This window comes from Lolium perenne, chromosome 7 (assembly GCF_019359855.2).
Source record: "Lolium perenne isolate Kyuss_39 chromosome 7, Kyuss_2.0, whole genome shotgun sequence".
NCBI lineage: Eukaryota > Viridiplantae > Streptophyta > Magnoliopsida > Poales > Poaceae > Lolium > Lolium perenne.
The window spans coordinates 177,290,740-177,362,828 of NC_067250.2; the positions used below are offsets into that span (position 1 = coordinate 177,290,740).

The window sequence follows — 72,089 nt, forward strand, 5'->3', positions numbered from 1 at the left end:
GGCCCTGGCAGCGTGGCGTCCGACCCCTCTCTCATTTGGGAAGGTCGCTGGTATGCTCTTGCTGCCATTCAAAGGTGAGATCTTGGATGTCGACAAAGTGACCGGCTCGATCGGCGGCGTGGCGGTGTCGGTAACGGCGCGGCTGTGTCCCCGGGCATTGCGGCGAGGGTGCTTATTTGCGGCGGTGTACGGCCTTGGCCAGGGCTGTCTTGCGAGTGAGGTCGCGGTGACACTGCGCATGGTATGTGGCTAACACATTGCGGTTCAGTTGGGGGAGACTTGGCTAGGCTTGGTACGGAGCTGCAGATAGATGGCTTAGGCGACATGGGTGTAGCAGCGCGGCGGCACGACTAATGGGACTCGATCGAGACCTAGCAGGCGACTGGGCATGATCTTGGCCTAATTGGTAGTGCTACTGTGTCCGGACGGCGGTCACCTCGCGTGGCGGAGGACGGATCCCCTCCCCTGGCTGCCGTTGGCCTGATGACTGCTGGCTATGTGTCGGCCTGCCCTGTCCAATCCGCCGGCCTTGTGGTGTTGTGGCTAGGCCATGGGCTCGAGTTCGTGGGATGCTGGGGCGGAGGCCCTGGAAGGTGAACTGCGCGGTTGGCTCTACGGCGGGCAACGTTGCGGTGGTGGTGTTCTCACTCTTTGGCCATGAGGATGGCGTGGAGCGGACGGCGGGAGATCCTGGTGTTGGCGGCACTTCGGCCGTGGCAGCTCCCAGATCGTGGTTCGGGAACCTTCCTAGGGGGCAGCGGGCGGCTGAGTTCTCGGGCGTGGTGGGAGGCTACTTCCGGGCGAAAGCTCATCGCTGAGGCGCCAAGGACGGCGATGCCCGCGGGTGTCGTAACCCTCTTGGGGGCGTCGTTGTGGGTATCCTCCCCGCGGTACAGCTCCGGGTGAAAACCCTAGACCTCGCGGTCTCGACGAAGGCGGCGTAATGCGTCGTTACCCTCTTGGGGGCGTCGTTGTGGAGTCCCGACTCGACTCGGTCCGTTCCAATGTCGTCGCTAGTTTTGGTTTTCCTTGTTCTTTTTTGTTTATCCTTTGATCTGCTTTGTAAGAGGTTCTCCTCTCCACCTTGTATCGGTTCGGCCGTTGCGGCTTTATTTATAAAGCGGGACGAATGCCTATTTCGAGGAGGAATCACTTTATATGTCCAATCAAGACATTGTTGGAGATGCACTTGCCAAAAATTTAGGAGTTGCCCTAAGCATTTTGCATGAGAAACTGTATTAAAAAAAATCATAATGTCCAGGCTTGCACAGAATAGTGATCGTACTAATATTCAGTCTTTATACACAATATGTTGAACCTTGCAAAGTAATGAATAGATTCATCAGCCCCCACTCCACCATTCAAAAGGTAAACAGTGTCGTTCTTTCCAAACAAATACTTGTGGTATGTTTAAAAAAATACTTATGGTGGTGGGTATTGATCTGGCATCGACGAAAGGACCCCTGACATAGAAGCTTCTATAAGTAAAGGGACATACTTCTTCAGTCTGATTTCGAATACAGGGCAAGCTTGATAGTGTCTGATTTCGAATACAGAGCAAGCTTGATAATGTCCACCGGAGGATTTGCAGAAGCAATACAAAAGTTCCTTTTGCTTGACTAGTAAGTGTGCACGTGCGACACACGTCTCATAAATCAACAAACACATTTAATAATTTTATCACATTGGACCGGTCTAAAGGAAAATTGACGATGTTGCAGTGTCTATCTCGACTTGTAGTGTTTGACATGTATCTTAAGTCTATCTTGAAAATAATAGTTGCCAGCTCAACATTTTCCTCAAACACACAAGGTCAACCCTAAAACGTTGACCAACGGGGGAATGATTCCTCCCTTGGCTACACGTTGTTAGGATGATAACCTGGTTTTAAAGTTCGTCCCTCCCTGCGAAATTACCGTGAGATGGGGATTCGAAGCTGGGTGGGCTGGCTGCGCACTCGCTTGCCTTGCCACTGAGGTGGAACTCAGTTCTCACACAAGATCAACCCTGAAAATATATTGATAGAATTTCGGAAAGAATTCTCATTGGATTATTGGGTGCACCTTGTTTTATGAAAGTTCAACAGTTTCATTCAGTAAGGAAGAGAAAGCAAGGCCCGCAAGTGGAAAATATTGACTTTTTGCGCACAACATGCAGTGGTAAACCAATGCCAATGCTGGAATGATAAACCAGATATCAGCAACATGCAATGGCAAAAATTGAATTAAATAGCTGGAATGTCTAAAAGGCTAGAGCGCACAACTGACATTATACTTTGATTATCCAAATCATAAATCAAGGATATCTTGCATGCTCACTGTGCGTCTTGAGTGACATAAACTAAATCAATAGTACATTACAAGCAGGCATGGAGTTTTGGCTCCCGAGTGCAGCTGCACCTTGTATCTGATCCGTTCGGAAGTGCTTGGAGATTGATGCCTTGGGGCAAATACTCTGACAGAACAGCAGCAGAAAACAGGGATACAGTGATGGAGCAGCGTACATTTGTAGCCGTGCCCCACTTTACAGTACCGAGCGGGCGACGGTGTTTTGGATTGAGTTTGACGGAGGAGTAGTGCAGGCATGCTGGACCGGCTGAACAAGATGGGAAGCAGTACCTGGACCGTAGTACAGGAAACCGAGTTTGGTACAGACTCGCGTGTGAGCTAGGGATCCGAACGGTGGTCAAATCCCACGTTCTTGATTCCGACGACTCGCCTAGTGGCCAAAGACGGGAAGGCAGCGCGGGAGGTAGAGCAGGCGACTAGAGCGACATATCGGCACTTTGGTGGAAGCGACCGGCTATGGATATCACTCTGGAGATCTGGAGCCAGTGAGCAGGTAACTGGTTGAGATTTTTCTCCGTGGGTGTGAAATTTGGCAACGATTCTGAACTAGCCATTTTCTCGAACTCGATCGTTGACCACTTGACCCCCCCCCCCCCCAGTACCTGTACTACATGCTTGACAGAAACTCGCGAAGTAAACTGGTCCCAGCAGCAGAGCGATCAGGACGGCCAGCACAATCAGTGTGGCCATGCATTGTGTTGATGACGGAAACATGAAGACTTGCGCACGTCAAATCTTGGTTATTTGAGCTTGGTCAGGATGCGCAGCTACAGGTTGTACGAGTACCGACGGCGCCGGGTGCGGCACCTTGCCTCCATGGCTCCATTAAATCTGTGTATCCCTTCCCTCCAACTGAAGAAGGTGCACTGCCCAGTCTGAATCGGAAACCACGAAGGGCTGTTATCAAGTACGTTCACACTGTTGGACACTCGGTTTCAGATCAATATCTGAGCAAATGAAAACTCACACTGAAGAATCTGCACTTGTAGTACCGAGTGCCAGGCCCGGTGCCTGCCTTCGAGATATCCGTAAGAGCTTGTTGCCGCACATTGTGCAAGGGATGAGATGGATCACACGGTTCTCCTGTGAGCCTGGATTGGATGAAGAAGACGAATCCATAGATGTGGGGAATGTCTGGATTTGGGATGAACCCCTGATGGTGAGCCTGGTGGTTGCTTTTGATATTATTATTTTTTAGATTATGGTGCTCGGTTTTAACAACGTGTGTGGGTACGCGGCGGCAGCTAGGCAGCTGGGCTTTGTTACTTCACGCGTGGTGCCTGAGGGCATCTCCAACGGGCCGACTTATTTCGGGTCCAAAATATCCGTTTGCGTCGGTCCGTGGACGGCATGCGGCCTAGGTTTGCGTTGGGGGTATCTACAGCGGTGCGGATGCATTTTTTTAGCGGAGACAGCGTCGAAGTTGTTAATGGCGGTTTAGCTTCCCCGTCGATGCCTGACGCCGGCGATTACCGGTTCTCGCCCGACGTCGTTCCCGCGCGACCACGGTCGTTTCCGCGTATGCCCAATACATTGTCAAGTTTCGTCGGCGTTTCGCGCGCGCGGGAAACGACCTACGCGCCAACGCTGTTTCCCGCCCCGCCGTGGCTATATATGGTGGACACCGGCGGGGATAACAGGCACACCTCAAACTAAACCCTACCATCCATCCATGGTCGAGCACAACCTTAGCTGGGATCAGGTTGTTCACATGTGCCGCCAAGCCCACCCGGAGGACGAGCAGCTAGAAGCCGACGCTTTTCAGGCCAACCAGCTGGGCCTGGAGGCGGTGGAGGCGGAGGCGGAGGACGTGGGGATAGAGGCGGCAGGGCGCGCGCAACTCTGTAAAGATGGTTCTTTTGGCAAATCAATAATAATGAACAAATATTATGATTACCTAGTCACTGCCAACCGGGCCCGGATGCAGCCACCGCAGACACTTCCCGCGACCGCGCACCGTCCACGGAGACAAAAACCTAGCGCATATTTGTGCCATGTATCCGTCGTCGTGGACGGGTTGGTCACTTTGCGTCGCCCCGCTAGAGTAGGACTCAGACACATTTTCGGTCACGACAAACGTTAACGGTCACTCAGCGTCATTTGCGTCGCTCCGTTAAAAATAACCTGACATCCCGGAAACACATGCGGTCCAAGACGGTGGGATAGGTCTAGATCGTTGGCCAACAATCTGTACTGGTAACATGGACAGAACTAGAACGTATTCAATTGTGCTAGCGAGTGGGCCAATAAGACTGTTCATTAATCTGGATACCGTGACCAGTACACCAGAATATACGCACCTGGGCGTCCATCTGTCACCGACTGCTTGGTCAAGGACGCAAGAGCAGATGCTCTCGGGAGCCAAACCACATTTCCGATTACAAGCTCCCTAATATTAAATATAAAACGTAAGCACATTTGTCGCAAATTTACCCATCTAAATCAAGCTAATGCTAGATTTTGAATAATGATATATCTTTATAGAATACCATATTTAGCTAGGAAAGGAGCGAGGGCGTCTGCACACCCCCTGATTCTTGCTTTACCGACGAGGCTCATGAGCTCGGAGAGGAGAAGAAATTGCAAAACCTATTGGTTTGGTGAAGAGGAATGAAACTGATTCCCTAGGCAGATTGGGGAGGTTATATGCGACTACGGGTGGAGATCAAGGGGGAAGACTTGTATAGGATCACTCCATTAGGTGAGATCATAGGATCAGCTAACAAAATTCATTTGTACAGATTGCAAAAAAATTGAAACTTCTATACAACATAATTACAGGTTGTATCTACAACTCTAAAAAATATTCAGCCCAAAATTCCATCTATAGACAGAGAAATAAAAACGATAAACTCTACTGTCAATAGTGCCAGCTTTAGGTGAACAGGATTTCACACTATTCACACCTAAGATTTGTCTTTTTTTGTTCTCTAAGTGTAGGTCGAATTAAAGCTGCGATTTTTAGGGGTTGCAAATATATGACATATGTTTGTTGTCAATTTTTCTAGAATATTTGAACATGGTTTGTCCGTTTAAAAATTTTGATTTCACAGATCCTATGCAAACGTAGATCCTATGCAAACGTAGATCCTATCCAAGTTGCCCCCGGAGATCAAGGTGCATGAACCCTTAGTTCAATACGTGACTGTGTTTTCTAGCAAGCTGCAGACGACAGAGACTTATGATGTACAATATGAACGTCTACCGTTCTACTGTTCCTCTTGTGGTCTGCTAGGTCACTCTTTCTTGGCATGCAATGCTCCGGCTGACCGAGATCAGAATGATGAGCTCCCATATTCTGTGAACAGACTATCGCCACCAGAGGGCCTGGTGAGAAGGACGGGAGGATCAAAGTATGGCAACAATGCTGCATCCTCGGGAGGTGAACACTCTGGCTATGGCACGAGGGTTTCAACCAATGGCACTTCGGCAAGTGCTGGTCGTGGACGCGGTAGGGGGGTCAACAGGAAACAGACATGGCTGATGAGGCTGAGGTGTCCTCACCTAACAAAGGAGGTCGTGGTGGCAGAGGCTGTGGCCGTTCTGCTCGTGGAAGGGGAAGAGGGAGTAGCGAGGTTACTGGTCGAGAGCTATTTGCTACTAAAACTGTGGAGTAGCAGCTCACCTCATCTTTCTCGGTCCCTCGTGGCTGGTGTGGTTTCTTCTCTCTTTGGGTTAGCTCTCCTCCAGCTCCCTCCTTTTATAGGTCAGTACACACATGGGTTTAAGCCACTTGGGCCAGAAACATGTCTAGTGTTCAACACTCCCCCTCAAGATGGATGGTAGATATCTATCAATCTCATCTTGTCACATGCCAAGTTGTATTCCCTTGTTCCCAGTCCCTTTGTCAAGCAATCAGCAATCTGCTTCCCAGAACTGACATGAGTAAGGCTGATGATCCCAGAACTGACATGAGTAAGGCTGATGATCCCAGCATCAAGTTTCTCCTTAATGAAGAAGCGATCAATTTCCACATGCTTTGTCCTATCATGTTGGACTGGATTATTTGCAATACTTATGGCTGACTGATTGTCACACCAATCTCTCAAAGGCCCCTTTCTCAGAAGATTCAACTCGCTCAGGAGATGCTTCACGCAAAGCATCTCACACACCCCTTTAGATAAAGCTCTGTATTCAGATTTTGTTGTTGATCGAGACACAACTGTTTGTTTCTTGCTTCTCCATGACATCAGATTTCCTCCCACAAACACACAATAGCCTGACGTTGATCTTCTATCATCTCGACAACCAGCCCAGTCAAAGTCACTATAGACATCCACCTCAAGGTGTCCACTCTTTGCAAACCACAACCCATTTCTCGGAGTTCCCTTTAAGTATCTCAAGATTCTATGCACTATATCAAGATGCCCACTCCTTGGTTCATGCATGTATCTGCTCACCACACCCACGGCATATGTAATATCAGGCCAGGTATGACACAAGTACAAGAGTCTCCCAACCAATTTCTGATAATTTTCCTTATTCACTAGCTCACCTGATTGTGCAGTCACTTGATGATTTTGTTCAATTGGGGTAGGGGCTGCACGACATCCCATCATGCCCATGTCACTCAAGAGATATATGGTGTATTTTCGTTGACATAAAGATATCCCCTTCTCTGTCCGAGCCACTTCTACGCCAAGGAAATATTTTAGGTTGCCCAAAATTTTCACCTCAAACTCCTTGCTCAGACACTCCTTCAATCTCTTTATTTCCTCTTGGTCATCTCCAGTGATGATAATGTCATCCACATAAACTGCAAGAATGGTGATCCTCCGCTCAGCTTGTCTATAGAACACCGTGTGGTCACCATTGCATTGACCATACCCCATACCACACATAGCTCGTCTAAACCTATCAAACCATGCCCTTGGAGATTGCTTCAGACCATACAAGGATTTCTTCAGCCTGCATACTTTTCCCTTGGTCTGTGAGGTACCAAAACCTGGTGTATCTCCATGTACACTTCTTCCTGCAGGTCACCATGTAAGAAATCATTATTGACATCTAATTGATGCAACTTCCACCCAAAGTTAGCATCACATGAAACTAATATTCTTACTGTGTTCATCTTAGCAACTGGAGCAAACGTCTCATCGTAGTCAATTCCATAAGTTTGACTAAACCCTCTAGCGACCAATCTGGCCTTATACCTTTCTACCTTCCCTTCAGGATTCTTCTTCACAGTATAGATCCACTTACAACTCACTGCCTTTTTCCATGCTGGCAATGTGGTTAGCATCCATGTCTTGTTTTTCTTCAGTGCTTCCAACTCTTCTATCATTGCTTCACGCCACTTCGGATCTTGCTTTGCTGTCTTCCAATCGTTTGGAATTGACATGTGAAAGATCGATATGTCGCCTAGAGGGGGGGTGAATAGGCGATTAAAAACTCTTGCGGATTTGTCTTGTAAGAATGCGGAATTAAACTATCGTTTAGTTTACAAGCACTAACCCTAGATATGCTAAGCTCAACTAAGTGTAACAATAACAACTAGAGCTAAGCAAGATAGGCACAAGATATATGTAGCACAAGTGATAGCAAGATATATGAACTTCAAGCACGATGGCTATCACAAGGAAAGAGGGCTCGGGTATAGAAATAACCGAGGCACGCAGAGACGAGGATGTATTCCCGTGTTCCCTTCCTTTGCAAGAAGGTACGTCACGTTTGGAGGGGTGAAGGTCCACGAAGGATTCCCCGCGCCACGAAGGCTCACCCTATTCTCCGAGCCACACCCACGAAGGATAATGGCCCTTTCCTTATGGTTAGATTTTCCTCCGCTCCGGAGATGGCAAGCTCCACAACCACTTCACAAGCTCCACGAAGGAGAAGCCCGGGCCTCTTCACAATCTTCTTGAAGAGATCACCGGAGCACCAACCGCCAAGCCAACTAGGAGGTCACCCTCCAAGAGTAACAAGCTCACGGTCTCTCACTCGAACTAATCGTGGTGGAGAGCTCAACACTATGCAATGATGCAAAGCAAGAACACTAGAGGTGTTCAAATCCTTCACTCTCAAATCCCACCCAAACAACAAATGCTAGGATGAGATTGGAGAGGAAGAACAATGGGGAAAGTCAACAAAAGACTCCAAGATCTAGATCCCAAGAGTTCCCCTCACTTAGAGAAGAAATGGATTGGTGGAAGTGTAGATCTAGATCTCCTCTCTTAGATCCCTCAAGAATTAGCAAGAATTATGGGAGGAATCAAAGGGGAGAGCAAGTTCTTCCAAGAGCAACAATGGGGGTGAAGAAAGGGGAAGAACTAGTATGCTCAAGGTGGAAGAAAGGTCTATTTATAGCTAGGAAGCAAATATACCCGTTGGGGGAAAACAGGAAAAAAACAAAGGGAAAACGGGCTGAAAACACTCCCAGGCCGGCGGGGCGACCGGCTGATCGGAGCCTGGACTGGGGAGGCCGGTTTGGAGTCCGGTCGGGCCGGCCCACCGACCGGACGGGGCGGCGACCGCGCACAGGCGGCGGATAGCAAGGCCGCGCCGGGCAGCAGGCCGGGGGAGGCCGGTCGGCCACGCGGGGACGGAAGAAGGCCCGGCCCGGCCAGAGGCCGGTCGGCGGCGGGGCGCCGAGCGGGCCGGTCGCAGCCAGGAGCTGGGCCGGACCCAGACCGGAAGCCTTACAGCGGCCTGCCCGGTTGGCATCAGTGCCATGGCCGGCTCGGACCGGGTGGGCCGGCGGGTGGGCCGGTCAGGCCGGTCGCCAACCGGCCACTACCTCCCCTTTTTCTTTTCTTTTCCTTTTTATTCTTTTCCCCTTTTCTTTAATAACTAATGCTCCCGAACTCCGATTGATATGAAACCAATTTTGTTGGAAAGATAACGACGAATAGAACCCCAACAAAATATGGAGACTCCTCACAGAACAATTTAGAAGATTTTAGAGAGGGAGTCTCCCACAGTCAAGAAACGGTGAAGACGTCCAAACTCGAAAACGCAAAAGAAGATGCATGCGGATTCCGTTTTCGATGAACTTGGGCTTGTTGTAAAGCTAGCAACAAGCTCAAGAACCTCACACAGATAAACACCAAGAAGCAATAAGGATATGCAAAGTATGCAAAGGATTGAGCTCCCTAAGACGATGTGATCAAGTTACCCAACCGAAAGCCCCTCTTAATAGTGCGGCTATCTATCCTATAATCCGGTCTCCCAACAACCACCTTGAGACCGGTAAAAGGAAAACCTATCAAGGTCATACCTCTGCCTTGCGCATCCCGCTTGATCTTGATGATAACACTTCAAACTCTACACAAGCCGGAATGCCTCACTTGATCAATGTTTCTTCGTGAAGACTCACAAATGCTCCCCCATACACTATGATGGGAAAGCTCCATTGATGCACATCTTCACATGTCCATTGTCACCAAATGGACGACAAGCTTCAAGTATGTGATCCACTCAAGATGCTCATCTTGAACTTGCCCAACTCAACCTTGTATCTTCTCATACTCACTTAAGATAGAGCATGGCTAATATTGAGTTCCACATAAGAACTCCATCTTCATTTCATCTTCTTGATCATATCACATATATATCTTCAAACCGATGATCTTGATGCCAATACACAAGGTATATCTTTATCTTCATGGCATCCATACTTGAATCCAACATATGGAGTACAAGTAGTACCTATGGAATATTCCTTCATATAAACTTAATGAAATCATTAGTCCATAGGGGTTGTCATTAATTACCAAAACCACACATAGGGGCAATATACCCTTACAACATGGTTTGTAGAGATGCCACAAAAGCTCGAGACAGAGCCTCGTAAGAAACAAATTTGCTAATGTCATGTTCATCAGAAACAGTTTGTAGAGCATGCATTTCGCAAAGAGCCTTCCTTGCCACTTCACCCTTTCTGGCTGATTCACGTGTCTCCTTTCGCAATGCAATTGGCAGATCTACCGTGTCAGATGAGCTACTAGCACTGCCTTGTTGCCCCCTGCACATGTGGCTGTTGTCCCACTGTGTCAGATGAGCTCACATCAGTACCTTCCTGCTCCCCCTGCACATGTGGTTGTCGTCAAGTGTACACTTGGAGATTCTACGGCCACCGATCCTGAACAGGAACAAGAACCTGGGAAGAATCAAGCGGAATCGTACCCACTACTGGTTGGACCTGAACCTGCACATCACCATCAGGTTTAGTACCCATAGAATCGCCCTTAGTGTGAGACACTGCATTCTCCCCCTCATGACCATCTTGCAGAGAGTGAAATTGGTCAAGTTCTGCAAACAGCAAGCTCATATCAGTTTGCTCACCATAAAATGGCTCGGATTCCCTAAAGGGTGACATCCATACTTACAAACATGCGTTTCACAGAGGGACACCAACATTTATATCCCTGCTGACTAGAGGAATAACCAACAAAAACACATTTTACTGCTCGTGGGTCTAACTTCCCAATCGATGGTCTATGATCCTGAACAAAGCATGTACTGCCAAATAATTTCGGAGGGACAACAAACTTATTTTTCCCAAACAACAACTCGCATGGGGATTTCATACCGAGTATCCTGGAGGGTGTCCTGTTAATAAAAAAAGTGGCTGTCATGACTGCTTCACTCCATAGGAACTTGGGCACATTCATTGTGTACATCATCGAGCGAGCTACTTCCAAAATGTGTCTATTTTTCCGCTCTACCACACCGTTTTAGGGAGGTGTATCTGGGCAAGTCGTTTGATGAAGAATACCTTGTTCAGACAAGAAGGCCCCAAAGGTGGTGTTCAAATACTCCGTGCTATTGTCAGTCCTGAGCATCTACACCTGTACTTGAAACTGATTATTTACATATGCATGGAAGTTATGAAAACAATGAAACACCTCATCCTTGTGGCACATCAAATAAACCAAAGTCACACGAGAATAGCAGTCAATAAAGGTAACAAAGTACTTCATTCCATTCACTGACACCACTGGGGAAGTCCATACATCTGAATAAATAAGCATAAAAGGAGATATGCTCCTAAGCCCCTTACTCACATATGAGGCTCTTGTATGTTTAGCATATTCGCAAGCATCACATGTTAACTTGCCCTTGCTTATTTCACACATAATATCAAGAAATATTCTACTCATCTTATCGAAAGACACATGCCCCATCCTACAGTGATGAATCATAGCCTGTTTTTCCTTGTCCTCCATGGTTGCAGCATACACCAACTCTGGCTGCACCCCCTTTTCCACATACCAGAGCCCCTTATGTCTGGTGCCAGTCCCAACCATCTGCCTCGTTTACCGCTCCTGAATCACGACACCACACTTGTTAAGAGTCACACTACAGTCTATGTCATCAATGAGAGTACTCAGAGAGAGCAAATAAACAGAAAACACTAGGACGTGTAAAATAGATGACAAAGAGATGTTTGAAGTGCACTTTACTGTGCCTTCTCCAACAACAGGGTGTTTTGTACCATTAGCAGTTTGAATGGTGTCTTTGTGAGTAGGAGGATGCTTAATGTAAGACTCAAACACACCGAATTTACCCGCAACATGCTTAGATGCGCCAGAGTCTAGAATCCATTTTGTATCATTCTGATTAGTAGCAATGGATGCCTTTTCAGAATTACCTTCATCCGTGGAGACCAAGTTAGTAAAGTTTCCATAGGCAGCACCATCCACTTCTGCATCCTTTGACGTCCCATTGTCCACTTCAGTCGCCATGTGTGCACTCTGACCACCGGAGTTTCTGGTGTGTCCTCCTCTACCTCTAGCAGTTTGACGTCCTGAGTATCCACCTCTACCTCCTGCCATCCTGCTACTTCCCCCTCTGTTATATCCCCTGCATCTACCACGAGTTGGGCAGTACCACTTCAGGTGAACAGTCTCCCCACAAGTGAAATAGTCCCTAGTCTCTTTCCACGCTCTACGCTCGGTCACAGCAAATGTTGGAGCTGACACAACTTTCTCATCTGCTGGTTCCAGAGAGAGCCGCACCTCCTCTTGAGCCATTTCTGCAATGGCCTCGTCAAGAGTGGGCAAGGAGGTGTGGTGCAGCAGAGATGCCTTTCTGCCATTGAAGCACTTACTTAGCTCCTCCAAAAACTGGAGCACACGCCTGCGTGCTATCCACTTGTGCCCTGACTCGATGGAGGTTGCATCATAGAGTTCGAGTGGGTCACAGTTATCTTGATCAACCCATAAGGCTTGCAGCTCTGCCACATATGCCATCACTGTCATGTCCTCATGGCGGAGATGGCGAATCTTCCATCAATCTGAGCAATGAGCATGACATTGCCCTTACCAGAGTACTGGATGGACAAGGTCTTCCATATTTGAGCAGCTATGGACACCCCCCTCCACGGAACGCCCAATGGAGGGCACCACCGAGTTCAACAGCCACCCAATAAGCAGAGAGTTGACGGTTTTCCACTTCTTTCCCTCAGCACTAGTCTTGTCTTCTGGTTCTTTGACAGTCCCCAATAAGTACCCATCAAGATCTTTCTGATCCACAGCCAACATTGCCCTCCGAGACCAACTCAGATAGTTGGTAACCCCCTCTAGCTTGATGTCTGTGGGTGATAGGTCAATCTTCTGAACCACTTCTTGTCGGGGAACAATGGCCTCAGAGCCACCCCCTTTTGAGAGAAATAGCGTGAGCTGCTCGGGAGCCTCTGCAAGGCCTTTGGACCCACCCATCTGCAGTCTCACCTTCACCTAGCAAAAATAACAAACAGCTTCGGGGCATGCTTACCAGCAACCTCCTTTCACCAGCAGCAGGCACACACACCTTGAGAAACCACCACCCCTGCTTCACTCCTGGACGAGCAGCTGCACGCAGCAGTAAGAACCACAGTCCAGCTTGTCCTTCTCCTTCCCCTTGCAAGCAGCACCACCTAGTCTCCTCTCCGCCACACAGAACCACTCCCTGCCTGAACCGGCTTCCCTTCAGGCCCCACTGTTGCCTTGCTCTGATACCATGTTGGAGCAGCAACTCACCTCATCTTTCTTGGTCCCTGGCGGCTGGTGTGGTTTCTTCTCTCTTAGGGTTAGCTCTCCTCCAGCTCCCTCCTTTTATAGGCCAGCACACACATGGGCTTGGGCCACTTGGGCCAGAAACATGTCCAGTGTTCAACAAAAACAAACACCAAAACTGCGGCAGGGAACAAGCGCAAGGCGGCCAAAAACCAAAACCAGTTCTTGAGTCGGTGGAAGCTATTAACACTCTTGGTGTGGTTGTGTTGGATAGTTGGGGCAGCGTACCTGCGGCTGAGGGAGATGAACTCAGCTCTAACTCAAACAAGAAACAAAGGACCTCAACTTTAGGATCGTCAGATCAGGCAGAGGCTGCATCACAGTCTGACGTGACAGTGGGAGAACTCCGCTATTTGGTGAATAAATTCAGACCTGCCTCCTCTTCTTGTCGGGGACAAAGATGTGGGATAACAAGGCAAAGAACTTCATGTGGTCTCTCGTCTACTCGGGGTATTATGCTGTCAGAGGGTCGTAGTGGCGGCCTTCCGCTCCTTTGGAAGCAGCCATTTTCAGTTTCTGTCCAGGGTGTCAACTCACATTGCATTGATGTGATTGTATCATCGTACGAGTCAACTCCATGGCGTGCTACCTTTGTACCAAACTTGCTAGTGTATGAAACTTCAGTTTAGTTCGCCTCATTGAGGATAGTAGTAACATTTGATTAATTGTATAGATCAGTGGAATAGCTAACAGGTTATTTCCATCTGTTAGGGATCAGAAATTTCATGTTCTATCTCCTCCTCTTGAAAAGGAATTTTTAAACAACTTACGCTGAGAGCAACATTGAGAATATATATTTGTGATAGAGATACCCTTTGGTAATGATTATTCAGGTCACACAATGCTTCTGAGCCAATAGATACACCATGGGCAGTACACATATCTTCTCAATTTCTGGTAATACTATCTCTTCTATCTTGAAAAATATTACTCCCTCCGTTCTGATTTAGTTTACATTCTAGAAAAAATGAGATAAATTAGTAGTGCATTTATTAGTACTACTTAGATATTTGAACGACCAATCCAAGCTACATTGAAAATAACAACATTCAATAAAAAGAGTAAAATCACCTTGTTTTTAGTGTTGTTGTTGATGTAAAAGCTAGAATGTAGAGTATTTCAGAATAAATTTTGGAGCTAAAATGTAGACTATTTCAGAACGGAGGGAGTAAACAACACTAATCAGTTGGAGATATCGACATAGAAATCCACAATAGAATATGCATATTACATCAAATACCGCTGCATACCAAGAATCTCAGTACTTTGTTATGACTTACATGAGTTATTAACAACAGGGGTACATACATTTAACATATTTAGAGAAGGTTGGGTGTAGAGAATTTCACCAATCTTAACAGGAATTTGGATAAACATATAATTCTGGCTACTCATATCTTTTTATTTTGAATATTTTTTTTGGAAGTTTGATTTGATAGTTATAATCAGTGTGGTTATTTCTACTGCCTCCAATCGTTAATAAATGTCGGGGGTTTAGTACAAAGTTAATATAATTTTGTGCTAAATCCTAGGCACTTATTATGGATCAGAGAGTAGATAAATACTCCCCTTCTTCATTTTATGTGCAGTAAGGCATTTAATTCCATTATTATTTTCGTGGTGCTATTGAGCATTGACCCACACCTCCTATTGCATATTAGTTACGAGTATTTTTACTGATATAACAATTCTTCAAAGTTAGCCTATTTCTGATTTTTCTACCTAGACTTTCGTTTGTTCAACTTTATTACATCCAGTTTTCTTTCCGCGGACATGCATATAGGTGTCAATAATTCTATCATTGTATTTGGTGCTCACGATTTCATTTTCCTAAGTAAAAAGATATCACAAGTATCTCTTCTTTTTCATCAACCCAATTGCCCTGATAGGTAGCAAGGTGATGATGACACTATGACAACAAGAAAATATCTCCTTCAGTTAACTTCCTTTGGTATTCCCCATTGTGATGATTCCATGTTCCATCTCAACAAGAGGGTTCCTTAGATTGGAGCCATCCTTTTATGAGACGAAAGCATGGTAGTCCTTGGTTGCTCTATTTTTATCCCCTTCAATAATATGTCGAGATACTCATCTGTAGCTCGATACCTCCTGGCATGATTTGTTTTCAGCCATCACATATGGGATGAAAGCGGTAAGGGGAAATATCTTTTGATTAGTGGAGATTTCTTTTACCCTAAGTCGCATATCTACCATCGCCCCACTAAATCAAGGACCCATGATCCAATTTGGATTACTATAAATGAAGTTATATTGTTATGCAAAGATAAATTGTTGCATGACCTGTGAGTTAATCTATTCCTTTGCATATATAGTTGTCTCATATGAAGTATTTACAGGTGTGTGTTTTGCACAAATGACTCTATATTCCTTTCATCGCCAACCTTCGCTCCCGTCGTTCGGTTTTAGATGATTTTCTCATGCAGTACTTATACCTAACTATATTTTCTATTTATATGTTATTGGACATACCAATTCTCTTGATTGAGAGCTTGCGAACCGGTGGATGCTGAAGTGAACACACCTAATCTGAAATGTTCTTCTGCATCTTGCTTTCTGATTTTCAGGCATGGTTGTTCATTTGGTCATAGGATGGGAAATGGAGGGTCATTTCTGGGTTGTGATGCGAAGTTATCATACCATATGGTTTCAAGGTTTACTTTTGCTCAATTTATCTTGCTCTTTCAGTTTTGGTAGTGATTCTTAGAAAGGTCTTTTAGGCCTAAAACCATCTGTAGTAGGGATGCAAAGCTATCATACCACAAGTAGTGTCATATATTTCTCAATTTATGTTGCTCTTTGAATTTTGGGTAGTAATTCTTAGAAGTTCTCGTAATCCTATTTACCATCTGTGATTGCAGGATAACCGGTGAAGTTTCTAGAAAAGTAAAGGGACCACCAGAGCAAATTGAAATTTGTTCCCTACTGATGTTTAGTTATTTGGAAAGCATGTATGAATCAACAATATATAACCGACAAATATTAATACAAAAAGTGCATGCTTATTGAGTATAAAAAGTAAAGGGACCACCAGAGCAAATTGAAATTTGTTCCCTACAGATGTTTAATTTGGAAAGCATGTATGAATCAACAATATATAACCAACAAATACTAATACAAAAAAGTGCATGCTTATTGAGTATGAAACCTTTTATCTATAATATGGAATCGCTTTTAGTGCTGAAAGGAAAATGATCTTGCTGTGGAAATGTCATGATCAGAGTAGTAAAATTTGGCATTGCTAGCTATTGATATATTTGTTGTGTAGATAGATATACACTAACACACTAAACGATCGAATTGTGTATTACGTTCCATTGATGCCTATCGGATATCCAGCGCGCCACATCTATTTTATTTACAGACGACACTGAAATGAAAATTAGAGAAAAAATGTCTTATGCCTGAATACACACATCAGAAAACACACCCCGTTGTAGGCCGGTTGGCCCGCGGCAAAGGCCGGCTGAGGAGCAGCCGGCTGGAGCCGTGGCCGGCTGCTTTGGGAGCCGGCTGGTTCAAAGTCCACGTCAGTCTGGCCATGGCCGTCTGCGCTATGGCTGGGCCGGCTTCAACTTGTCATATCCGTCTTGGTTGATCTCTCCCCTGACCGGCTCGAAGCTGGTGAGCCTTGCGGGAGAAGGAACTGGAAAGGTGATCCGGCTACTAAAGTTCACGATGATCTCACCCACCGTAAAGTGCGGGGCACTGTAGATCAACAGTGCCTCTCGCTCGACAGGCCATCATGGCTCACGCCGCGCCGTATGGCTACAGGCTATCGATGGCGACAGGGACACTTCCTCTCCATACCGCTGACTCCGGCATGCGGATGGGACGTGCCTCAACGCCTCAACGGCTCCTGACGTCAACACCTCGGGAAGGAGCAGAAGCCGAAGCCGGCCAGCCGGCCATTAGGTCATAGGGACTTCTTTGTATATTTGTCAACGTCTATATAAGTTGTGCTACCCCTCTCGTGCGAAGGGACGATCGATCCTTTCATTCATTCTAGTCTTAGCGCTGTCCTCTGAGAGAGACCTTCGTCTACCTTAGCCTCCCATGAGCAGCCGTATACAGCTAAAGGAGCACCATTGTACTGTGATATAGCATATACACTCATAGCAGGAGTAGAGGTGTTACCTCCACAGGAGGGCCTCGAACCTGGGTACGTCGCCGTGTCGCTCGTGCCCATACCCGCATCCTGATACCGCCGTAAGATCATAGCAGGAGCCACTCTCTTTAGCCACCCTATGGCATATGCCATGACGATACCACGACACCCGTGGTGCATGCCACAAAAGTGTCAAAACGTAGTGTAGACGCCGTGGCGAAGCACGCGCATGTCCACTTTGTATACATCAGGTGTAATCCATGCGACCAAACATGAAAGTAGTACATATTGTGAAGATAATCAAAATACAACAGAGTGTCGAATATGCTCTTTCTTTATGTTACAGTGGAGGCTTACATGCACTTTATTTGTAGGTATGGCTACTTTCTCCGATTAATATTACTTGCCACTAGTATAGATGTACCTAGAATTAAAATATATCTAGATACATCTATATTAGTGTTAAGTAATATAAATCAAGGGGAGTAGCAATTTTAAATGGAAATAGAAACATATACTAGTGCTTGTTTCAGGTTGCGTGATCAATTACTGAACTCGTAACGCTTTAAGAGCTGAGAGAGCGGAGCGCCGTCACCATGCTCTGCAAGTTCTCATACGAAGACCCACCGGGAGCTGCGCCATCCTTAGCCTTGGCCTTCCACCCTGCCGCATTCCTCCGCATCTCCTTGGACTCCATAGCCTGCCTGACATGGCCGGCGACCTGCTCACGCCTTACCTCGTCGTCAAGCCGGAGGCCCACGCCCCACACCTCGCAGGCGTACTTGCAGTTTGTGTACTGGTCGGCGAACCCGGGCCAGCACACCATGGGCACTCCAGCCGCCATGCTCTCGCAGGTGGAGTTCCACCCGCTGTGCGTCAGGAAGCATCCCACGGCCGGGTGCCGCAGCACCTGCTCCTGCGGGCACCACGTGGTCAGACAGCACCGCCCTGCCGTTGATGCGACGAACTCCGGCGGCAGCACAGCCAGGCCGTCGCTGGCGTCTGAGACAAGGTTGTCTCTGATGGACCAGAGGAACGGGTGGCCAGTGGCCGCGAGGCCCCACGCGAACTCGGCGAGCTGCTCAGCTGTGACGACAGTGAGGCTGCCGAAGTTGGCGTAAACGACGGTGCTCTTCTCTTGCGTGTCCAGCCAAGCGAGGCACTTGGTGTCCTGTTCCCAGAGGCTCAAGCCGCTGTTGGAGGAACTGGAGTTGTCCTCTGCGGCAGAATTGTCGTCCCCGAATTGGTTTCCAAGCGGGCCGATAGTGTACATGCGCGGGTACTCGGCGCGGAGTGCGTCGAGGACGTCGGCCTCGAGGTCGTCGAAGGTGTTGAGGATGAGGGCTCCGGCCTTGGTGCAGCCTTCGGCCTCCACGGCGCTGAATCGGAGTCCAAAGTCGTCAGGATCAGTGGTGCGGACGACACTGGAGATGTCACCGAGGCTGATCGGCGGCAAGCCGGGAATCCAGTCGATGACCGTCCTCTCAAGGTGGCCGTTCGTCAGGCAGCTCTCGTCTGCAAACGCAATAGTACAAGCGAGTGAATCGAGTCTGAGTGATACCCAGACCACGAGCCCAAAATGAGGACCAACTGAGAAAAATGCACGTAGGAATGCTACACTGAATTCAAGGTGTGATTTTTCTGTAAGAAAAATACTCCGATACATATATCAGCTCCTTCCTTAGTCTAATGCTCCCTCCCATCCATAATAAACGTCGTGTTTTTATTTAAAATTAAACGTAAACTACAACCACGACGCTTATACTACAAAAGCACGCGGATTTGGTATACCTAATACGTTAGAGGAAGCATAACCACTAGAGTAAAACGCTTCGGGGGTCACGAAGTTGCCATGGATGAGCGTATTAGTCATAAACTGAGAAAATGATAACTATTAATCACAAAGTTGCAGAATTGTGTCTCGTTAGTCTTTCCGTCAGGATGGCCGTTAAGTTGGTGACGTGACGCCATCAGTGGTCACGTGAAATGCGCGTGCGGCCGGCCCGTAGCCAAAAATCTGTCAGAAATTATTGTAATATTGTAAAATCAATATAAAAATATCGACAGTCCCAAATTTAGCAAATAATATACCGTTGGATTCAAAAAAAGGAGTAGAACACTTTGGTACTATTGGTTTACACTTTTGCAAAACTTACAGATATTCAAATTTTAATAAGTGCTTATGGTGTTTTTGACATGATTTAAATAGTGAATGCGTTTAACATTAAACCAATACCAAATGACTCATATTGAAATTGCCCAGTGATGGCGATGAGGAACAGAGGAGAAGGTAACGACGGGGCACAGCGATTAAGTGGAGGAGAAAGGAGATAAGGTTGCTATCGGGTGGGCCTCTCCTATGGCTGCCTCCAACGCGTGGGACGCGTGTCGCGCGGACGAGCAGGAGGATGCTAGAGCTAGACGAATATCCCCCGGGGGTTCCAAGCATTTTCCTTCTTGAAACAAACACATCCATAGGGAGCGAAACGGAGGTAACCCAATATTATGCGTGTGTTAAAATTGTTACCTTTGAGTGGGAGGTAACCTCTTCCTTGGAGCTCCCGGAGCCTCATCTGGGCTGCCAGCGCGGCAGCGCTGCATGTCCACAGCACCATGGTCGGGATGCCCAGCTCCCGCGCCACGTCCAGTGCGAAGCTCATCAGCGCGGTTGGTAGCAGGCATGTCACGGGTGGGACGCCCGGCGTGGCGTTGAGCCGCAGGACGAGCTCCCTCAGCGGCTCCGCGCAATGGATGGTGGTGGCCATGGACAGGGCGAGGTCGTACTTCCTCTTGCCCCGGTCAGCCTCGACTAGACCGTCCGGGATGACCTCGAACCGGAACCCGTCGCGGCCGAGCAAGGCAGCTGCGCCCTCCGTCACCTGCACACGCCGGTGTTTGTCCTCGGTGTTGACGAAGGTGATGTACAAGCCGTGGCTGTGCAGAAGCTTGGCCAGCTGCAACGCCGGGTTGATGTTGCCGGAGCTCGGGTGCGGCACCACCACCGCGTGCGGCCTCGCCATTTTCAGCCGAGCAGGAGCGAAACGGTACACGATTTCGCAGGAGCTGCTCTGCGCTCTCCACGTTCGGCAGCAGGGAGAGCCGCAGAGGCAGTTAAGGCGTCCCCATCCGCGCCGAAAGCTGGCACGCCTTGCATCAATGCATGCACGGTGTGGCAGATACGTATTAGTGCGGTGCACAGTGTGACAGATACGGTGCACAGTCTGAGTACCCGACTGCTAAGTTCAAGGAAAAGTTTAAAATAAACCTTATCCGCCGACGTCTCCGATAGCGGTGCCCATAACTATTTGGGGGTGAGCGAAAATGTGCTCACATCGGCACTCCAAATAGCGCCGGTACTTTTCCGAGCTCAATAGAAGTGCCGGTAATCCCGTGCCGGCTTCTTGGTCAAAGGAGCGAATCAGACGCGTCGGCGCCTCGCGAGACTGAAAATTTTGGGCGTGTGAGCCGCCTGTCAGCCACACATCCCAAAACATACATCTTCTCCCCCAAAACTCCGTCCCCTCCGCCGCTCATTTCTCCCGCCCGCCGCTCCATCTCCCATCCAGCCTCCAATCCGAAAAACCCCGCCGCCGCGCCATGTCATCGAAGAGAAAAGCTTCGGCGAAGGCAGCGAAGCCGCCAACAAAGGCGCCGCCGAAGCCGTGCACCGTCGCGCCGAAGGAGAAGCCGGTGACCATGTCGCAGGAGGAGTGGGACAAGGAGATGGAACGCCGCTCCTTCATAACGGCCGACCGCAGAAGGCGCCGCATCGCCGCTATCGACACAACGAAAGCGGCGGCCACTGCGGAAGCGTGCCTCAGCTTGGGCGGCGGCCTCAGCATTGAGCTCACCATCGTCGCCGTGTTACTACGCGGGGTACAACACGGACGGGCCGTCGATCTCGCAGATGCAGCTGTTGGAGATGGACGGCCGCGCCCGCTACTCCCCCGAGTACGGGGAAAGCGACATTACCGTCGACCACAACATGTCGTTTTCGACGGATTCAGTGGTGAGAGGCAGCGGCGTCTTTCGCTTCCCGGACCTGAACTCGTCGTCTGACCTGCGCCGCACCGAGGGCCACGTGACAGACGACACCTGCCTTTCCCGCCACCTCTTCCCCGAGACGGCAGGCACACCCACCAGGTGTTCAGCAGCGCGTCCGGCGTGTCCATGGGCGAGGACGAGGTACGTTCCCTTACTTTTTACGTGTTACATGCATCGTAGACACCGGCGGCGACTGAAAGTAGGTAACTTGATGCGTAGATTGCCGCCGGGGAGGAGATCCTCAACGGCTTCATACGCGGCCATGCCTATGAACCGACGAGTATGAAGAAGAGGTCGAGGAGGACGACAAAGGTGAGGAGGAGGTCCAGGAGGAGCTGATCGACGCCGACACCGGCGTGACCACGACGATGACACGCGAGCGTTCCGGCGGCACTCGTGGTCCGAGGTGGAGGTCTTTGGAGGATGAATGTCTCATCGAGGCGTGGAAGCAAGTGAGCTTTTGCACCATCACCGACGCCAACCAAACCGGAGGCAAGTACTACAAGCGCATCCTCGATTCCTTCAACGAGAAGAAGAACTATGGTGACTATGCCACCATCAACATGAACCGGAATGAGGGCGCCCTCTCCCACCGTTCGAACATGATCAAGGCGGCGTGTATCATGTATTCTTAGATGCTCCAAACCCTCGACATCTACAAGCACCAATACGAGGACAAAGACTTCCCCTTCATGTATTGTGATAACCCACAAGTATAGGGGATCGCAACAGTCTTCGAGGGAAGTAAAACCCAAATTTATTGATTCGACACAGGGGGAGGTAAAGAATACTTATAAGCCTTAACAACTGAGTTGTCAATTCAGCTGCACCTGGAAAAGCACTAGTAACAGGGGTGATGTGAAAGCAACAGTAATATGTGAGCAGTAGTAACAGTAACACAGCAGCAGTAGCAGTAATATGAGAGCAATGGCACCGGAAAATAGTTGATACTACTTCCAATGTCATGTAGAACGAGTATACGATGATGAAAGATGGACTGGGGTTCCCAGCTATCTACACTAGTGGTAACTCTCCAATAACAAGTGTTGGGTGAACAAATTACAGTTGGGCAATTGATAAGATTGAAATAGCATTAAGACAGAACATCAAGATCATTAATCATGTAGGCATGTTTCCCATATATAGTCATACGTGCTCGCAATGAGAAACTTGTACAACATCTTTTGTCCTACCAGCCGGTGGCAGCCGGGCCTCTAGGGAATCTACTGGAAATTAAGGCACTCCTTTTAATAGAGCACCGGAGCAAAGCATTAACACTCCGTGAAAACATGTGATCCTCATATCTAAGCCTTCCCCTCCAGTTGTCCCAATTTCTATCACTTTGGGGCCTTTGGTTCCGGACATAGACATGTGCATACAACTTGTAGATACAATCTAAGCAATAAGTATAGAGCTTAAATCTAAGATCATGCCACTCGGGCCCTAGTGACAAGCATTAAACACAACAAGATTGCAGCAACAATAACTTCACAAACTTTATAGATAGACTAATCAAAATGTAACAATCCATCGGATCCCAACAAACACAACACCGATTACATCAGATGAATCTCAATCATGTAAGGCAGCTCATGAGATCATTGTATTGAAGTAGATGTGTCGTTGCCTAATCGACGGTACCTCGGAGGAGGGATCCTCACGAGGGGGAGAAGAAGTAGGGGCCATAGGGCGGAGTGCTCTCGGGACGGTGGTACGCGAGTTACCCAGCTTCGGAACACCTGCACGATGACAAGGCCTACTGCTGCTTGTCTGGAATTATCTGGGCGCTTTCGCGTTGTTACAATGAGTTGTGCTTGTGCCTCTAGGGCTCCCAGGATCCGGCTTATATAGGCGCACGGATCTAGGGTTTACATGGAGAGTCCTAGCCGGAATACAAGTTACCTAACTACGGTACAATATCTTGCCGTGTACGTCAAGGATCCGCCTTCCTTCTAGGTCGTGCTGGATCCGGATACTTTATGGGCCTCCACGGATCCGGCCTCCTTCGTAGGTCGGTTGAGATCCAGCTTCCTGTTCCTGGGCTGGACTTCATCCTTCATGATCTACAGCAACTGGGCCGCCCGATGGGCCACATGCCTCACCACCAACTATGGGCCACCCGGGCTTGCCGGATCTAGACCATGCCGTTGATATACCCATAAAGTATACCCACAACAGTAGCCCCCGAAGTTCTCCGAGATTCATCATTCCTCCGACTTCATTCAGCTCGGATCCGAAGAGAATCTTGAAGAGCTTCAAAACTTTTACTTGATTCCGGGTTCGTTCACTCGGAAATCCTTCGTCTTCAGATTAGGTATCGCAACGGAGACTCCGCTTTTCCCGCGCACAACTTCCTTTTTTCCCGCGCTAAATTTTCGCAGATGCAAATCTTTAGCCGGAAATCTCGGGAGTACATGGTTAAGTTACCTCCACGTCGTTTTACCGTTATTTGACCTAAGACACGTGTCGATCATCCAACGGCGTGACCGTTCAGTTTCCGCCGTTAGATCCGAAACACGAATCTCCGCGCGGGGTCTATATATAACCCTCGCCCGCGGTAACTTCTCATTCTTTCACCTTCTCACCCTCATCGTCTTCTTCCTCGCGCCGCGCCGCCCGACGGATCTCATCTCCGGCGAACCTTGCCACAGTGAGCTCCGCGCGCCGCCAGTCCAAGCCTCTCCTCGCGCCAAGATCCCTTCGGTTGAACGGGAAATCCTTCCCGCCGCCGATTCGTGGTCACACGAGGTGATTTCCTGCAAGTCCGGCGACCTCGACTTCACCGGAACTCCGTCGAGCCACCGCGCCATTAACGGTACGTGCGCCGGCCTCGTAGAAGATAGACTTAGTGTAGATCCGGATACTCAAATAATTTGTATGGGTGCAGCCGGAAGCATGCCACTTGATTCATCGCACTGTACTGGTAGCTCTCCGAGTAGCCCGGATCCCAATCCATTAGAACCAATATGTCCGGATCCCATAGCATACCTGCCACCATATGTTTCCGACATCAGGTTAGCTCAACCGTTTTCCGCATCTTCCAGCACCGCTCCAGGCCGGATCCCCTCCCTCAAAGAGCTTCAAGAAGAACTCGAGGGACAAGCTAGGATGGCAGCCAAAGTACAGGAGGCGGAAAACAAGAGGGCGTCCAAGGCCCGGATCCGTGAAGGAGAGCGGGGTCAGTGGTGGCCCTGCGAAACTACTGATGTGGAGCTTAGAGAGCTCCAGAACGAGGGTATGATCTCCACTCACTGGAGCTTCGTACGCGATTCCGACGTCCCCAAGCCCGAAGCCGGAGAAATTGTCATGACTAAGGCTTGGGTGGAACGCGGACTATCACTCCCTTGTTCGGAGTTTTTCCTCTCCATCCTCAACACATACAGGCTCCAGCCCCACAACATCTGCCCAAACTCATACCTCCTCCTCTCCAACTTCGTAACTCTTTGCGAAGGGCACCTTGGGATCCGACCAGATGTCAGATTATGGCAGTTCTTCTTCCGGGTGAAGAAGGAAACGAAAGACAAAGCAATGGTGAACTGTGGGAGTATGACGTTCATGCTCCGACCTAGCCGCATGTATCCTCCTCACGATTCGCACGAATCCGTCCGGTACTGGAACGCCGGATGGTTCTATGAAAAGAACGCCTCAGTTTCGGACATCCACGATGGCTTGCCCAAGTTCATCAACGAGCCTCCGGAAGAGCTCGCAAGCTGGAGCTTTGTTCCCTCGCTCGCCCAAACCCCTATCTTGGAGAAGGCAGCGCGGAGAATCTCCTGGCTAGTCCATGACGGGCTAACCGGATCTCAGCTTACCCTTAGCTGGTTCACCCGGAGGATCCAGCCCCTGCGCTACAACGCACGCCTGATGTGCGCTTACACCGGGGCGGACGATCTCCTCCGAGTCACTCGCCACGATCTTCCGGCCGACTCCCTCAAGAGAAGGTTCAAGACGTTGGTGAAAATTCCTAGGGGCATCAAGTCCCGGAACTGATCAAGGATATCTACACAAACGACCAGTGTCCTCCGGTAAGCTCTGTTCTTTTCGTTACTTCAAACTTCACAAGTTTTTGGATGTTAACTTTGACTTTTATTCATATTCCTCCCAGCTCAACACTTTGGCGGAGGAAAACTTCCGCACCATTCTTCGTGTCCCTGTCAGCGGCGACACGGCGGAGGAGGTTCCGGAAGACGAAGAGGAGGAAGAGGAACAGGCACCCCGCAAGGCGGCCCCTCGACCTTCGAAGCGTCCCCGCGCCAAAGCTTCCGGCTCAGAAGCCGGAGCTAGCGGCGAGGCCTCCGCCAAGAAGCCCAAGACCGTAAAGCCACCTCCGCTAGACTCGAGGAAAGCGGAACGTGCACGCCTGAAGATGCTTTCAACAGCTGGCAAACGCTCGCGCCCCATCATCCCCGGCGCCCCGTAAGTTTCCGAATATGGTGCACCTCTATTTTGGCGAAATTATTTCTTATTTGATCCCTTTCACTTGTTTGCAGGAATCCGAGTACCACCGCCACGCGGACCATCAGCCAAGAGCCTATCACTAAATACATGAAAAAGTCTCCGGCAGTTGGTCCTACTACTCCAGCTCCGCCAAGTACTTCCCACCCTACTCCTCAGCCGTCTCCCCCTCAGGCTAATCAATCTCCCCCTCCTGCCGCAAACACTCCACCGGAAATAATTCCGGTTAGCAGCGAGAAAGTGCGCGGAGAAGATCCTAAGGCCAAAGGCCCTGCCCAAGAAGACGCAGAAGAACAAGGCCAAGGAGAGGCTGAAGTCACTTCTTCTGAGAAGGCCGGAAACGACGCTGGTGATGTCGTCGTTTTTCCGAAAAACTTTGGAGATCCGGCTGACATCACTTCCACCCCCAAGGCATATGCTACCAAGTTCTTCAACAAGTTAACCGAGGCGGAGAAATGGGAGCTTGAACAAGACTTGCTCAACGCCATGCTGAACAACGCCTGGGGGAAGCCTGACGCCGCGACATCGGAAATCCAGGACTTTAAGAAGGATGTCGGCCAGTTCTTCGACAAACTCATCTGCAAGCAAAAGGTACTCCCCAGTAGCCCCCAAGCATGTAGGCGGAAACTCAAATAATAGTTAGCGCTTAGATGCTTAGAGAAAGATTACTTCCAGGAAAGTTTTTTAAATTAAATCAGTAGCCCCCAAGCATTATGGCGGAAAGGTTCCGGCAATAATGCTTTGAAAGAAACCACTGTTACAGGCCGAATTTTTACCCCAGCCCTGTCTATGTTTTACAGGAACAGCAGGCGCTGCATTATGAGCTGCACAAGAACATTGCCCTTCAGCGCCGCGTTACTCTGAGTCAGGCGGAAAATATCCGGACTCTGAAAGATGCGAATGCGGAACTGAACAAACAACTGGCGGACGCCCAAGGTTGGTTTCCGTCTTTTTTGTTATTAGTTCACATTCCGACTTTGAACTTGTTTTTGACTTATGTTATGATAGGCGCATCCTCTTCCCTTGCTACAGCCTCGTCGGAACTTGAGAACCTGCGCTCCTCGTACCAAGAATTGGAAACGAAACTAAAGGAGGCGGAACTAAAGAGGGAGCAGGCCGAGAAACAGCTGGCGGAGAAAAACTCCGAGCACGTCAGGGAAAAGGGCGAATTTATATTGAAAAGAAATGCTGACAGCGAGACCATCAAGAGGTAGCAGAAAGAGCTCAATGGGTTCCAGAAATATATGGAAACCGCGAAACATCACTGGGACTTGCTTAGCGAGAACATCTTGGGTACTACGCTGAAACCTTGTCTAGATGTTTGCTCCGACCTTTTTTCTTATGCTCAAATTGCATGCTTATATCCTGATTATCTTACGCAGAGCCGCTTGGGTATCCGGAAAAGCGTCGGAATTTGTTCCCACGAGACGACCTTCTTCAACTTGCAGGCGATGATTGCAAAGATCTCATCTCCGCCTCCCGCAAGATATGCCACAACTTATCCATCAAGAGGAGTCGCACTTGCAATGTTCGCAAACTTGTTAGAAAAATGGACGTTCTTCCGGAGCTGGTGACGGATCTACAAGCATCATCAGCCCGAGGCGCAGCTGCAATGACCTTAACTATGTGCTTAGCACATAACCCGGAGCTTGATCTTGAGCAGGTAACCACGGGCGTTCCTCCGGATGCGGATGTTAGCGCGCTCCTGGATGCAGTGAGCGGCTACGACACCCGCATCGCGCGCAGGATCCGGCATGAGGAGTTCTACGACAAGGTCGTTCTTCCAGCGGACGAGCCCTTGGAAGCCGAACTTCAAAAGGAGCGCGACGCGGAGGCGCGACCTGCGGAATCCGGAACCCAATTTACCTGGACCAGCTCCAAGGACGCTCCCCAAGAGGAACCCAAGGCCAGCGCTGCAGCTTCTGAGGAAGAGGAAGAGAGTGATGAAGACGTGTCATCTCCGGCCGAAGACGCCAAGGAAAAAGATCCAGAGGGTGAGACTTCTCCGGCTAAGGGGGAGTGAAAACTTTTTATTCCTGCGGGAGAAACAATGCATCATTTTGGCCCCAGCGAGGGTTTGTAATATAACTTAAATTCTTAAGTATCTAGGGACGAAACAATTATGCATGGGCGGAAAAACTTATCCTGCTATCCGTTAGAATTATTTGCATGTTTCGTTTGTTAAAAGCAAGTGCTGGTTTGTTAATTTTCCGGCTTACTCGTTTGACCTTCCACGAGCCGGAAAACCTTTGGCCGGAAACGCTCGCCTGCGGTGATGAAACCTAATGGCGTCCGTCCATAACCGCGGAAACAAGCCCCCAGCCTAGGTGCCGGAAGTCGCTACCAGGAATCCACGAGTTCGCAACGAAAAAAATTTCCACCAGAAAACTTAAGCTTACGTCCTAAAGGACGATTTTGAAAAATCACAACTTTCATACACGCCTAGGCGGAAACATCCAGCTCTGCGGTTTTAGTCGGAAAAACATACACGATCTAAAATGAACAAGTAAAGGAGGTAAAAGACTCAAAGAGTGAACCATAAGCTTTATTTCATTGATCATGTGTAACTATTACAGAGTTTGTAATTCGGAAAAAATACGCTAAGTGTAGAAAGGACGTAGCTGTGCAATGTTCCAGGGGTGATCTGTCTCGTCGTAGATGTCATCCGGATCCTCACGCTTGCGTTTCCGGTGCATATTAGCAGGTCTGTCCTTCAGCTCTCGGAAATCAACAAGGTAGTACGATCCGTTATGAAGCACTTTGCTAACGACGAAGGGTCCTTCCCACAGAGATTGCAACTTATGGTCTTTCACCTGCCGAAGGCGGAGGACCAGATCTCCTGCCATGAAGGAGCGATTCCGAACTCGACGACTATGATAGCGTCGGAGCTTCTGCTGGTAGATGGCGGAGCGCTGGTCAGCTAAGTTCCGAGCCTCCTCGATCAGGTCCACAGATAGCTGTCTGGCCTCGTCAGCTGTTGCTTCATTGTAGGCGGAAACTCGCGGTGAATCGTGGATGATGTCGGAGGGAAGCACGGCTTCGGATCCGTATACCAGGAAAAATGGGGTAAACCCTGTTGATCTGTTAGGGGTAGTTCGCAAACTCCACAAAACAGCTTCCAACTCGTCAGCCCAAGCTCCAGCTGCTTGTCGCAGCGGTTCTTCAAGGCGCGGCTTAATTCCTGATAATATTAGGCCGTTAGCCCTTTCAACTTGACCATTGGATTGTGGGTGAGCCACAGAGGCAAGGTCCAGTCGAATCCCTACTGTCTCACAGTAATCCCTCAACTCTCCTTGAGCGAAGTTTGTGCCATTATCTGTGATTATGCTGTGTGGGATGCCGAATCTCATCACGAGGCTGCAGACGAATTTTAGTGCCGTAGCACCATCGGCTTTCCTCACTGGCTTTGCCTCGATCCACTTGCTGAATTTGTCAACAGCGACCAGAAGGTATTCAAAACCGCCAGGAGATGATCTTTTTAACTTACCAACCATATCGAGCCCCCAGACCGCAAATGGCCAGGTGATAGGTATGGTCTTCAGCTCTTGGGCTGGAGCGTTTGGTTGAGTAGCATAGTACTGGCAACCTCGGCAGGTTTTTACCAACTTGTCAGCATCTTCTTTAGCTGTGAGCCAGTAAAATCCTAGCCGGAAAGCTTTGGCAACGAGGGACCTGGGGGCGGCATGATGCCCGCAGTCCCCTGCATGGATCTCTCTGAGGATTTCAATGCCATCTTGATTGGAGACGCATTTGAGAAATACCCCTGCTGCAGTTCATTTGTAGAGCTGTCCATCAACAATTGTGTAGGATCTTGCTCGTCTGATGATCTGTCGCGCAAGGACCTCGTCCTCTGGCAACTTCTGATCGATGAGGTAGTCCAGGAAAGGCTGTGTCCAAGCCGGAATGATAGCCATCACTTCCCTAGCCGGAGATACTGCCACTTCTGGGTTTTCCGGGTTAGCGCCCTTCACCGAGGGTATCCGGAGATGCTCCAGGAAAATTCCAGGCGGAATTGGCTTCCTGCCGGATCCGAGCTTGGATAGCATATCTGCCGCTGTGTTATTGTCTCTCCTGACGTACTTGACTTCGTATCCGAGGAAGCTTTTGGCGATCTCGTCAACTTCGTCTCTGTAGGCCACCATGACGGAGTTTCTGGCGTTCCAGGTTCCGGCTACTTGTTGTGCCACCAGGTCGGAATCTCCACAGCATATAATGTGCTTGATCCCGATTTCCTTAGCGATGCACAGACTGTGTAGTAGAGCCTCGTATTCCGCTATATTGTTTGTAGCTTCGAAGTGGATCTGCAGAACATACTGCAGTTCTTCTCCGGTAGGGGACTTCAGGGTCACTCCGGCTCCTGAGCCTTGATGCTGCTTGGATCCATCGAAGTGCATGACCCATGTTTCTGGTTCCGGCTCCAGACTTGCATCCGGAGCTTCTGTCCAATCTGCGACGAAATCTGCCAAGACTTGGGATTTAACCGCAATCCTAGGCTTGTAAGCGATGTCGAAGGCGGATAATTCAATGCCCCATTTAGCCGTTCGCCCTGTTGCGTCAGCGTTGTTGAGAATTGTTGACAGCGGAGCCTTGCTCACAACTGTTACTGGGTGCTCTTGGAAGTAATGTCTCAGCTTCCGGCTGCCTAGGAACACTCCATAAGCTAGTTTCTGAAAGTGAGGGTATCTTTGCTTTGACTCCGTCAGTACCTCGCTAATGTAATAGACAGGTCTTTGGACGTCATATTCATGACCTTCTTCCTTTCGCTCCACCACGATGACGAGGCTGATGACTTTGTTGGTAGCTGCCAGATAAAGGAGCATTGGCTCTGACTCTGCTGGGGCTGCCAAGATTGGGGATGTGAGTATTTCCTTCAATCCCCGAAGAGCTGCGTCAGCTGCATCGTCCCAGACGAATTTGTCTGTTTTCTTCAGCAGCTTGTACAGAGGTAGCGCCTTCTCGCCAAGACGACTAACAAACCTACTGATTGCTGCGACGCAACCAGTTAGTCGTTGCACATCTTTAAGACAAGTTGGCCGTTTGATACACAGGATTGCCTTGATTTTTTCCGGGTTAACCTCAATGCCTCTGTGAGAGACTATGAAGCCAAGGAGTTTTCCGGCTGGCACGCCAAAGACGCACTTCAGCGGATTCAACATCATCTTGTACCTGCGGAGATTGTCGAAGGTTTCTGTGAGGTCGCTGATCAAGTCGGATCCTTTCCGGGTCATGACCGCGATGTCGTCGACGTAAGCGTGCACGTTCCGACCGATTTGGTCCTTCAGGCACCGCTGCATCGTACGTTGATAGGTGGCACCTGCATTTTTCAAACCAAAGGGCATGGTGACATAGCAGTAAGTGCCGAAGGGGGTGATGAACGAAGTCGCCTTTTGGTCGGACTCCTTCATTCGGATCTGATGATACCCGGAATACGCATCAAGAAAACACAGAAGTTCCGCCCCCGCCGTCGAATCAATGACTTGGTCAATGCGCGGCAAGGGGAACGGATCCTTCGGGCAATGCTTGTTCAAGCCGGAGTAATCGATGCACATTCTTAGTATTTCAGTGTTCTTTTTGGGTACAAGGACGGGATTTGCGACCCAATCAGTGTGGATAACTTCTATTACAAAACCTGCCTCTAGTAACTTAGCTAGTTCCATTCCTATGGCGCGGCGCTTCTTATCTCCAAAGCGTCGCATAGCTTGCTTCACCGGTTTAGCCCCCGGATTTATGTTGAGGTAGTGCTCGGCGAGTTCCCTAGGTACTCCGGACATGTCAGAAGGTTGCCATGCGAAGATATCCATGTTAGCGCGGAGGAACTCGACGAGCGCGTCTTCCTATTTGGGGTCCATGTTGGCTCCGACTAAAACCTGCTTGGAAGGGTCGCCTTTGATGAGGTCGTGCTTCTTGGTTTCTATCGCGGCCTTGAAGGAGGTTTTCTGTTCGGAAATCTGCTTCTTGGTGGTCTGCATCTCAGTCGGATCCACCGCGGCTCTGTAGCCTTGCAGCTCCTCTCCAGATATCACAGACTCTACGAAGGCGGCTTCGCCTAACTCGCACTCATGAGCCTTTTTGTAGTCTCCGGATACGGTAATCATACCCTTGGGACCCGGAATCTTGAGCTTGTTGTAGATGTAGCACGCTCTCGCGTGGAACTTGTGGTAGGTGGGCCTGCCAAAGATGACGTGGTAGGAGCTCTTGAAGGGCACAACTTCAAACGTGATCTTTTCTTCGTGGAAATTATGAACATCGCCAAAAGCCACGGGAAGTGTGATGCTGCCGAGGGAATTCGCCTTCTTACCCGGAACTACGCCATGATACTCAGTGTTGCTGTGTTTGAGCTGTTCCTTGGTGAGGTTCATCCGTTCTAGAGTCTCCAGGTACATGATGTTCAGGCTGGCTCCACCATCCATGAGGCACTTGGAGAAGTCATACCCGTCTATGCGGGGACTTACAACCAAGGCGTAGCATTCTTTTGGCACAATAGCAGGGTGATCCTCCCTGTCAAATGTGCACGGGATTTCCGACCACCTGACATACTGCGGCACAGCCGGAACTGTGGCGTTCAGGATCCGGGTAGCTGACTTGGTAGCGCGGACTGTTGGGGTTCCGAGGAAAGTGTGGTAAGCCCCCACGCTCTTTTTCTCGAATGGGTTGGATTTACCTGCGGATCCTACCTTGGGATCCGGCGAGTTATCATCCTCATCCATCGCCTCGGAACTATCTTCCTCTTTGTCCTTGTTCTTGCCCTTGCCTCCCTTGCCGCGTGGGCGGTGCTTCCGGGCTCGCTTGTATCCTGCCTCCGGGTCGTTCTTTAGATCATTGACCCACTTGCAGTTGCGGTTGGTGTGAGTTGACTTCCCTGTAACTGGATCCAGGTGGGCCAGGCAGGGCATGTCTCTGTACTCCTCGTAGGTTTGCGGGGCGCGGGATCCGCCAGCTGTGACCTCAGTGCCGTGCTGCTGACCCCTGCCGGCTCCGCCTCCGCGGCCGCGTCCTCTTCCGCCTCCTGAACCTCCGCGTTGAAATGCCATGGCGACCATCTCGGATCCGCCACTCTTCTGGTCATCAGGGTTCTTGCGCTTATGGCCGCTGGTGTTACCGTTATCACGGTTCTTCTTTTGCTGGTGCAGGGGAATTGCCGTCGCTGCTAGATCTCCGCCTGCGTCGTCATCGGCGGCAGTGTGATCGCTGGCGATGGTGATCATGTCATCCAACGTCAGTTTGTTTGCATTGACCAAGCAAGTTAGCTTGTGTCGCAGCAATCCTCCTCGCTGCAAGCCCCCAATGAAGGCGTGCATTGCTGTGCGGTTGTCGACGTTCTCACACTCGTTTCTGCTTGCCAACCATCGGGTGAGGAAATTCCTCGATGTTTCGCCCTTCTTCTGGATACATGCCTGCAGGTCGCTTGTTGTGGCAGGTCTCTTGTAGGTGCCCCTGAAGTGTTTCTCGAAAGCGTTCTTCAGGTCAAACCAGCAAAAGATGGAATTCTTCTCGAGGTCGCTGAGCCAGATCCGGGCTGGACCTACAAGGTACAACTGAAGCATGCGGCAGGCGATGTTAGGGGTTCCTCCAACGAAGGTTACCGCATTATAGTAATCGTCAATCCAGGTATCCGGCCTTTCCGTGCCATCATAATTCTTCAGATTTCCGGGTAGCTTGAGATTCATCCTTGGCTTTGGTTCCTCTCGAATCATCCTGCCAAAGCATTTTGGGCCAATGTAATCAGATCTGTACTCATTGAGGCGTTCTCGGGCGTCGCGTGGGCCGCCGCCTGGGGTTTTTGAGCGGGAGCGGGATCTTCGGCCACCGCCTCCGCCTCCGCCTCCGCCGCTGGGTGGCGGTGAAGGGGACCTGCGAGGGGGCCTGTAAGATTTTTTGCTTCCGGCCTCGGAATCCCGGCGGTCTTCACGAGGCTCGCTCCGGCTTCGATGGCTACATTCACCTTGGTGATAGTCTCCTCCGTTGTTCCGGCTCCTGCGAGGCTCTGGCTCACGTTCCGCGTTCCGGCTCCTCCTGGGCTCCAGCTCGCGGTCATTGTTCCGGCTCCTTCTGGGTTCGGGCTCATGATCGTTGTTCTGGTTCCGACGTGGTTCCGGCGTGCGCACCCTAGTCCTTGGCGGCGGCATGTTGTCGCGGATGTTAATTCCACCAGCCCCATGGGGCCTGGTGTTTCCGGCTGGACTGCGGCGGCGAGGTGGCGGGGGACGCGGGTACCCGTTAGGTGGAGGTGACGGATCCCGGTACTTGTTCCTACCAGTGTACATTGCATCCTTTCCCTTCTTTGGGTCTGACGGAGGCGTCTTCGACGGCACGGGGATTGGATTCGGGTGCTCCCTTGTTTTTCTTCTGCGCTCCGTGGATCCGGTGCGCGATTCATCATCAGGGTGGCGATTGATACGGGCGTCCTTCTGCGCGGTGGATACACAGTGATCCGGATTGGATTCCAACCTGCGCGAAGTATCGGCCTTACTCTGCTACTGCATCGCGGAAGCAACGAGCTTGCGGACGTAATCAATATCAATTTCCTCGTCCTTTTTGTTCAGGATTTCCGCCGCTTTCTGCATGTTATCCTTTGGAGTTGCGAGCGGCTGCTGTTCGACAGGGGTTGCGAAGTTGATCCTGCGGGGAGGGATTGCCTCTCTGACGATCCTATCAGCCTCCGCCTGTGCGTAGGTCATTTTCACCTCCCACTCTTTTCTCATACTCTTGACTTGCTCGAGTGTTGCGGTGATTTCGCGATCCTGTCTTTCGAAGCGATCCATCATATGCGCAGCTTCTTCCCTCTCATCCAATATAGCAGCTGCGGTATTGGCAAACTTCTTGGCTGTAGCCAGCATTTCCTTTCTGGTGGCCTCTAAAGCCTCCGGATCTGCGGCGTCGCCGGGGGTTATTGGCTTGTTGAGGACGTCTGACTTTGCGACCAAATCCATGCGTGCTTGTGCAACTATTTCCTCCGGAGACAGGACGTCCTCGAGCGGACGTTCCCGACCTGACGGAGATCCGACATTAGATGGTCCTGGGTCGGAGGTGGTGTTTTCATCTTCGCGTTCCTGCTGTTCCAGCCCTGCTACGGTTGCGAGAACCTGCATAGGCTGGGTGGAATCGACCTCAGGTTGCTCACCGTATCCGTATTCTCTTACTTTCCGATCGAACTCTTCGGTGTCCATGGAATCCCCGGACATTGGGCTTAGGTTGCCGAGGATTGATTCCTCAGGGTTTCCGGCACCCTCTGGGCCCGGAGCGTCGCTTTCTCCGACAGCCTCCTGCTGATCCGGAGCGACATCGTTTTCCGGCGCCTCATCCTGCACGGGGCCAGCTCCGATCTCTTGAGGGGCGGCTCCGGCGGTATGGGCTATGAAGTGCACGAAGTGACACCTTTGCTTCTCTAACACCTGGGAGACCCAGGCGGATCTGCATTGGTCTTCCACCGTTATTTCCTGCTCAGGGGCGGATTGGGTGGGTTTTGATTTTTTCAGATCTAAGGCGGAATCCTTCTTAGGAAGTTCCTGCGACTCAGATCGGATCTTCGCGACTGCGTCCTGCTCAGCGGCGGTCGCGTCAGCGTTACTTACTAGTGGGTTTCCGTCAGAATCGACGGTTTCCCCGATGAAGATGTGTATGCCGCCAACTGGGACGATGGAGAGCTTGACGGGGTCGGTTTTAGCCGGAATCCAGCACTCATCTGGAGGGACGATCGGCAGATTTCCGGCGTAAAGGACACGCCCCACAGCGATGGTATCGTCGAAGCTTCCCATGGCGGAACCCTCCCGGTTCCGGCCTCCAGACGCCGCAGGCCCCACGGTGGGCGCCAACTGTCGTTGCCTAATCGACGGTACCTCGGAGGAGGGATACTCACGAGGGGGAGAAGAAGTAGGGGCCATAGGGCGGAGTGCTCTCGGGACGGTGGTACGCGAGTTACCCAGCTTCGAAACACCTGCACGATGACAGGGCCTACTGCTGCTTGTCTGGAATTATCTGGGCGCTTTCGCGTTGTTACAATGAGTTGTGCTTGTGCCTCTAGGGCTCCCAGGATCCGGCTTATATAGGCGCACGGATCTAGGGTTTACATGGAGAGTCCTAGCCGGAATACAAGTTACCTAACTACGGTACAATATCTTGCCGTGTACGTCAAGGATCCGCCTTCCTTCTAGGCCGTGCTTGATCCGGATACTTTATGGGCCTCCACGGATCCGGCCTCCTTCGTAGGTCGGTTGAGATCCGGCTTCCTGTTCCTGGGCTGGACTTCATCCTTCATGATCTACAGCAACTGGGCCGCCCGATGGGCCACATGCCTCACCACCAACTATGGGCCACCCGGGCTTGCCGGATCTAGGCCATGCCGTTGATATACCCATAAAGTATACCCACAACAACATGGGAGAGAGAATACCAACTAGCTACAGCTAGAACCCGTAGTCCATGGGGGAACTACTCACGGAGCATGATGGAGGCGGTGGCGTTGATGGAGATGGCTTCCGGGGGCACTTCCCTGTCCCGGCAGGGTGCCAGAACAGAGACTTCTGTCCCCCGAATTGCAGTTTCGCGATGGTGGCGGCGCCCCTGGAGTCTTTCTGGAGTTTCGTCAATTGGTATCGCGTTTTTAGGTCGAAAGGGCTTATATAGGTGAAGAGGCGGCGCAGGAGGGGCAATAGGGTGCCCTCCCCATAGGCCGGCGCGGCCAGGGGCTGGCCCGCGCGGCCCTATGGTGTGGGGGCCCCAGGCCTCCCCTCTGACTCCCCTTCGGTGTCCTGGTCCGTCTCGGTGAATTATGATGTTTGGTCTTCGTTTCGTCGAATTCCGAGAATATTGCCTGAACAGCCTTTCTGGAACCAAAAACAGCAGAAAACAGGAACTGGCACTGTGGCATCTTGTTAATAGGTTAGTTCCGGAAAACGCATAAAATCATCATAAAGTGCAAGCAAAACATGTAAGTATTGTCATAAAACAAGCATGGAACATCAGAAATTATAGGTACGTTGGAGACGTATCAGCATCCCCAAGCTTAGTTCCTGCTCGCCCTCGAGTAGGTAAACGATAGAAAGAGTAATTTTTGTAGTGACATGCTACTTACATAACCTTGATCATACTATTATAAAGCATATGAGATGAATGAAGTGACTCAAGGCAGTGATCTATAGCTGCTAACAAATAGATAACATATAGCAAAACTTTTCATGAATAGTACTTTCAAGACAAGCATCGAAAGTCTCGCACAAGAGTTAACTCATAAAGCAATAAATTCAAAGTAAAGGCATTGGAGCAACACAGAGGAAGATTTAAGTTTCAGCAGTTGCTTTCAACTTTCAACATGCATATCTCATGGATAATTGTCAACACAAAGTAATACGATGAATGCAAATAAGCAAGTATGTAAGAATCAATGCACAGTTGACACAAGTGTTTGCTTCTAAGATGGAAGGAAGTAGGTAAACTGACTCAACATAAAGTAAAAGAATGGCCCTTCGCAGAGGGAAGCATTGATTGCTATATTTGTGCTAGAGCTTTGGTTTTGAAAACATAAAGAGAGCATAAAAGTAAAATTTTGAGAGGTGTTTGTTGTTGTCAACGAATGGTAGTGGGCACTCTAACCCCCTTGCCAGACAAACCTTCAAAGAGCGGCTCCCATTTTATTTTTATTTTTGTGTGGCACTCCTTCCACCCTTTCTTTCACAAACCATGGCTAACCGAATCCTCGGGTGCCTGCCAACAATCTCATACCATGAAGGAGTGCCTTTTTATTTTAGTTTTATTATGATGACACTCCTCCCCACCTTTGCTTTCTCAAGCCATGGCTAACTGAATCCTTCAGGTGCCGTCCAACAATCACATACCATGGAGGAGTGTCTATTTTTGTTAATTAATTTGGGACTGGGAATTCCATTGCCAGCTCTTTTTGCAAAGTTATTGGATAAGCGGATGAAGCCACTAGTCCATTGGTGAAAGTTGCTCAACAAGATTGAAATATAAACACCACATACTTCCTCATGAGCTATTAAACATTGACACAAATCAGAGGTGATAAATTTTGAATTGTTTAAAGGTAGCACTCAAGCAATTTACTTTGGAATGGCGGATAAATACCATGTAGTAGGTAGATATGGTGGACACAAATGACATAGTGGTTGGCTCAAGGTTTTGGATGCACGAGAAGCATTCCCTCTCAATACAAGGCTTTGGGCTAGCAAGGTTATTTGAAGCAAACACAAGTATGAACCGGTACAGCAAAACTTACATAAGAACATATTGCAAGCATTATAATACTCTACACTGTCTTCCTTGTTGCTCAAACACTTTTACCAGAAAATATCTAGACCTTAAGAGAGACCAATCATGCAAACCAATTTCAACAAGCTCTACAGTAGTTCTCCACTAATAGGTTTAAACTACATGAAAAAACTTAATCATGATCTACTTGAGAGCTCAAAACAATTGCCAAGTGTCAAATTATTCAAGACAATATGAGGCATTTTCTGTTTCCAACCAAATAACCATAAGTGATGTAGCTTCCAACTTTTATCATTGAACATTAAAAGTAAAACGAAGAACAAGTGTTCATATGAAAAAGCGGAGCGTGTCTCTCTCCCAAACAAGGATTGCTAGGATCTGATCTTATTCAAACAAAAACAAAAATAAAAGCACATAGACGCTCCAAGTAAAGCACATATGATGTGACCGAATAAAAATATAGTTTCAATAGAAGAAACCTGATAAGTTGATGAAGAAGGGGATGCCTTGGGCATCCCCAAGCTTAGACGCTTGAGTCTTCTTGAAATATGCAGGGATGAACCACGGGGGCATCCCCAAGCTTAGGCTTTTCACTCTTCTTGATCATATATCATCCTCCTCTCTTGACCCTTGAAAACTTCCTTCACACCAAACTTCTCATAGACTTCATTAGAGGGGTTAGTACTCAAAAAACTTTAATCCACTTTGCTCCTGTAGTGACACATTGCAAGAACTCAATAAAACATTAGCTACAGCTCTCCACGTCTAGAAAGCCTCACTTAAAGTCCACAAGAGACAATGCAAAAAACAGAGACAGAATCTGTCAAAACAGAATAGCCAGTAAACACGAATTTTTAAAAGGTACTTCCGTTGCTCAAATCAGAAAAACTCATAACTAATGAAAGTTGCGTACATATCTGAGGAACACGCACGTAAATTGGCAGATTTTTCTGAGTTACCTACAGAGAATCATACCCAGATTCGTGACAGATAGAAATCTGTTTCTGCGCAGAAATCCAAATCTAGTATCAACCTTCTATTAGAGACTTCACTTGGCACAACAATGCAACAAAATAAAGATAAGGAGAGGTTGCTACAGTAGTAACAACTTCCAAGACACAACAAAACAGTAGCAAAATAAAGACATGGGTTATCTCCCAAGAAGTGCTTTCTTTATAGCCATTAAGATGGGCTTAGCAATTTTAATGATGCACTCGCAAGAAATAAGAGTTGAAGCAAAAGAGAGCATCAAAAAGCAAGTATGAAACAAATTTAAGTCTAACCCGCTTCCTATGCATAGGAATCTTGTACACAAAAAAATTCATGAAGAACAAAGTAACAAGCATAGCAAGATAAAACAAGAGTAACTTCAAAATTTTCAGCATATAGAGAGGTGTTTTAGTACCATGCAAATTTCTACAACCATATTTTCCTCTCTCATAATAATTTTCAGTAGCATCATGAACAAACTCAACAATATAACTATCACATACAGCATGCTTTTCATGATCTACAAACACATAATTTTTATCAAGCTCAAAAATAATGGGATTAAAACTTTCAAACCCACTTTTATCAATAATATAACAAGATGATTGATCAATCTCAAGAGATATGGGACTCCTAGATAAAGTCAAGAAGTCTCCAATCCCATTTTCATTAGTAGTACAATTAAATTTATCAAGTAACATAGGACCAGCATCTAGAGATTTATCATAAACATTTGCTATGCAAAATTCTTTAGTACCATGCATTTCGACATCAGGCACAAACAAAGCATTATCATAAGATTTATCAAAGTAGCATGGATTATCATAAATAACAGTAGCATAATTATTCTCACAAGTTTTACTCATAGGGAATATTTCAAGAGAATCCACAGGAACATAACATTCAACCTCTTTCGGTAAGCATGGAGGACAATCAAATAGTGTAAGAGATAAAGAGTTACTCTCATTAGAAGGTTGGCATGGGTAGCTAATCCATTCTTCCTCCTTTTGTTCATCACTCTCCTCTTCTTTTTCATCCAATGAGCTTTCAGGTTCATCAATTTCCTCCTCTTTTTCATCCAATGAGCTTTCAGGTTCATCAATTTCTTCTTCCACAGGTCCCTGCAAATTGTGAGTGCATTCTTGTGCATTAATGAGTCTCTCTTTATAATCAATGATATAAGGATTATCAGTGTAACTTTCATTGCAAAAATTAAGGATAGAAGAGACATAATCTTTAAGGTTCTTACAAACAACACAAGTTTCATAATTTTTAACCATGAAGGATTCTATCTCAGAGGCTCCCATAAATATGAAAAATTGTTCTACCTCTTCAAACCCAAAATGAATATAGCTATTCCGATTATAGTTCTTAATTAAAAATTCCTCACTAAAGCCACATTGAAATTTAAGATGTTTAGTGTCCTGTTGAGAGCAACAGTTTATATCATGGCGTTTAAGCAAGATTTTAGCAATTGTATTCAATTTTTCTATCACAGCACTCATCACTTTTCCCTCTCTTGATTCTCTATAATTATTATAATATTCTATAAGCTCCAAGTAGGTTATGGGTTCTCCCATAACAGCAGTTTTTAATTTTTAGGTTTTTCAAAATTTTATGGATTTTTGGGTATATGAGGAAAATAAAACAAGAAAAAAAAACAAACTAGGCAAAAGTAAACTAAGCAAAGTAATACTAGACAGAAATAAACTAAGCACAAATAAACTAGACAAAAGTAAACTAAGCAAAACAAAATAAAATAAAATAAAAACAGAGAGAGAGGTAGAGTGTACTCCCCAGGTGAACTTATGAGTAGAGCTATGCCTCCCCGGCAACGGCGCTAGAAAATAGTCTTGATAACCCACAAGTATAGGGGATCACAACAGTCTTCGAGGGAAGTAAAACCCAAATTTATTGATTCGACACAAGGGGAGGTAAAGAATACTTATAAGCCTTAACAACTGAGTTGTCAATTCAGCTGCACCTGGAAAAGCACTAGTAACAGGGGTGATGTGAAAGCAACAGTAATATGAGAGCAGTAATGTGATAACACAGCAGCGATGCGGTAATATGAGAGCAATGGCACCAGAAAATAGTTGATACTACTTCCAATGTCATGTAGAACGAGTATATGATGATGAAAGATGGACCGGGGTTCCCAGCTATCTACACTAGTGGTAACTCTCCAATAACAAGTGTTGGGTGAACAAATTACAGTTGGGCAATTGATAGGATTGAAATAGCATTAAGACAGAACATCAAGATCATTAATCATGTAGGCATGTTTCCCATATATAGTCATACGTGCTCGCAATGAGAAACTTGTACAACATCTTTTGTCCTACCAGCCGGTGGCAGCCGGGCCTCTACAGAATCTACTGGAAATTAAGACACTCCTTTTAATAGAGCACCGGAGCAAAGCATTAACACTCTGTGAAAACATGTGATCCTCATATTTAAGCCTTCCCCTCCAGTTGTCCCAATTTCTGTCACTTTGGGGCCTTTGGTTCCGGACATAGACATGTGCATACAACTTGTAGATACAATCTAAGCAATAAGTATAGAGCTTAAATCTAAGATCATGCCACTCGGGCCCTAGTGACAAGCATTAAACACAATAAGATTGCAGCAACAATAACTTCACAAACTTTATAGATAGACTAATCATAATGTAACAATCCATCGGATCCCAACAAACACAACACCGATTACATCAGATGAATCTCAATCATGTAAGTCACTCATGAGATCATTGTATTGAAGTACATGGGAGAGAGAATACCAACTAGCTACAGCTAGAACCCGTAGTCCATGGGGGAACTACTCACGGAGCATGATGGAGGCGGTGGTGTTGATGGAGATGGCTTCCGGGGGCACTTCCCCGACCGGCAGGGTGCCGGAACCGAGACTTCTGACCCCCGAATTGGAGTTTCGCGATGGTGGCGGCGCCCCTGGAGTCTTTCTGGAGTTTCGTCAATTGGTATCGCGTTTTTAGGTCGAAAGGGCTTATATAGGCGAAGAGGCGGCGCAAGAGGGGCAACAGGGTGCCCTCCCCATATGCCGGCGCGGCCAGGGGCTGGCCCGCGCGGCCCTATGGTGTGGGGGCCCCAGGCCTCCCCTCTGACTCCCCTTCGGTGTCCTGGTCCGTCTCGGTGAATTATGATGTTTGGTCTTCGTTTCGTCAAATTCCGAGAATATTGCCCGAACAGCCTTTCTGGAACCAAAAACAGCAGAAAACAGGAACTGGCACTGTGGCATCTTGTTAATAGGTTAGTTCCGGAAAACGCATAAAATCATCATAAAGTGCAAGCAAAACATGTAAGTATTGTCATAAAACAAGCATGGAACATCAGAAATTATAGGTACGTTGGAGACGTATCATATTGCTACAACAAGAAATGGGACGATGTGGTGACCCTGCATACCACTGCATGTTGTAGTATGCCAGTCGTTGATATAACATTCACGAAGTACCAATCCGCAAATATTACATCCCTCAGAGTAGTACAACAGAACATAGCTGGTCCATAACTCATTCATTTATTATTACAAACCATATATACATATCATCACGGAGTTCCTCCTGGGTCCAGAGAGGAATACTCCTGGGTTCCAGGTGAACCCGACTTAGCTTACAATATAGAAGTCTTAGCAGGTCATACATTTATTCTACTCGAGCAGCGTATTACTATAGTGTTTTCACTGCTCGGTTATCACTACTACTCTATCCTAGGCTTGTTCTTCTTCGGTACCGTCCCCGGCACCGTAGACTATAAGATAGTCCACTCCTTCTACACCTCCGGAGAGGCCTGGCTCTTCATAGCAGATCCCATCTGCTCCTCCTTGGTCGTCGGTGTCCTCCTCAAGATGATTCAGGCAATCTAAGCAGGGGATTATAAGAGGTATGAGTACGAGCGTACTCAACAAGTTCATTAGAGGAAAGAGGTGTTTAATGCACTAGCTACGGTATTAGACCAGAAAGTCTAATACTAATGCAGGTTTTGATAACCATTTCTTTAAAAGGTTGCTTTTATTTAGAAGAACTATGTCCGTCAGCCTTCACCGATTTACTAGAACTTCATGGACTTCCTTTCCGGCAGCGTTCGTCGTTCCAAAACCCGGAACAGGGAGTAACTGGTCACGATTCATTACACTCTGCAGAGGTGTGTTGCTTTACCCATAAGAGATCTTAACCATGGTGCCAACTGGGCAGCTTTCCCGTCCACACTTCCTTTGGTGTGAGGCCCGGTATAAGGTCTTAGCCGTTCATATTCCTCCGCTACCTCGCACACCCACCCTTTTGTAAGTCTGTCCTGCCCTTTATCTATGGAGAGACCGGCCCAGGCATATGTTCTCCCCTATACCAATAAGGTAGACCGTTCCGAACAATTTATATGCCCTGCCCTATACACCATAGATAGACCGACCCGGACAACCCTTCCAATCCATCATCGACCGCATTACCGTGGGGAATTAGAATGGGATCCCCACCCCACCGCTTGTCTCTCAGGATCAAGTGTCTACGGTAAGCGCATCCGTTGATGTACGAGAGGTGGAAATACAATTTACTACTCCATCCCACTCCAGATCTTATGGTTAACACGAGTTTTATGGCACAAGAATCACTGGACGACATTTGTTGTTTAATCCTAGATGGATATAAACCCTTGCAATGGAACCTCCAACATATCAACACATACCATGGTTCCATTGCCAACCACATAGTCATATTCATAGTTATGAAAATAGTACCTTTGATTTTTATGCAAGAGTGATAAGTATAGTACTTTGCAAGTAATTTGGTAAAAATACTCAAATGACATGAGCAAGCGATGAACTTGCCTAGCAACTACGATGTAGTGCAGTTGGATGTCTTGGATTGACCCTAATCCTCTGTTTCTGAAAAAAGCATCATTGTCCGATAAGGGCAATGGTTAAAGAAGCAATTATGCATGATTCAACTTTTAGGGTTTGTTCCCCCTTCCTGATGCTTTATTATTTCATGTAAGAGGTAATTACTAAGAACAATTTAGGGATACTCTGTTTAGGGTAAAATACTACCTTGAAATGTTGTCAAGGTGTTTTTAAAGTCCTAAAGTATTTATGGACTTATTTTTTTTCATTAAAAATATAAAGTTTGATTTTTTTAATGATTAATTCCTTGTATTTGAATATGACTCATTTTTACTTGTCTCAATAATTCCTATTCATATTATGATAGAGAATTTTATTCTGAGTGGTTTACATATTTTTATTTATTTTTTTAGAGTTCTTATTCATTTTCTATTCTTTTTCTAAGTTTATGGTTTTAACAAAATTGTGAAAGGTCAGTTTTACCCCTGGGCCCACTTGTCAGTGGAGCCCAACGGGTTAGGTCGAACCGACCCGTTCGGTCCAGCTCGGCCGGCCTCATTCGTCCCCTTCTCTCTCGCTCGCAGAAACCCTAACCCTAAATAGCTCCCGCGACGCTCGAGTCGCCTGCGTCGTCGCCGGCCGATTCCGGCTGACTCCGGCGGTACTAGCCCTCGCCATGGGGCGCAATCGACACAGCCTGTGATGGCGCGTCGATCCATCCATGTCGATCTGACGCGTGCATCCTGGTTCACTCGTCCTCGACCCTCTCTGGTCCTAGGGTTGCGGTCCTCGCCGACGATGCGTGTCGGTGGACGGCCCTGACCTCCCTGGTGTCGCTCGGCGGCTTGCTGATGTGGTGCTGGGCGTGGTGGTGCTCGATGTGGCCTGGTCTAGCTGCGGCTTGGCGCTGCCGTGGCCTGGTCTGTGCCGCTGCATCTGCCATGGCTGCGTCGACGAGCTCCTGCTCCCGGGTATGTTCGCCTCCGTCTATTCTTCCCCTGTTCTTCCTCCTCCCTTGCTCTGGATACCCTTGCATCCATCTCCTTGGTGTGCTGGCCTTGCCAGTACACTAGTTCTAGCTCCTCCTTCACCTCTTGGTCAAGCTCAGGCCATGGCTGATCCTCCTCCTGGAGTTGCTGCCATGCTGTGTTGTTACTGCTGTGGTATGCTGGCTGCTGCTGCTATGCTATGCTGGATGTTGCTGCTGCGGTCTCTGCTGCTGCTTTGACTCATGTGCAATATCTCATGAGCACTATATGATGCTCATGGCCTGCTAGATTGTTCTTGCTATTACTACTGGTGCTAGACTATCATATATGATCACTTCTTGGCCCCTGGCTTGATTACAGTAGGTAATCCTTGCATGCTTGCAAGAACCAGTGCCTCTGGTGTGGTACTCCTTGAACTGTAATTCATAGAAATGCTCAATTGAGCATGATTGTTGGCTAGACAGTTCCCTCTCTTGATGGTGTGCTTCTGGATACAATTGTAATGCATCTCTTTAATTATCTGTGACATCTTGGTTGATTAATTGTGGCTCTGGATGATCCTGTGATCTCCAGGACCCCCTGTTGGTTCCTGTATATGCATGAGTTCACTTCGTATGCTGCTGTTATTGCTAGGCTTGCTCTAGCCTACTTTTGCATGCACTATCAACTCCTGGTGATCATGTGATCACCAGTTGCTTGGTGGTTGTCTGATGTCCTATGACTTGTGGCTTACTGATGCTTTTCCTTGAGTCTATGTGGTACTCAAGCTTGGGCTGTTGCATGTTTGTGCCTACTCAAGCTTCTTCCGAGGCTTGTAGTGATCCCTTGGATCATATGCAAGACTTTGTGCTTCGTTTGCTTATCTGTTTCATTTATCTGTGTAGCTCTGATGTATTGAGTAGATAAATGATGTGAACTGCTTAGCGGTGATGATCTCAGGGATGGATTTGATGCAGCTAGAGGGATGCCAACCATTGGTTGGGTACCCTAGCTCATACTGAACCCTATTGGGTGATGATGTGATGCTTTAGTGAACTTATCTGTGTGGCTAGGTAGCTGTTGTGACCCTAGCAGACTTTATCTGGTAGAAATGGTTGCTCCTACCTCTATTGGATGCTTCCGTGCACTATTCCTGGTAGTCTTCCATGGCTGCTAGGTTATTTGATGTTGAAATCATACTGGACAATTAACTGTCCATTAATCTGATGGTTTATCATGCTATAGGTGCTTTGTGAATCTGACTGACTGTATAGGATAAATCCATGATGGATTTCTCTGGTTATGTCACTGTGTTGACATAACCATTGTTCCCATGGTAATCTCCTTCTAGCTAGGTCACTTGCTTGCTAGCACCAAATGGCTTGGCAGCCACATGATGATACAAACAGGGTTCTACCCTTCTTTGCTTCTGTGATATATGTGTATGCTTATTGATGAGCAAAACATGGGTTTGCTCAGGATCATTTGTGTATACCTCACTCCAGCTCCTAGTTTATTTGCTGATGTAGAGGGTTTGCTTCTGGTTGATGTGTGAAGCTTGCCCTGGTCCTCCTGCTGGCTTGTGATGCTTCTTCTGGTGACTTGCTCAACAGCACAGTTCCTGTTGGAACTGTTCTGGATGGTTTGATGATTTTTGGATTTATGGAAGAGCTTTGGTGTTCTTCCAGTTCTTCCTGTTCTAAGGCTCTGGCTGTGCTTACCCTTGGAGATCCTGTCGATGGATTTCTAGGGTTTGGGCTCTGAAAATTTTATATACTGTCTCCCCTTGCTCCCCTGGTCGACAGCACACCATTTCCTGGGTACTTCACCCATGGCTATGTGTGCTGTGAGACATGCAGCACACCCTGTGAGCTGCCTGTGTGCTTCACAGGTTGGGACTTGGTCCTTTGGGTTGGCTTCCCCGGTAGTGTTGTTGAGATTATCCTCTCAATTTGATCATTTTTGCACTAACCTGCCAAGTGGCTTTGCCACTTGGCCTAAGGTTTGTTCATTGCTTTTGTTTTGCTTGCAGGGATCAAATGGAGATTAAGCAAGTGTTGGCCAAGAATTCTTGAAGAATTTAGCTAGTAGTTTAGCCATTCATATATCTTTGTAATTTTCTTTTACTTTTTCATTTATTTAATTTCTGTAATGTGTTGTAATAATTATAATTCATAAGAATATTGTAAATGACTTTGTATCTTGTGTGTTAATTGTAGGGATTCGTAGCATAGAAAACAAAAAATTCCTACCGCGAGAACGCAATCCAAGCCAAGATGCAATCTAGAAGACGGGAGCAACGAGGGGATGATCAAGACTCACCCTTGAAGATTTCCAAAGCCTACAAGAGTAGGCTCTTGTTGCTGCGGTAGACGATCACTTGCCGCTTGCAAAAGCGCGTAGAAGATCTTGATCACGGTGCCACAATCGGGCAGCACCTCCGTACTCGGTCACACGTTCGGTGTTGATGAAGACGACGTCCTTCTCCCCGTTCCAGCGGGCAGCGGAAGTAGTAGATCCTCCTCGGAATCCTAGCAGCACGACGGCGTGGTGGCGGTGGTGGTGGAGATCTCCGACAGAGCTTCGCCTAAGCTATGTGGGAGGGAGAGGTAGGAGGGAACCGCTAGGGTTTGGGAGAGGGGGCGCCGGCTAGGGCAGCCTTGAGGGGGTGCGGCCATGGTGGTCTTGGTGTGGCCGGCCAGCCCCTCCTCTCCCCTCTTTATATAGGTGGAAGCCCCAAGGATTAGGTCAAAAGTCTCCGAATAAGACCCCAACATAAAACCTTCCATATGACCAAACCTAGGGGGAGTGGGACTCCCCCCTTTCCTTTGGTGGGGTGGCCGGCCACCATGGGGAGGAGTCCACTTGGGACTCCTCCTCCCTTAGGCTGGCCGGCCAAGTTGGGTGGAGTCTCTCTGGGACTCCACCTTCCATGCTTATTTCTTCCGGACTCTTCTAGAACCTTCTAGAACCTTCTAGAGAAAATACCGGATCATTTTCAAACCTAGAAAATGACTTCCTATATATGAATCTTATTCTCCGGACCATTCCGGACCTCCTCGTGATGTCCTGGATCCCATCCGAGACTCCGAACAAAACTTCGAACTCCATTCCATATATCCATATCTACTTAAACGACATCAAACCTTAAGTGTGTCACCCTACGGTTCGCGAACTATGTAGACACGATTGAGAACTCTCTCCGACCAATAACCAATAGCGGGATCTGGAGATCCATAATGGCTCCCACATATTCAACGATGACTTTAGTGATCGAATGAACCATTCACATACGATACCGATTCCCTTTGTCACGCGATATTTTACTTGTCCGAGGTTTGATCATCGGTATCTCTATACCTTGTTCAACCTCGTCTCCTAACAAGTACTCTTTACTCGTACCGTGGTATGTGGTCTCTTATGAACCATTCATATGCTTGCAAGCTATTTAGACGACATTCCACCGAGAGGGCCCAGAGTATATCTATCCGTTATCGGGATGGACAAATCCCACTTTTGATCCATATGCATCAACTCATACTTTCCGGATACTTAATCCCACCTTTATAACCACCCATTTACGCAGTGGCGTTTGATGTAATCAAAGTACCTTTCCGGTATAAGTGATTTACATGATCTCATGGTCAAAAGGACTAGGTAACTATGTATCGAAAGCTTATAGCAAATAACTTAATGACGTGATCTTATGCTATGCTTAAATGGGTGTGTCCATTACATCATTCATATAATGATATAACCTTGTTATTAATAACATCCAATGTTCATGATTATGAAACTAATCATCTATTAATCAACAAGCTAGTTAAGAGGCTTACTAGGGACTCATTGTTGTTTACATAACACACATGTATCAATGTTTCGGTTAATACAATTATAGCATGGTATATAAACTTTTATCATAAACATAAAGATATATAATAACCACTTTTATTATTGCCTCTTGGGCATATCTCCATGATCTCCCACTTGCACTAGAGTCAATAATCTAGATTACATTGTAAGGTACCTAACACCCATGGCATTCTGGTGTTGGTCATACTTTGCCCTAGGGAGAGCTTTAGTCAACGGTTCTGACACACTCAGAAACGTATGTATTTTGCAATTCATTTGCGTCTTCACGCATCACTCATTTTACAAATGAGTCGGCATTAAATATGTTTGGCCTTCTGGTGGAACCTTAATTCCGCGGTCTGAAATATGTCACTAATATTGTCATACACAATACAGCTTCAAAGTTCTGACACTATCGGAACTACACCAAGTTCTCAAAGAACCTCTTGACTTAACATCCTCAGTCATTGTCAAAACAATGACATATTCTGCCTTCGTTTGTAGAATCCATCACAACATTTAGAACTCATCTAAATCTAGCATAGACAAATTCTAGCTCATTGTGCTACCTTTTAAACAACACTTAGCCTAATTTGAGATTGAAATTTTATTTTTTATATGTGACCAAACTAATATCGGTGCAACACCTTACAGCGATTTGTTTGTCATTACTCATACAAAACTATATATCCTTGGTTCTTCTAAAGTACTCAGGGATATTCTTACTGTTTATCCAATGATCATCACATTAATCATTCTGGTATATGCTCCTAACCATTTAGAGCATAGGACATCTGATATTGTACATATTATTCGTGATCTAAAATCACTCATGTGTTTTTACTCATTGAGTGTCAAATACACTCAAGTCTTGTAAAACCTTCACATGAAAAGAACACCTTCTTTATATTGAACTACTTCAATATTCATTCTATGTACTTTTTAACTTAAACTTTTATGTGTTTCAATCCATCTTCATAGATCTTGACACTAAATATGTTTCAGTTTATATCCTTTCATTGAAGTTTAATTCTCAATGAAACCTTTTTAATCAATTATATAATTACATTATTTATAATCAACGATATGTCACCTACATAAAGTATTACAAATATGTCTCAGCGCTCCCACTTAATTTCTTGCAAATGCAAGCCTCTTCATCGTCTCTGATGAAATCATAACTCTTTGATCATTTCATCCGGTGAAGATTCCAACTCCGCAATACTCACTTCATCCAATTGAAGTTTGTATTCCTATCTAGTATTCTACGGACTAGCAAAACTCTTGGTTGTATCTTGTATACAACTTTAATACACACTTCTGTTAAGTAATATATTTTGCCATCCTACTAACATATCTCATAAAAGAAATATGTAGTGATTACTAGAATAATCCACATAGACTATAAGCATTGCTACAGAAGATCTAATCTTATCGTAGTCAACTCTTTGAACTTTGTCGTAAACAACTTTTCGACAAGCCTAGCTTCTTTAAGGACATTTCATCCAAGTCTATCAATTTCATAGATTTATTTACTTTCAAAAAGTATTTATCTATCTTGGATTTCATGGCGTATAGCCATTTTAATGGAGTCAGGGCCCATCATAACTTCTTTGTTTGTAGTTGATTTATCATTGTTCAAAATCAATCCTTTGTTCACAAATCATTTATTTGATCACAAAGTAAATCATACCTACATGGTTCAATATGTACTTCGATCTCCATGACTAAAACACTTTGTAGTCATGAGAGCTATGATCATCGTGACCGCTTCCGGAACCAATTCCAATGCTACGCTACTCTGATCATTATGCTCAGGTTCATAAACCTTATCAAGTTCTATTGTCCTCCCACTCAAAAACTTCGCTAGAAAACAATTTCTTGGAAATAAGCAAGTAACATTAACAAACACTTTTGTCTTTTACTTTATAGTGAAAAGAATTCCCAATCAATTCTTTGGGATAACCAACAAAGACATTCATCCGATTTTGGTTGTAAACTTATTTACTTTATGCTATGAATTCCAAAATTTAAGAAAGGAATATTAGGGTTCATACCCATGCCATAACTCGTATGGTGTCATTTCAACGGATCATGATGATGCTCTATTCAGTGTAAAAACGGTAGTCTCTAAAGCATAATTCACAAAAATATAATGGCATCAATATTTTATCTCATCATTGATCCAACAAGGTTTGGATACATCTCTTGTATACTCCATCATCATTATGATACTCCAAGAAACGTGAGTTGTAGAACAATTTCATAACTCTCTTAGATGTTCGCTAAAACTCGTAATTCAAATATTTTCCACCATGATCCAATCATAGATATTTGACTTTTCTATTACGATGATTTCCACTTCATGCTGAATTTTATTTGAATCCATTCAAATGTTTCAAACTTCTTCCTTATCGAGTATATCCACATTTATATACTCAATTTATTGTTGGAAGTTTTCATGAAGTAGAAGAATCTCCCGCACACAACTATGCCCAGTGAATCACATACATCATCATGTATATTTCCACTAAGTTAGTTGCCCATTCAACTCTTGGCCTATGAACGGTATTTCAGTCATTCTCTTTAGAAAAGATTTGCAAGCACCAAACGATTCAAAAATCAAATGGCTCCAAAAATCCATTTGCATGGAGTTCCTTCATGCGTTCCTTTCTAACATGACCTAAATGGCGGTTCCACAAATAAGTGGAATTCAAATCATTTGCCTTATGGCATTTTAGCGTCAGTGTTATGTATGTGTGTTTCACCATTAAGATTTATAATAACTTATCCATCGTACATGGAGTAATGTCATAATTTGAACAACTCATTGTTTTTATTTGACCAGAGCAAAATAACAATTATTAAGTTCTTTATTATAAATTATAAGGGCTAGGTAGAATGCCAATGACAAGCATAATAACACTTTATTATATTCCAGATGTGCATTATTACCATATTCCTTATTAGTCACTTAGGCCATTGTATTCTTGTATTACGTTGTTTTGTATGACACTTCATACCAACCAATGTGGTACTAATACCCAAGAATTTCATTGTGTGACCAAACTAGGAATACAACCATAACATGTATATCATGTATATACACCTGAGCTAGACTTTCTAGTCTTTTCTTTTCTTTCTGCCAAAATATCTTTTGTAGTTTCTCTTTTAGCTTTCCTCATTATTCAGAAAACACTTCACCTTCAATAACTTCTAGGTTTCTTGGTCAAATACCAATAACCTTGAGGTTCTTACTTTGAAGTTGATCATCATATGACAAATGTTTCAGATTTCACTATTAGTAACTTTTTAATATGATGAACAATTTCACTCATAATTTTATCCATCATATCATGACGACTTTTCCGAGACCATGTCAGTACATGCTAGGCTCGTAAAGTTTAACCTCAGTATTCGCATGTGCAAATCTGGCTTGCACCCGTTGTATGCACACGTAGAATCTATAACACCCGATCATCACGTGATGCTTCGAAACGACGAGTCTTAGCAACGGTGCATACTAAGGATGATAACTTCATGGATATGCGAATATCGTTAGTGCCCCAATAGTTGGAGGATTAGGACGCCTTGCGTCTTCAACCTTCGTACATTCCCATAAAACTTATGAGTTTATGTAGTCTCACCAAATTATATTCTATCATCTTGCAATAAGGTCTTAGATATCACATATATCTCATACCTTGATTATTTCTGAAAACTAAATTTTCAGCTCCTTACTTTTCAAACAGATTTGAACTTCAAGTTTCACGGAGACAAGATAACTTTAGGTACTAATTGAAACCATAGCTCTTTGAATCAACAATGTGAGGTTTACTAAAAGTTTGCAATAGGACTTAATCATTTCTTGATTCTTTAACAATACGGTACTAGTCCGTAAAGTTTCTTGTCAGATTTTAACAGTATTTCTATCTCAATTACAAGACTAGCGCATGGTAGAATACGGATGCCAATACTACAAATTAATTCAAAATACTACTCATACTATGTTTATGATAATTAGTTCATGTTTTAATCTAATTACTAATGAACTCCCACTTAATACAACATCCCTCATAGTTGTTAAGTGGTACACGATCCACATCCACTACACCAAAACCGATCATCACGTGAGATGATGTAGCTTCAATGGTGAACATCAACATGTTGATCATATCATCTACATGACTCGTGTTCAACCTTTCGGTTTCCGTTGTCCCGAGGCCATGTCTGTACATGCTAGGCTCGTCAAGCAAACCCTAGTATTCCGCGTGTGCAACATGGCTTACACCCGTTGTATGTGAACGTTGAGTCTATCACATCCGATCATCACGAGATGCTTCGAAACGACGAACTGTGCAACGGTGCATACGAGGGGAGAACACTTTATTATCTTGATATTAATGTGAGGGATCATCTTATAATGCTACCGTCGCGATCTAAGCAAAATAAGATGCATAAAGGATTAACATCACATGCAATTCATATGTGATATGATATGGCCCTTTAGTCTTTGCGCCTTCGATCTTCATCTCCAAAGCATGGACATGATCTCCATCATCAACGGGCATGATCTCCATCATCGTCGGCGTAGTGTCAAGGTCCATGGCGCCATCTTCATGGTTGTTCACCTCATGTAGCAACTATTACAACTACTTTGAAATACTACTCAACATGAAATTTAAAAACAACCATAAGGCTCCTGCCGGTTGCCACAATACAATAATGATCATCTCATACATATTCATCATCACATTATGGCCATATCACATCACCAAACCCTGCAAAAACAAGTTAGACGTCTCTAAGTTGGTTTGCATATTTTACGTGGTTTAGGGTTTTCGAGTAAGATCTAATCTACCTACGAACATGAACCACAACGGTGATACTAGTGTTGTCAATAGAAAGAGTAAATTGAATCTTCACTATAGTGGGAGAGACAGACACCCGCAAAGCCACTTATGCAATACAAGTTGCATGTCGAACGTGGAGCAAGTCTCATGAACGCGGTCATGTAAAGTTAGCCCGAGCCGCTTCATCCCACCATGCCACAAAGATGCAAAGTACTCGAACTAAAGACAACATAAGCATCAACGCCCACAAAACAATTGTGTTCTACTCGTGCAACCATCTATGCATAGACCTGGCTCTGATACCACTTTAGGGATTCGTAGCATAGAAAACAAAAAAAATTCCTACCGCGAGAACGCAATCCAAGCCAAGATGCAATCTAGAAGACGGGAGCAACGAGGGGATGATCAAGACTCACCCTTGAAGATTTCCAAAGCCTACAAGAGTAGGCTCTTGTTGCTGCGGTAGACGATCACTTGCCGCTTGCAAAAGCGCGTAGAAGATCTTGATCACGGTGCCACAATCGGGCAGCACCTCCGTACTCGGTCACACGTTCGGTGTTGATGAAGACGACGTCCTTCTCCCCGTTCCAGCGGGCAGCGGAAGTAGTAGATCCTCCTCGGAATCCCGGCAGCACGACGGCGTGGTGGCGGTGGTGGTGGAGATCTCCGACAGAGCTTCGCCTAAGCTATGTGGGAGGGAGAGGTAGGAGGGAACCGCTAGGGTTTGGGAGAGGGGGTGCCGGCTAGGGCAGCCTTGAGGGGGTGCGGCCATGGTGGTCTTGGTGTGGCCGGCCAGCCCCTCCTCTCCCCTCTTTATATAGGTGGAAGCCCCAAGGATTAGGTCAAAAGTCTCCGAATAAGACCCCAACATAAAACCTTCCATATGACCAAACCTAGGGGGAGTGGGACTCCCCCCTTTCCTTTGGTGGGGTGGCCGGCCACCATGGGGAGGAGTCCACTTGGGACTCCTCCTCCCTTAGGCTGGCCGGCCAAGTTGGGTGGAGTCTCTCTGGGACTCCACCTTCCATGCTTATTTCTTCCGGACTCTTCTAGAACCTTCTAGAACCTTCTAGAGAAAATACCGGATCATTTTCAAACCTAGAAAATGACTTCCTATATATGAATCTTATTCTCCGGACCATTCCGGACCTCCTCGTGATGTCCTGGATCCCATCCGAGACTCCGAACAAAACTTCGAACTCCATTCCATATATCCATATCTACTTAAACGACATCAAACCTTAAGTGTGTCACCCTACGGTTCGCGAACTATGTAGACATGATTGAGAACTCTCTCCGACCAATAACCAATAGCGGGATCTGGAGATCCATAATGGCTCCCACATATTCAACGATGACTTTAGTGATCGAATGAACCATTCACATACGATACCGATTCCCTTTGTCACGCGATATTTTACTTGTCCGAGGTTTGATCATCGGTATCTCTATACCTTGTTCAACCTCGTCTCCTGACAAGTACTCTTTACTCGTACCGTGGTATGTGGTCTCTTATGAACCATTCATATGCTTGCAAGCTATTTAGACGACATTCCACCGAGAGGGCCCAGAGTATATCTATCCGTTATCGGGATGGACAAATCCCACTGTTGATCCATATGCATCAACTCATACTTTCCGGATACTTAATCCCACCTTTATAACCACCCATTTACGCAGTGGCGTTTGATGTAATCAAAGTACCTTTCCGGTATAAGTGATTTACATGATCTCATGGTCAAAAGGACTAGGTAACTATGTATCGAAAGCTTATAGCAAATAACTTAATGACGTGATCTTATGCTATGCTTAAATGGGTGTGTCCATTACATCATTCATATAATGATATAACCTTGTTATTAATAACATCCAATGTTCATGATTATGAAACTAATCATCTATTAATCAGCAAGCTAGTTAAGAGGCTTACTAGGGACTCATTGTTGTTTACATAACACACATGTATCAATGTTTCGGTTAATACAATTATAGCATTGTATATAAACTTTTATCATAAACATAAAGATATATAATAACCACTTTTATTATTGCCTCTTGGGCATATCTCCAACATTAATCAATAAAGCTCAAGGTTTCTCTATTGAGCTTTGATTATGTGTTATATTCTTTTATGTTCTTAATTATTCAATTATTTCATGAATTATCCCTATTTGAATTATAATGTAATTAATTAATGTTTGAATTTGAAATTCAAACATAACTTGTTTGAATTCAATCATGCAACTTAAGTTGAGAGGTAGATTGTTCCCCTCTCTTCTCAAAAACCCTAGTTGAGTTTAGATAGGTCCAAGTTTATCGCACTCTCGAAACCCTAATCCTATATGGTGTCGAGAGAGAAACTTGTCCCCCCTAAGATCCAGGTTTTTATAAAAGCGCGAAATTTCCCCAGATTTTACGATGCAATGCACATCCCTTTCTAATTTCTACCCCTCGATCGTCTCTAAACCTGGGATATTACAGACGACCTCCTCCACACTCTACTGAAGGACGGGGAAGATGGACCGGTCGATCCAACCGGCGCCTCCACCGGGCGACCAATTGGCAACAAGAAGGCCAAGGCCGAGAGGAATGAGGCGCCGGTATTGGCAGCCATGGACGCCTCCCTCGAGAAGATGATCACCTCATTGTCGGTGGAAAACAAGTAAGCGGCGGATAGGGCCGCCGTTGTGTGGAAGGCAATCCTCGAAAAGAAAGAAATGAAGATCGAGTTGGAGAGGGAGAAGGTGGAGGTGGCGAAGATGGAAGCTCACGCCGCTGCCATGAAGGCCACCAACGAAGCGACGCAGCTATCGTTGGCCAAGATGTCTCAAGAATCCAAGATCTTGATGGCCGACATGGAGAAGATGGACCCGTTGGCACGGGCGTGGCATGAGATGTACCACAAGCGCATCGGCCAAGAGGTGATGGCGGCGCGAGCTGCATCGGCATCTCCCCCGGCACCCTCCACGTTCATGTATCCGCCGGCACCCTCCACGTTCATCTCTCCGCCGACACCGTCGACGTTCATGCCTCCCCGGCGACCGTGGATCCTGTTGCAGCGACGGAGCAGCCGCCGGGGCTCGCCGCCGATGTGGAAGTCGTCGAGGTTGAGCCGCTCGTGACCTCATTCATCTGATCAGCTTGCTTGGAAGCCATTTTTTTGCGCCGGAGACGCTGATTTGGTGGCCGTATGTTGGCCCAAACTTCATATTCAAAAACCTATTCGAATTTGGTGGCCGTGTGTTGGCTCAAACTTCAAATTCGTGAACTTATTCGAATTGTTATGCTTTTGTTTGAGTTTTCAAATTCAAATCATCTATTAGGGCTGTCGTATGGGGCGCGCCGGTGTGGGAGCAGCTCCCCCAAATAGAGGATGTTGTGCTGGCATTCCCCTACGACAATGTCGGCGCCCCTGCCGGCGACTATTTGGGGGCGCTGGTGGAGATGCTCTAAAATGGACGTTTGAATTGACCGCATACTCTAAAATGGACGTTTGAATTGACCGCATACGTTCGTTTATGTCTGCTAAAATGGTTGAAATCTACCACGCGTTCCTTTGCTCTTGGAGGTGCACAACGTCCCGATGCAAAAAAAAAATTGATTTTGCATTCAAGAGAAATATAATTTACATAGGGTCCTACTCCTCGTAGTCGCTCACGATGAATTCCGGTATTACCCACAGCCAGTTGGCAACCGACAAAACCTACGCCGGTAGTGCAGGTGGAGGTGGAGCGGTCGGCGCAGACCACAGATTAAATGGCGGGGTGGAGGCGGCGGCAGGTACAGGTCCGAGTTCTGCAGCGCTCGTTGTAGGGCCTCATCCTCCGTGAGATCTGGCGGCATGATGTTAGTGGCGTACCGGGATAGCGGCAGAGGCACCTACGGCACCACCAACATGAGGATACCGAGCCTCTCGATCTCTTCGTCGGTCATCGTCTCCGATAGCTGGAACTTCCGGCTCTCCTCCATGGTCGTCTGTCACTCGTTGTAGTAGGCTAGTGCGACGTCATCATGGGGAGGCGGAGGAGGGGATGGATGCCGTACGTGACGATGCGCACCAGGACGTGCAGGCCACGGAGGTGGAACGAACGGGTAGTCCCTGTCGCCGAGGAATCCTGCCTTCCTCCTCAGACCCGTCTCGATCCCGCTCCAGTTGAGCCATCGATCGGAGTATGCGGGTTCAACGAGGAGGTCCGCCGGCAGGTACGCTCCCCTGCGCCAGATCTCCATGGTCTGCTCCAGATCGCGCGCGGGCATGGGTGGGACAGGCACTCGGTGGCGGCTAACCCGCTAGCTGTCTCCCGGTAGGTGCACATCCCCCCATTTGATCGTCATCTAGTTCTCGTGCAACATCCACGCCATCTCGATGTTGAGCGGAACCCTATTCGTACGCGGATCCTTCTTTGCACCGCCACCGGTCGCATCAAAGTCATTCTTATTTTCTTTCCCCATGGTGATGTGGCGGTGCGCGGTGGTGTGGGTGAGAGCAGAGGTGTCAATGGTTTGGGCGATGGCAAGGACGATGACGTTCGCCTTTTAAAGGTTGCGCGGCATACGATGCCATTGATGGTGGCACAAATGGCCAGCTGCCGTCCGCCAGGCCTATTGCGCGTGCAGAACACGAAGCGGTGCCATTGATCATGATGATGATGATTATGATGATGATGATGATCGATGAGTTGCCCTTCAAGATCCTAGTCTCCTCTTCTTTTTGTGTGTTGGTGGAGATGGTGATGGAGGTGGTGGCTACGGAGATGACACCGGCGCGTGGCGGCCTGCGCGTCGCCCCTGCTCGCTTGCGTGCCCGTCTGCTCGCCTCCGTGCGACCCCTGGTCCGCGCGCCCACTCTCGACTGGCGCCACCATCGGACTTGCTCGTACCACCGTCGGACCGCGCGTAGGATGAACAAGACCGAGCGGTGCGCGTCTTGCCCTTCTCTCCATGCGCCCAAGGTGAATCTCCCGCCTACAATGTTTCTTCCGCCCGCTAACCGCTCGATGAAATGACCGATCGAGAATATCTATGCAATGGATACACTTGCTCATGTTAGACCTAGTTTAAATTCTATCTAGCTTGTGATATCATGTGTGATCCTCTTAGACAAATAAATAAATAAAATAGAACATGATAAAAAAATCTCTCAATGATGTATGACTAGAGTATTGTAGTAATTATCTTAAGAATCTCTCAATGATGACTAGAGTATTGATTGGTAAAATACCTCCATGAGCATCTTTGCACAAAAAATGCAAATGCTGCTCAAAAGAGTATTATTATTTTTTCTAAGATAGGTTTTCAATTTTTGGCATAATCTCATTACTAATATGTGCGAGTTCTTGAAAGATAATAAAATTCCTTAGCTTTGCATTTTTAGTTTGTTATATTTATATATATATAACTGTTTTTTTTTTTGTTATAATAATATCTTGCTGTGTTCATGATACATATCGGGGGAGAGGAACAAGACCACACACTGATGCCGGCCGAGAGAGCAACTGGATCACCGCGATGGCGGGAGAGAGGGGCAACTGCAACATCGGTATGGTAGAGGTGGCAACGGGCCGGGGCCACCGATGGTGGCCAATATATGCATGTGATTGTGGTTTTGTTGTAATATATGTAATATATATGCATGTGAACCTTATCTAGTTACTAGCACATTGCCCGTGCTTCGCTACGGAGGCCCATTAAAAATAATACGAAACTATTTTGATATATGACTTTTTTTGTAAAATATTACCAGTGTTTCTTACGAATGCAGACACTCTATTAAAGATTCTTAAGATTTGAAGGTATTTTATTACTCCCTCCGGTCCGAAAAAAATGTCGGAGAGGCGATTTTGCAAACACACCCTTGAAGTTTGCTTTGAATCAACACGCACTCCCCCAGCAACTCAACCAAAACTCGCCCGTGGATCATCTCCTCGTTCTCCTCTAGGCTCTGGCCGCACCTGCCGCGAGCAGCAACCGCCCCCGACCCCCTCTCAAATCTCGACCTCCTCTCTCTCTCAGATCTCGGACCCGGTGGTGGCGCGCTGCTGCGGCTGGTAGTGTAGTCCTCCTCGCGGCCACCTCCCCTTAGGACGCCATGGATCAAAGCCCTCCTCCCCTTAGGGTTTCGGCCGCCTCTGATCCAGGAGAGCCATGGATCGCAGCCGGCGGGCGGCGGAGACCTACTGGCGGTAGCAGATGGTGTACGGTGTCACGGTGGAGGACGACAAGGTCGCGAGATCTGCGAGCTTCTTCGGGCCTCCAACCCAGCCTCGTCAAGAAGATCTGCGAGCCAGTCAAGAAGTTGATATGTTGTTCATTTGATTAATTTAGAAGGTGTTTACTGTAATAAATATACAATGCCTTCCGAAAGTTTTTTCGAATCGGAGGGAGTACAATTTTATGGATGGATGGAGCATATTATTTCAGGCACCAAACTTCAATATCGCAAATTTATCTAAATTTAGATGTATCTAGATAGTTGACACGCGTCCCGTCCCGTCAAGCCACAGTAGATGGACCCACCACCTCCCTTATCCTTCTCTCATGCGTATGCGTACTCCTCTCCTTCCCACATGCCGCCGAGGAGATGCGGAACTGCCGCCCGCCGGTTCTACCGCCACCAACCTGTTCTCTTGCCGAAGCCTGCACCGCCACGACTATCCTACGCAACCCCGTTCGCCTCCACCTGCCATGTCACACCGTTGTCTCCACGAACGCCTCCGGCTGCTCTTCTTCTTCCTCCTCATTTCCAGGCCGCCCTTCAGAACACCTCGCGTTTGAGTCCGATTTTGCACCAGTTGTGGGAGGAGGAGAGGTCGAGCGCCGGAGACCTGGTAGTGCTGCCACCGCCTACTTGCATGCTGGCGCTCCCTTACCTCTTACCGGTGCTGAAACGCCGACCGTCGTGCTGGAATTTACAGCCACCAGTGCTACAGAGGTCCGTCGCTTGCTGCAAATGCACACGGCCGCAGCTACAAAAGCGGGTCACCGGTGCTACAAAAGCCGGTCCTTGGTGCTGCAAAGTCCACGACGTTACCCTTTATTAAAAGCTAATTGGACATTTTGTGTTCACAATGCAAGTACCCAATTTAGACCCCAATTGTATTCCAGACAATTTTGAAAATTCTAATCATTTTTCCGTAACGACCATTCAACCTTCTAGTTTATCGACAATTCAATCCTCTAGTTTCTCGTGAAGATTATTTGCAATAGCCATTTATACACAGTGCAAGCAAGAAAACACCCCAATAAAATATAATCCAGAGTAGTGGATCACTACCCGGGTACGTAGTAGCAAAATTGGTAGCATATACATACAGCCCTGTATTGTTCTCACTCTCGATCTCTCTCGTGCCCTCTGTGGCTCTCCCTCACACACGGATAGGTAGCAGCACATTATGAGGGTAAAAAAATGTAGCAGCAGAACACGAATTCCCCACCCTGGCCGACCGGCCCATGGTTGTCTCCTCTGGCGAGCGCCGCCCCTGGCACATCCTTACCCAGGCATCCACCTCCACCCAGCACCGCCTCCAGAGATGGCAGAACGTCACCCATTGGTAGCACCGCCACCAACATCGCGGCATCGGCCCTCCCCTGCATACCGACGGCTGGCAGCTGATTGTGCGCCATGACGCGGCGGCGGGCGCTCCTGTAGAGGCCGCGTTCGAGGTGCCCCTCCCCTCACCTCTTGTATTCTTCCTCTCCTATGCTCCTCTGATTTGTATTCCGACGGCGGATTCGAGCGAGATTTGACAAAATTGACATAGGAGATGAAGCTGGTTGATGTCCTAGTGGAAGGGTCCGGAGCTTTGCTCGCGGTGGGACTGGGATGCCCTCCTGCCGAAAAACATGTGACGGGGAGGAGCGCAGGCGATCTCGCTTGTTCTTCTCAATAGCTGACCACCACATGGAGGCTGAACAACATCGCCTCCATGGCAATGTCTTTGCCGTGCGCGAGCTGCTCCGGCCATGTGCCCATGTCCTCTTCTTCATCCCCATGGCTCCCCAGCACGGCAGCCTCCTCTGCATCTCGGCTCCGACCGACCCTTGCATCCCGACGGCCGGTGCCGCCCCGAGCCACCCTATCTCGCGCTGCACCATACCGTCTCCTCCTCGAGCTCACGGCCGTGGTGGTCGCCAGATTGATTAGCAATTGATTCTTTGAGCCACCCCATCCTGCGTGGCAGGGAGACCCCGACCCACCCCTGCATCCAGACGTCCGACATTGTTCACACGCACAGGCGCTCTGGCTGGCGGCGAGATCGTTGTTGTAGATGTGCTCAATTTGGTGGCGATCGTCCGCTTGGACGAGGACGGCGCGCCGCACAGGTTGGGGAATTTTCTATTACTCAGGAGCAGATCGAACCGGTACGTTCCACTTGGCGGTGGCAAAGCTTGTAATATTTCATTGGTGGCTAATCGCTTGGTTTTTTCTCCGGTTTTCTTACGTGCGATGGTCACCGTAGGCCGTCGGATGGCTGATCGATGGACAACGAGTCACAATGGACCGTCGGATGGCTGATCAATGCGGTCTTTTTTACGTACCAAGCATTGGAGAAGGCTGATCTATTTGGTCTTTTTGACGTACCAAACGGTTTTCTGACCTACCAACACCACCGATTCGTAACTTATTAGAAGAGATTGTGTGTTTAATTAGGTGTATATATGCATCTCATGTATAAGAATTCATTGGAGTTTCATTAATGTGAATAGATTCTTTAAGCAAATAGAAGCAGGTAGTGCGTTTCGAGTCGCGCGAGGGTCGCACACGACTACTAGAGTAGTAGCAGCGCGCGGGCACGGCACGCGACAACTAACGTGCTTAGAGCATCTCCAACAGACGTGCTAAATCGCGGTGCGCTATACCAGCTATTGAGCGCGTTGTATACCGTTGGCGCGCGGCATAGCAAATTTATTCCCGGCAGAGGCTCTATTTTGCAGCGCGCGTTGGTGTGCGAAAAACGCACCTCCGGCAGAGGCGCTATTTTGCAGCGCGCGCGTCACAAACTGCTATCCGACCGTTTTTTTTTTTGAAAATTCATCAAACAAACTATGAAAATATGATCGAAAATACGAATATATTTAAAAAGTGCAACGATACAATGCGACATTTAAACGAAAATACTAAAATAAACTACTCCTCGTCGTCGGACTCCCAGTCGAAGTCGGAGCTGCTCAGCGTCGTGTCCGACACCGGCGTCGACGTCATCGTCCACTGGAAGTCGGAGGAGGAGGAGGAGACGACGATGGTCGACGGCCCTGCGCCGTTCTTCTTTTCCTCCCTCCTCCTCGCCGCCGCCTCGGCCCTCGCCTTCTTCCTCGCCGCGGACTCGGCGCGGCGCTTCTCGCGGCTCGCCTTTTTCTTCGCTTTCATCGCCGCCTTCTCCTCCTCCTTCTGCGCGTAGAAGGCCTCCGTGGCGGCGACGTCCTCGGGGAAGCGGCACGCCCATTCGAGGCGCAGCGCCTCGTCGCGCTCGGCGATGAGGAGGCGCTGCTCCAGCTCCCGATGGCGGCGCTGCTGTTCGCGCGTGATCATCGGCGGCGGCGGCGCCAGCATCTCGGCTTGCTCCCGCGTGAAGACGTCGTGGAAGTTCATCGTCCGCCGGGAGCGGCCGAGCCGCCAGGCGACGGCGTCGTACGCCCGCGCCGCCTCGTGCGCGGTGTCGAACGTGCCGAGGCGGATCCGCTCCTCGCCGGAGCGGATTTCCGCGTCGAACCGGCCGCTCGGCCGCGCCGGACACCGTGGTAGCCGGGAGGAGGGGCGGCGGCGCGGAGGCTTCTCGCGGAGGCGGCGCGGTAGGAGGCGGAGCGGCCGGAGGTGGAGCGGCGCGGGAGGGAGAGAGGCGAGGAGGGAGACGGACGCGTGGAGGAAGTGGCAGTTGGCCGCGTTCGCGCGTGGCGTGTTTATAGCGCGCGCGGCAGCGCACGCGGCAAGTTTCCCGCGCGGGATAGCGCGAAAGCGAGCGGGCGGCAAATTTTTTAGCGCGCGCGCCTTTTTCCCGCCTCCGCTGGAGCAGCGCGGCAGCGCCCGCGCGCGGCGAACCGGCGGTTTTTTTGCCGCGCGGGGCTTTTAGCGCGTCTGTTGGAGATGCACTTACTAGTCGCGTGTGGTGCCCCTCCGCGACTATTATGTTCTTACCACTGGCGAGGTACCAGTCGCGCGCCGAAACCCGCGACTGAAAACCCAAATTGGCACGCGAAAGGTAGGCTTTTCCCTACTAGTGAACGGCGCGAAGCCCTGTTCTTTCTTCGCATGGAGACTTTTGCTCCAAGGTGAAGTTAGTGACCGAGAATACCATGAGAGCCGGATTGGAGAACTAGCAATGGACGTTCAAGTCTCTGCGTTGTTGAGGCTATCTCCAACGGGGCGACCCAAATGGGTGCGCACGCGCGTCCGGTTGCCTTCGTTTGGGTGGGCGCGGGGACGCGCGGACACTGGCCGGCGTCCGGCCAGCATTTTGGGTCGTGCGTTGCACCCAATGCGGCCAGATATGGGCCGCGGCCATAGAATTTGCCATTTGGCCTTTTTCAATATAATGCGTATAAAATCATAAGAAAAATATAAATAAGTTTAAATGATCAAGATTGATTACATAAAATTATTTTCCACCATTCAAATGACAAAGTACTTATTTAAAAAAATGTAAAATGATACAAATGGCTTAGGCATTATTTCTTCATGATTTTCGTCATTGTTGTTATTTGCAACATTGTTGCCAACATGCGCCCCACGTGTGCTCAACCAATTTAGCCTGGAGCTGATTGTGAACCATTTGGTCCCGAATTTTGTGATGCATGTGGAGGATATCCTGGAATGAAGCCAAACCACCTAGAGGAGCAACCAACTCTCCCTGGCCTTCCCAAGCATTATCAAACAATGAGTCATCCCGCTCTATGTCAACAATCATGTTGTGCATGATTACACAATCGGTCATCACCTCCCACAAAGTTTTCACACTCCATGCTCTAGAAGGGTGCATGATGATAGCCCAACAAGCTTGGAGGATACCAAACTCCTGCTCGACATCTTTCCGGACTGCCTCTTGCTCTTTGGTAAACCTTGCCTCCTGCTCTGAATTGGGACGACGGATTATCTTCACGAGTGTAGCCCAAGGTGGATAGATACCATCAGCAAGGTGATGGTGCTCCGATGATGGGGCCAGACAATCTTGTTGGCAGTTGTTGTGGAAGCGGTTAGAAAACCCCAAGAGGAAGGTGTGATGAGCACAACAGCAAGTTTTCCCTCAGTATGAAACCATGGTTTTATCGACCAGTAGGAGAAAGGCGTGACTTCTGAAGGTGTTGCTGGCTGACTAGTGGCAGGGCGTACTACCGACGTCAGCAACAATGTGGAACCTGCACACAACACAACCAAAGTACTTTGCCCCAATTTGCAGTGAAATTGTCAATCTCACCGGTTTGCTGAACACAAAGGATTAGACGTATCGAATGGAAGGAGATATTTGCAGAAAGTAAACATAACAGGATTGTAGTTGAATTTATCAGTAAAGGAAATAGAACCGAGGTCAACAGTTCACTAGAGGTGTCTCTCCATAAAGAAATAGCATGTTGGGTGAACAAATTATAGTTGTGCAATTGACAGAATATCGACCATACATGACAAGATGATTACTAAGATATTTGGTATTGGGTATTACAACATAATACATAGACCGTAATCCAACTGCGTATATGACTAATAATCCACCTCCAGGTTAGCGTCTGCACCCCTTCCAGTATAAAGTCGCAAGTAATAGACTATCGCATTAAGCAATGTGTGTAAAGTAAACAATAGAAGTACCCTTGGATAAAATATTGTTGTTTTCTCCTTAGTAGCAACAACACATCTACAACCTTAGAAGTTATAAAGTCACTCTCTGATGCGCGTGAGACACACGTCCGTTGGGAACCCAAGAGGAAGGTGTGATGTGCACAGCAGTAAGTTTTTCCTCAGAAAGAAACCAAGGTTTATTGAACCAGTAGGAGCCAAGAAGCACGTTGAAGGTTGTTGGTGGCGGAGTGTAGTGCGGCGCAACACCAGGGATTCCGGCGCCAACGTGGAACCTGCACAACACAATCACAGTACTTTGCCCCAACGTAACAGTGAGGTTGTCAATCTCACCGGCTTGCTGTAAACAAATGATTAGATGTATAGTGTGGATGATGATGTTTGTTTGCGAAGAACAGTAAAGAACAATTGCAGTAGATTGTATTTCAGATGTAAAGAATAGGATCGGGGTCCACAGTTCACTAGTGGTGTCTCTCCCATAAGATAAACAGATGTTGGGTGAACATATTACAGTTGGGCAATTGACAAATAAAGAAGGCATAACAATGCACATACATATATCATGATGAGTACTATGAGATTTAATCAGGGCATTACGACAAAGTACATAGACCGCTATCCAGCATGCATCTATGCCTAAAAAGTCCACTTTCAGGTTATCATCCGAACCCCTTCCGGTATTAAGTTGCAAGCAACAGACAATTGCATTAAGTATGGTGCGTAATGTAATCAACACAAATATCCTTAGACAAAGCATCGATGTTTTATCCCTAGTGGCAACAGCACATCCACAACCTTAGAACTTTCTCACATCCTTGTCCCATTTAATGGAGGCATGAACCCACTATCGAGCATAAATACTCCCTCTTGGAGTCACAAGTATCAACTTGGCCAGAGCCTCTACTAGCAACGGAGAGCATGCAAGAACATAAACAACATATATGATAGATTGATAATCAACTTGACATAGTATTCAATATTCATCGGATCCCAACAAACACAACATGTAGCATTACAAATAGATGATCTTGATCATGATAGGCAGCTCACAAGATCTAACATGATAGCACAATGAGGAGAAGACAACCATCTAGCTACTGCTATGGACCCATAGTCCAGGGGTGGACTACTCACACATCGATCCGGAGGCGATCATGGCGATGAAGAGACCTCCGGGAGATGATTCCCCTCTCCGGCAGGGTGCCGGAGGCGATCTCCTGAATCCCCCGTGATGGGATTGGTGGCGGCGGCGTCTCTGGAAGGTTTTCCGTATCGTGGCTCTCGGTACTGGGGGTTTCGCGACGAAGACTTTATGTAGGCGGAAGGGTAGGTCACGAGGCATCACGAGGGACCCACACAACAGGCCGGCGCGGCCAGGGCTTGGGCCGCGCTGCCCTAGTGTGTCGCAACCTCGTGGCCCCACTTCGTTTCCTCTTCGGACTTCTGGAAGCTTCGTGGAAAAATAGGACCCTGGGCGTTGATTTCGTCCAATTCCGAGAATATTTCCTTACTAGGATTTCTGAAACCAAAAACAGCAGAAACAAGAATCGGCTCTTCGGCATCTTGTCAATAGGTTAGTGCCGGAAAATGCATAATAATGACATATAATGTGTATAAAACATGTGAGTATCATCATAAAAGTAGCATGGAACATAAGAAATTATAGATACGTTTGGGACGTATCAAGCATCCCCAAGCTTAGTTCCTACTCGCCCTCGAGTAGGTAAACGATAACAAAGATAATTTCTGAAGTGACATGCTATCATAATCTTGATCATACTATTGTAAGCATATGAGATGAATGCAGTGATTCGAAGCAATGATGAAGATAATGAGTAAACAAATGAATCATATAGCAAAGACTTTTCATGAATAATACTTTCAAGACAAGCATCAATAAGACTTGCATAAGAGTTACTCATAAAGCAATAAATTCAAAGTAAAGGCATTGAAGCAACACAAAGGAAGATATAAGTTTCAGCGGTTGCTTTCAACTTCAACATGTATATCTCATGGATAATTGTCAACACAAAGTAATATAACAAGTGCAATAGGTAAACATGTAAGAATCAATGCACACAGTTTACACAAGTGTTTGCTTCTAAGATAGAAGGAATAGGTAAACTGACTCAACAATAAAGTAAAAGATTGGCCCTTCGCAGAGGGAAGCATGGATTACTATATTTGTGCTAGAGCTTTTCATTTTGAAACCAAGAAACAATTTTGTCAACGGTAGTAATAAAGCATATGTGTTATGTATAAGATATCTTATAAGTTGCAAGCCTCATGCATAGTATACTAATAGTGCTCGCACCTTGTCCTAATTAGCTTGGATTAACACGGATTATCATTGCATAGCATATGTTTCAACCAAGTGTCACAAAGGGGTACCTCTATGCCGCCTGTACAAAGGTCTAAGGAGAAAGCTCGCATTGGATTTCTCGCTTTTGATTATTCTCAACTTAGACATCCATACCGGGACAACATAGACAACAGATAATGGACTCCTCTTTAATGCATAAGCATTCAACAACAGTTAATTTTCTCATAAGAGATTGAGGATTAATTGTCCAAACTGAAACTTCCACCATGAATCATGGTTTTAGTTAGCGGCCCAATGTTCTTCTCTAACAGTATGCATACTCAAACCATTTTATCATGAAAATCACCCTTACTTCAGACAAGACGAACATGCATAGCAACTCACATGATATTCAACAAAGGTAAAAGTTGATGGCGTCCCCAGAAACATGGTTACCGCTCAACAAGCAACTTATTAAGAAATAAGACACATAAGTACATATTCTTCACCACAATAGTTTTTAAGGCTATTTGTCCCATGAGCTATATATTGTAAAGGCAAAGAATAGAAATTTAAAGGTAGCACTCAAGTAATGTACTTTGGAATGGCGGGGAAATACCATGTGGTAGGTAGGTATGGTGGACACAAATGGCATAGTATTTGGCTCAAGGATTTGGATGCACGAGAAGAATTCCTCTCAATACAAGGCTAGGCTAGCAAGGTTATTTGAAGCAAACTCAAGTATAAAAGGTGTAGCAAAGCTCACATATGAACATATTGTAGCTATTATAAGACTTTACATTGTCCCCTTGTTATTCAAACACCTTAACCAGAAAATATCTAGACTCTAGAGATCAATCATGCAAACCAAATTTTAACAAGCTCTATGTAGTTATTCATTAATGGGTACAAGGTACATGATGCAAGAGCTTAAACATGATCTATATGAGCACAACAATTACCAAGTATCACATTATTCAAGACATTATACCATTTACCACATGCGGCATTTTCCGTTTCCAACCATATAACAATGAATGAAATAGTCCAACTTTTGCAATGAACATTAAAGATAAAGCTAAGAACACATGTGTTCATACGAAACAGCGGAGCGTGTCTCTCCCAAACAAAGAATGCTAGGATCCGATCTTATTCAAACAAAACAAAAATAAAAACAAACCGACGCTCCAAGTAAAGCACATAAGATGTGACGGAATAAAAATATAGTTTCACTAGAGGTGACCTGATAAGTTGTCGATGAAGAAGGGATGCCTTGGGCATCCCCAAGCTTAGACGCTTGGGTCTTCTTAAAATATGCAGGGATGAACCACGGGGGCATCCCCAAGCTTAAACTCTTCACTCTTCTTGATCATATTGTATCATCCTCCTCTCTTGACCCTTGAAAACTTCCTCCACACCAAACTCAAAACAAACTCATTAGAGGGTCAGTGCATAATTCATATATTTAGAGGTGACATAATCATTCTTAACACTTCTGGACATTGCACAAAGCTACTGAAAGTTAATGGAACAAAGAAATCCATCAAACATAGCAAAACAGGCAATGCGAAATAAAAGGCAGAATCTGTCAAAATAGAACAGTCCGTAAAGACGAATTTTTTTAGAGGCACCAGACTTGCTCAGATGAAAATGCCCAAATTGAATGAAAGTTGCGTACATATCTGAGGATCACGCACGTAAATTGGCAGATTTGTCTGAGTTACCTACAGAGAACCATACCCAAATTCGTGACAACAAGAAATCTGTTTCTGTGCAGTAATCCAAATCTAGTATTGACTTTACTATCAAAGACTTTAGTTGGCACAACAATGCAATAAAATAAAGATAAGGAGAGGTTGCTACAGTAATAACAACTTCCAAGACTCAAATATAAAACAAAAGTGCAGAAGTAAAATGATGGGTTGTTTCCCATAAGCGCTTTTCTTTAACGCGTTTCAGCTAGGCGCAGAAAGTGTGAATCAAGTATATTCAAGAGATGAAGCATCAACATTACCTTGGGATTTGTGCATACCCTTCTTATTCTTTTTCTTACTCTTTGGTTTAGGGAATACATGTCTACCTCCGGGTGTAGAGGTGAATTTTAGGGTGCCTTCTCCCACATCTATGATTGCTCCCAATAGTTTCAGCAGGGATCTTCCAAGTGTGATTTGTCCTGTTCCTACACATTCAATAACAAGATAATCAGTGGATACTGTTCTTCCAAGAATGGTTGTATGCACACCCTCGGCTATTCCCTTAGGAATTATAACAGAGTTATCAATAAGAGTTATTCCTTCTCCCCCTTCAACGAGTCCCCAAAGTGTCAAAGATTCATAAATACTCTTAGGCATAAGGCAAAATTCAGACATAATATCACAACGGGCATGAAAAATTTCACCACCAATAACAACTTTAATAGTAGGGTCCCATTTTGAAGGTTCAGAGTTCACTAAAACTTGATCAAGACGGTTACGAACATAACTATAATTTTCTTTCAAGTAAGATGCACTTGTCTCAAGAGTGTTTAATCTATTATAAATGCTAATAAGAGTTGAATCAAAGTTATTAGCTGAACTATGTGATGCAACCAATTTCTTTATGGCATTAAAAGCTTGATCCCCATTGCAATGAAGGAAATCTCCTCCCACTACAGCATCTAAGGCATATCTATAGCGAATCATAAGCCCAAAATAAAAGTTACTAAGGAACAAACTCAGAGTCATTTGAGGTTCAGTTTTACGATAAGAATAAAAAATTCTAGACCAAGCATCTTTAAAACTCTCCTCATCCCCTTGTTTGAAAGTAAAAACTAATTCCTCAGGTGAGGAAGTAACAGGTACAGAGCTAGACATGATAACAAAACAAAGTAAATGCAAGTAACTAATTTTTTTGTGTTTTTAATATGGAGAACAAGACAGTAAATAAAGTAAAACTAGCAACTAATTTTTTTTGTGTTTTTGTTTTAGTGCAGCAAACAAAGTAGTAAATAAAGTAAAGCAAGACAAAAACAAAGTAAAGAGATTGGAAGTGGAGACTCCCCTTGCAGCGTGTCTTGATCTCCCCGGCAACGGCGCCAGAAAACAGTCTTGATGCGCGTGAGACACACGTCCGTTGGGAACCCAAGAGGAAGGTGTGATGTGCACATGATAAGTTTTCCCTCGAAAGAAACCAAGGTTTATCGAACCAGTAGGAGCCAAGAAGCACGTTGAAGGTTGTTGGTGGCGGAGTGTAGTGCGGCGCAACACCGGGGATTCCGGCGCCAACGTGGAACTGCACAACACAATCACAGTACTTTGCCCCAACGTAACAGTGAGGTTGTCAATCTCACCGGCTTGCTGTAAACAAAGGATTAGATGTATAGTGTGGATGATGATGTTTGTTTGCGAAGAACAGTAAAGAACAATTGCAGTAGATTGTATTTCAGATGTAAAGAATAGGACCGAGGTCCACAGTTCACTAGTGGTGTCTCTCCCATAAGATAAACAAATGTTGGGTGAACAAATTACAGTTGGGCAATTGACAAATAAAGAAGGCATAACAATGCACATACATATATCATGATGAGTACTATGAGATTTAATCAGGGCATTACGACAAAGTACATAGACCGCTATCCAGCATGCATCTATGCCTAAAAAGTCCACTTTCAGGTTATCATCCGAACCCCTTCCGGTATTAAGTTGCAAGCAACAGACAATTGCATTAAGTATGGTGCGTAATGTAATCAACACAAATATCCTTAGACAAAGCATCGATGTTTTATCCCTAGTGGCAACATCACATCCACAACCTTAGAACTTTTACATCCTTTGTCCCAGATTTAATGGAGGCATGAACCCACTATCGAGCATAAATACTCCCTCTTGGAGTCACAAGTATCAACTTGGCCAGAGCCTCTACTAGCAACGGAGAGCATGCAAGAACATAAACAACATATATGATAGATTGATAATCAACTTGACATAGTATTCAATATTCATCGGATCCCAACAAACACAACATGTAGCATTACAAATAGATGATCTTGATCATGATAGGTAGCTCACAAGATCTAACATGATAGCACAATGATGAGAAGACAACCATCTAGCTACTGCTATGGACCCATAGTCCAGGGGTGGATACTCACACATCGATCCGGAGGCGATCATGGCGATGAAGAGACCTCCGGGAGATGATTCCCCTCTCCGGCAGGGTGCCGGAGGCGATCTCCTGAATCCCCCAAGATGGGATTGGCGGCGGCGTCTCTGGAAGGTTTTCCGTATCGTGGCTCTCGGTACTGGGGGTTTCGCGACC

General features: G+C 46.9%; 1 protein-coding gene and 1 pseudogene across 1 annotated transcript; both read right to left on the reverse strand.

Annotated features, from left to right (window-relative positions):
• Nucleotides 1-10,410: 10,410 nt before the first annotated feature.
• On the reverse strand, nucleotides 10,411-13,006 carry LOC139833769 (uncharacterized; annotated as a pseudogene).
• Nucleotides 13,007-17,722: 4,716 nt separating this feature from the next.
• Nucleotides 17,723-20,616, reverse strand: LOC127314781 ((R)-mandelonitrile beta-glucosyltransferase). The gene is made up of 2 exons (XM_051345304.2): nucleotides 19,996-20,616; nucleotides 17,723-18,983 (listed from the first exon to the last, which is right to left on the reverse strand). Exons 1-2 carry the CDS (start codon nucleotides 20,486-20,488, stop codon nucleotides 18,034-18,036), a joined length of 1,443 nt encoding a protein of 480 aa, XP_051201264.1. The 5' UTR covers nucleotides 20,489-20,616; the 3' UTR covers nucleotides 17,723-18,033.
• Between the last annotated feature and the right edge of the window lie 51,473 nt (nucleotides 20,617-72,089).

What these genes read in the sequence shown, in the direction of transcription:
- LOC127314781 (XM_051345304.2), bottom strand. Translation starts at nt 20,488, where the DNA reads ATGGCGAGGCCGCACGCGGTGGTGGTGCCGCACCCGAGCTCCGGCAAC. An exon ending in AGGTTACCTCCCACTCAAAG is followed by an intron (nt 18,984 to 19,995) that starts GTAACAATTTTA and finishes TTGCGTTTGCAG; the next exon opens with ACGAGAGCTGCCTGACGAAC.